Here is a 72,089-nt window from a genome sequence, read left to right on the forward strand (position 1 = left end):
TTCTGATAGTTTTTCCTGATGATCTAGTGTTCTAATCTATAATTTTGCTTTACCATTTTTTGAACGGTAAGCATGATAATCAGAGTTAAAATTTATTGTGCATTTACTAAAACCATTACTAGACACTGTACAAAAATATTGTGCTGTAGTTTAATGTCTCTCCCCCTACCTTTGCTATCTCTTATTTAATATCTCCCTCCAAACATGGTTATACCCTTCAAATTTTAAGCAGGCTAAAACCCCATAATCCCATGTAATTCTCTCTCTCTCTCTCTCTCTCTCTCTCTCTCTCTCTCTCTCTCTCTTTCTGTGTGTGTCTCTCTCTCTCTCCTCTTAGCCACATATCTTGTGCCCAACCTTGTTGACTCCATTTAATCACTTCCCTATTACTCCTTCACTAGTTTCAGCATCTGTCTCCATTATGCTATTAAAAAATGTTCTTAAAATAATCAATGATTTTCAGGTCCCTAAATTCAACTGAAGCTTCCTGTCCTTATTTTATGTAATCTCCAGCATTATTGAGTAGTATAAATTACTCCCTCATTCTGGGAACATTGACTACTTTTTATTTATTTATTTTTGCTTCATGAAATCTCACTCTTGCCATTTCCTTCCTACCTCTCCAGCTATGATAACTCTGTTTACTTTGTAGGTTAATTTAATTTATCCCCTTCTACTAAGAGCTGGAATTTCAATTCTAGGTTGTCTTTTCTTTTATTTTATAATTTCTCCTTAGTGAATATCATTTATGTCCATGGTTTCTATTATCAACTGCATGCAGATGAATTGAAATTTCTATTTCCAGTGCTGAGGATCAGCTTTCTATATCCATTTGCCAACTTAGTCTCTCCTCTTTGACACATCAAAGGCACTTCAATTTCAACATGTGCAAAACCAGACTCATAATCTTCCACCCTCATGTTAAGGTGGTTCCCTTCTGGTATCTCCTAGAAAAATCCAATTGGGTAAGCCAGAAAACTGGAATCAATCTTTATGCCTCTTTTCCTCAATATCCAATTTCTGTAAATTCTATTTTCCAAATATGGCTTGAATTCATGTATATGTTTCAATATCTACCACCATTATCATAATAGATGCTTTTAAATATTTGCTGAATGGCTGAAGAAACAAATGAATAAATTAGTAATAAAAACAACAAGGTATGAATGTATAGTGTTAGGGGAGATTAAGTAGTATTCTGAATTGCCTGGTTTGTTTCAGTGCGATATAATAGTAGAAGGGAAAACCAGAAAGAAAAATTGGTGTCAAGTCTAGGTCTTTGAGTTTGGATTTTATTTTGTAGGTACTAAATGGACTTGAGTGTTTCCTTTTTTTGATTTTTTTGTTTTTATTAAGGGGTGTATTATACTTTAGAAATTCAAGCCCCACATTGGGTATAGAGATGACTTAAAAATAAAATCTTAAAAAAAATGAAAAGTGAAACTACCTCTCCCTCTCCCCCAAATCTCACTTTGAAATCTCAAATATAGTGTATAACTATATATCCCAGAACTTTGCATTTGTATCCATATTAAACAAATGAGATAATACTACACTGATACGTTTGCACTTTAACTTTATCATTTAATAATATATTTTGGTTATCTTTCATATCAGTGTACATAGATTTAACTGGTTTTTAAAAGCAAATAGAGATAAAACTAGTTTTTTAAAACAATATTGCCATATCCATTGTATGGATGTACCCTAATCACATAAATTCTTCTCATTCATTTATTAGGGATATGTCGTTTGCTTCCTTTCTTAGCTTATATAAACAAAAGTATACTGAAAAAAAATACTCAGTTTTTCTAACTTGTCCAAGTATATTGGCACAATAGATTCCTATGATGGAATTAGCTGAATCAAATGGTGTATGAATTTAAAATGTGAATATATATTGCAAAATTGCACTCCAAAATAAGTGAACACATTTGAATTCTCTTCTGAATAGTGTACATTTTCTAACTTTTCCACATTTGTCAATATGATAGGTAAAATATGGTATTGTTTTGCTTTGTTTTTCATTTCTTTATTCATGAAGTTCTGTATTTTCCTTGTTTCTTCATATTTCAGTTTCTGCAAACTGTATGATAATTCTTTGCCAATTTTTAACAACTGAGTTATCTCTTACTTAGACAATTGTGGAAACTTCTTACTATAGAAATTAGATTTTTTTCTTAAATGAGTTAAATGAAAAAATGAATAAACGAGTTTCTACTATTTTTCCAATTAGTTATTTGGGGTTTTTGACTTTTGGGGCATGCAAAACTCACCGGTATTTATCTATAAATGTTTGTTGAACGAATGAATTGATGTACTCTTGATTGAGCTGAACTAATACTAAACTAAAGCCTCATGAGGTCTGCACAATGATTAATCCCCTTCTCTAAACTAAAATCCTCTAATACTAAACCTTAAGAAAAACCTTTCCAAGTTTTTCAGAGGCTCCATTTCACAGACTTGGAGCATATATAAAACAAAATGAAGTTTCCTCGTTAAAATTTTGTATAGAATTATTCATCATTAGCCGACATGAAGTTAAAACCAATTATTTATTGGGAATCCTTTCCTTCTTCAACCTCATTCAGACTTGATGGAGACCATCTTTGAAATCTCTTATTCTATTATGACTAAACACTAAAATTCCTCTGGTAGTTCTGTATGATTTATATATGGCTATAAGCATAAGTCATGTAAGACAATAAAGTCTACACCACTTATAAGAATGACTCATAGGCTGCCATACTGTATGTGAGATTTATCAAGAGCATATCACCATTTTGTCACCTTGTTCCTAAACGCATAAATGAATTTCAGATAACACTTATCAGAGATGAAAACAGATAGGCTAACATTAGTTGAGGCTACCACTTTATAGGTGAGCATAAGGAATGAAAATACCTCAACATAAAGCATATCTCAACTGTGAGGACATTTTTACCAGAGCAGACAATTAGATCAGCAAAAAGGGGGATAAACTCACTAGTTTATCTGCCATAGTTTGATATCTCTTTTAGAAACACTATAGACAGTAAATCAGGAAGGCTGAACCTAAGAACCTCATTTCAGGTGACAAATGTCTTTAAATAGCAGGGGGCTGTAAAAGAGTCTATGAATAAAAGGTGAATTCAATTTTGCCCCTGAACTACCTCACAAGTATTAGACTATGCTTTCATTTGATTGCTCTCTCAATGTAGTTTTTCTAAGTACCCTGAGTCTCTGTCTTGAGCCAAATTATACCTAGACCACATTTTTTGTTATATCTATCCTTCTTATCATCCAACCCATGTGATTCATCTCTTTCAGGTCAGTGCAATGTCAGCTCAATAAGGAGCTAATACATTTTGCAGATAATAGCAAGGATACAACATTCAGGAAACACTTGAGAGAGATTCTCAATGCTCTACACTCCCCTTGCCACCTACCCCCAAGTTAAATTGATCTGCACTGTATTTACCAAAAAAGCTATTGCTGATTATTCTGTCCTTTTGTGCTTTGTACTTTAAGTCTAATAATAGCATGCTATAGTAGTAACACTAATCATGACCTGCACTTAACAGAAAAAGCTGACCTTGAAGGTCTCAGATAATGGCATGAGGATCCTCAGTTTGGGTAAGCTCATAGAAATGAAAATGAGGGGATAGAAAGTAATGATTATACTGTAAGTACCCAACATATGTTGATCGCTCTATTATGAGTATTTTATATATTTTCCCATTTAATGCACATAAAAATTTATCATTTGGTTGTTATAACCCTTCCAGTTTTAAAGAAGAGAAAACATGCTCAGGAATGCAAATTATTGCCCCAAAGTATAAAGCTAGAAAATGTATCAGCCAAGATTTGAGCAAGTCTGTCTAAGTTCAAACCCATAGTGCTTTCTGCTTTGCCACCTACCTTGTCTCCCCACCTCCTCAAACTAGTTTCTCTGATGCCTCTAGAAATCATGAACCACTAACAGATCAAAATTCCACAGAAACAAATTTAGATCAGACGTAGAAAATGGCTTAACACTGTATCTATGGTGACCATCTGTCCTGGATAGAAAAAGTTTCAATTTAAATAGTAGTTCTATTACACATTAACTGTCACAAAATTAAAATATTTCACCAATCAAACTATACTTTTTAGATCATCTCCTGGTCTGGAAGTATCACAAAAACTCAGACCATATCTACTGAGTTTTCTTAATTCAGAAAGTAAGGTAACTACTCCTATACTCCTTGTTGTACCTTCAAAAACAAAACAAAAACAGTAAAACATAGGACTCATTTATAAAAGTGAGGGGGGAAAACAGTGTATGTCAAGAGGCTTCTTGTTAGGATTAAAATTTTATTCTCTATGATGCTAGTTTTAAAAAGAAATTTTTGTAACAGGTGAGGAAAGACACAGCTTAAGAGAACAGATAGTTGTCTTTGAGGTAGTTACATATTTTATTCTGTTAGAACTATTGTGATATAATTTAATCTGGGGTAATACGGAAGCAGCAGATAAACTTCTCCATTAGAAAATCTGTTAATTTGATAAAGAAGCCTACTTTTTCTAAAGCAGCAACCTCTTTGACCTCAGCCACAGGAACTTCTTACTTGACATGTTTCCAAAGGCAAGGGAAATAAAAGCAAAAATGAACTATTGGGACCTCACCAAGATAAAAACTTTTTCAGGGCAAAGGAAACAATCAACAAAACTAAAAGGCAACTAATGAAATGGGAGAGATATTTGCAAATGACATTTCAGATAAAGGGTTAGTATTCAAAATCTATAAAGAACTTACTAAACTCAACATCCCAAAAAACAAATAATCCAGTGAAGAAATGGGCAGAAGGCATGAATAGAAACTTTTCCAAAGAAAACATCCAGATGGCCAACCTGGATGAAAAAATGCCCAACATCACTCATCATCAGGGAAATACAAATCAAAACCACAATGAGATACCACCTCATACTGTCAGAGTGGCTAAAGGTGACAACATAGGAAATAACAGATGTTGCCGAGGATGTGAAGAAATGGGAACCCTCTTGCCATGTTGGTGGGAACGCAAACCGGTACAGCCATTCTGGAAAACAGTGTGGAGGTTTCTCAAAAAATTAAAAATAGAATTAACCTATAACCCAGCAATTGCAGGACTAGGAATTATCCAAAGAACACAGGAGTGCTGATTCGAAGGGGCACATGCAACCTAATGTTCATTATAGCAGCACTATCAATAATAGCCAAAGTATGGAATGAGCCCAAATGTCCATCAATTTATGAATGGATTAATATTTGATATACATACACAATGGAATACTACTTGGTGATGGGAAAGAATGAAATCTTGCCATTTGCAACAACGTGGATAGAACTGGAGGGTATTATGCTAAGTGAAATAAGTCAATCAAAGAGAGACAGATATGTGATTTCACTCATATGTGGAATTTGAGAAACTTAACAGAGGATCATAGGGAAGGGAAGGAAAAATAAGATAAAACAAAGAGGGAAGCAAACTATAAGAGACTCTTAAACCTAGAGAAGAAACTGAGGGTTGATGGAAGTGGGGTTGGAGGGTGAGGGAAATGGTTGATGGGCATTGAAGAGGACACTTGTTGGGTTGAGCACTGGGTGTCATATGTAAGAGATGATTCACCAGGTTCTATTCCTGAAGCCAAGACTGCACTGTTTGTTAAGTAACTTGAGAATAAAAAAAAAACCTGCTTGTTCTAAATTTGCGTTTACATTCTAATTTTAAAATAACAAGTCCTTAGAGTACAGTAACCCTTCGTGAAAAACTATTTCTCTAAGCTAGTAAAGATGCTCACTCAACTTGTCTGTTAAGAGTTTTTGCTTTTTGAGTAGTGTAATCTTCCACAATTGACAATGAGGCCTGTGATTCTGTGATTAGGAACTAATTCCACTGGGGAATTCTTGTTTGAATGCAATATTCCTGGGATACATAATGTATTAACTTATTACTTCTATTAAAACTTTTCATAATTCATAGGATTGATTTCTAAACTACCAATTTCCAAATCGTATGGCCTGTTGTAGGAAGAAGGGAATGTTTACAAGATTAGAAAATTCTGATGCTGGGGCACCTGTGTGGCTCAGTCAGTTAACCTTCCGACTCTTGATATGGACTCAGTTTGTGATCTTGCAGTCCTGGAATCAATCTCACCCCCACCTCCCACGTTGGGCTCCCTATTGATAGTGCAGAGCCTACTTGGGATTCTCTCTCTCCTTTTCTTTCTGCCTCTCTCTCTCTCAAAATAAATAAACATTAAAAAAGAAAATTCTTATTTCTGATTAGAAAAAGGGAAGGATATAGATCTTGGAAAGGTGCTTAATTGAGAAGGCCAGGATTGAGGGTTGGGATGCCTGAGAAGACGGATGGTAAAAACTAAGATAGGAAGGTCAAAAACAGCCCATCTACTTGCCAGTTGTCAAAGTATGACCTTGGGAATAGGCATCACAGCATCCAACTGTGACTCAGAAGGAAGAAGAGCTGCCTTTCCAGCTGGAAATGATTCCATCTAAGTTGCTTCTATAACTTCAGGAAATGAAAATACATAATAGTAAGTCTGAATAAAAATGTATGCCTCAAAATGAAGATGAAAAACAGCTGTGATCTCTTTCACAACAATCATTAGACTTTACAGATAGATGGGAACAGAGATGGAATGATGGACAATCAAATGCACTATTAACTCTGGCACATTCTAAATATTGGCTGACTTTTGAAGCTTGCATGAAAATCAACCTGATAGAAGCACTACACATATTCAATGAATGTTAAAGTGTATTTGGCAAAAGTATTTAACATTATTCTCCTCGAGCTTTTCCTTATTTCCTTAGATTACTTCCAGTAAGTCTGTTTTCTTCATGCCATGAAAAAAATGAATCATTTGAAAGGGAAAGCCATAAAAATTAGATTTTATAGTAAACGTGGTTTTTTTTCTCTTTAACCAGCTATCAATGGGAAAGCTCAGATTTAATGTTTATAGAGAACTGATCTGTTACTTCATTTTAATGATTCACTGGACTGTGTTTTATTTATCTACTTTAAAGTGATAAATATCTGTGGTATCCCAGAAGAATGCAAGTAATCTACGTATATTGTCTAATTAGTTTGAGTGACTTGCTTTTGCAAGCTTGTTTGAAGAAGGGTCATTCAGTTTGCACCCCAACACCACCATTCCTAATCTACCACCTATTACTGGCATACATGCTTTCCTGTCACTTTGTGATATCTTTGAAAATAACACTTTAAAATGTCTTCTGCATCTGGCAGCTAATAAGTGTGAACAAGAATCAGGAAAGCACTGTGTTACTAAATATTAAAATCACCAGAATGTAAGACTCTGCCAGTCAAAACTACAGGTGTGTGAGTAAAGCAGTTGCAGCATAATGATTTTCTTAAGCCAAGAATTATTTGTCTTCAATCATGCTTATGAATAATTTTGATTTATTTTTTATACATTATAGAAAAAGGTGCCATTCTACTTCATGCCCTATGGTATGGTGACATATAACACTGTAGGGTACATTTTCTAGAAGCTGTTGTATTATGTATGGAGGCATAAGAAGAAGGAAAGGGGATTACTCTGTGCCATAAAGTAAATATGGACTATTTGAATGCACAGGATGATGCCTTTAAAACATGGTGGTACCTTTTTGCCTCACATGTCATGTGCCTCCACAGTCAGAGACATATACAGTGATTTGTAAGCAATGTGTTTCCTTTAGCCAAACAGGTAAGTCCTTATTTGTGTAGACTTGGTCAGACCAGGTTCCTGCCAATGAAATGTTGCAAATACATCTCTGTCACCTCATTTGTTATGCTGAATCAGCACTCTCTGGGCACTGAGTTTTCTTGAAAGTTTCTTCAAAATATTACACACTGGAGGGGATACTTTCACAAAGGCTGATTTAGCAAGTGGAACAAGAGAGGAAGTGAGAGATTTATAGGGGTATTTCAATGCTGGAAGGAGCCCTGCTGACGGATAAGAGGATGATTATGCAAGTTAGGCTGTGTAGCCTGAGCTTCCAGAGAATGAGCTTCAGTCTCTTCATTTTGTTTGAAATTAACACTCTGTGGCCTAGACCTGTACTTTGCTGCTTATAGCACAGGCTTTCCATCACACTTGCATTTGAATGATACTTTTCACTTTTTAAAACATTTTCATATATGTTATTTCATTTGTTCTTCTTCATACAACAGTTGGGTATGCAAAACAGGCATGATTAGCCAAATTTGACAGATGAAGAAAATAAGGCAGAGGGAGATTAAATAACTTGTCTGAGATCACATAGTTAATTATTGACAGACTTGACACTAGATTATAATCCAGGTTGCTGGACTTCCATTCTATGAACTTTTCAACATACATACTGTCTACATGTTTAGACATGTAAATTCCATATGGAGATAGAGATAGGACAAGAGGGGAAGAGGGAGAAAGAAAGAGAGAGAGAGAGAGAGATTGCAACATATCAGGGATTGTGCAAGGTACATTAGTTACCTTTATGAATAAATCAGTCTCTGCCTTCAATGGAAAGTAAGAAAAAACAGTGTAAATTCAAATAACTGTTTAAATCTTATGCATTAAATCACATGCTATTGACCAGCATGTGAGGAAGATAGAATCTCTGACTTGTAGATTTGAACATAGGTGTTAATTTCAGCTGTGATGCCAATTTATTTCTAGAGCTATTGAGCATATTTCACTATTTCATTAATTCCTGGTAGGGTTTGTTTGTTTGTTTGTTTGATGTTAAGATCCCAAACACTGATAGAAAATTTCTTAAAAGTAGAGAGCTATAAAAACAAACAAACAACAAAAAAGGTAGAGAGCTACATTTCTAGAGTTACTGAGCTCTTGGGTTTATAATATCAGATACTCATTTGATACTTCTTATATGTAGCACAGTCCAGAATGGTAAGTCACATGGGAATCTGATTAATTCTGCCTTGCCACAAACAAGTAAACAACTTTCCACTCCTAACTGTCTTTAATTTCACAAGTGAAACTTTTCAATGTGTATATTGAGTTTTCTTAAAACATAGCTTATGCTGCATCTTACTAAGAAAGCTAATATGTTATTAACACTATCTAATTAGGGAAAACTGAAATCCATTCATTTATTCACCAAATGATTATTGAGCACCATTATGAGCCAGAAACTATTTTTATGTGTTCAGGTGCCTGCTCTCAAGCATTTATAGCATAAAGGGGAAAAGGTAGACATTAATAAAACAATTGCACAAACATAAAGTTGCAACTATTCCAGTTTCTGTGAAGGAAAGTCATATGTGTTATTTGAGTTTATAATACATGTATTTGACATAGTCGTGGCAGTCATGGAAGTTTGTCCTGAAAATATCAGTTGAACCAAGACCTGAGGAATAAGGAGTTAAATAGGGAAAGAGTTTAGGGTAGACATTCCAGGAAGGGGCAGCATGTATGACAATAACACAGGAGGACACTTTTGTAGACTGGATTATTGGCCCTTAGCATGGGATGAGAAACCAAGAAAATAGTAAATTCAGCAAGAAAAAAAATAGACTTTATTTGAATAAAATCAGAGGATTTTATGTAGATGCTCCCAATTTTCTTTTGGAGAATGTTCTCCCTATAACAAACTCCTTTCCTGAAGGGCTATACTTCCAATTACCCATTTTAATCATTTATCCAACTGTTCCAAGAAGTGTCTTTAATTCAATTGCTTGAATGGGAATAGAAAATTGGGGTTTACCCGTGTTATGCCAATCTATTTGGTCACTTGGCATTGTCTCTGTCTACTGGTGGATGAAAGATGTTTTTTCTCTAATCAGGACAGAAGTCAAAAGGGACGTCAGATTCTTTGAAACTAGCAAAATGTTTTACTTTATTCTAGAAAACCTGAACAGTCCATTCTGGGCAACAAGAGCTAGTCATCATACAACAAAAGTAACTCTACACTAAACACAGCTTTATAAGTCATCAAAGCAATTTAAAAGATCATTTTAATGTTTGACAGAGTCAATATCTATATCACTGTTTTGTGATGACATGCAGAAGCAGCAGTTTACTCAGCTTTGAACCTATGCAGCAGTCTCAGAAGATGAGTAAAATCAAATGAAAAAATGATAAGAGAATAACAATGAAAGCCATTCTGAGAATCTGAAAGTAAGTGGGTACTGTCTCTACTGAATGCATAAGATGTAGCAAAAAGACCAATGTGAAAAAGTCTTGTCTGCTCCTATCAGACCAGCTAGCCTTTCTGGATGGCCTTGCCTGTTTCCTTTGATTCACATGCTACAGCCTTCACAGATCATTTACACTTCACTTATTAAGCCTTACTTATTATTTATCACTCTAGTATCTTCCTTCCCCAAGGAAATTATGAAGTCCTTGAGGACAGAAACTATGTCTTCTTTCTACTCTCTTTGTTATCTCAGGCACTTTTCCTAATTCTATGTATACACAACAAACATACTAAAAACTGTACTTGCTAATTGAGAAAATGTATTATATTGTATTAGAGATCATCCAACTGATTTGGCCAAAATTAAATGGCTAGTAAATGGTGAAGCCTGTATTTGTACCCTCGTCTGCCTGGCTCCAGTAAGGTCTGAAGTCACACAAACCCAGATCGGAATGCTGGCTCCACTAAGTATTTAGTTGTGAGAAAACCATAAACTCATTAAGTGCATACAATGAGCCAAGCACTATGCTAATTTTCTATTATTATTCAGTCTTCTCAACAATGTTAAAAGGAAAGTGCTTTTATTATTCCTGTATCACAAGAGTATATCAAGACCCAGAAAGGCTGAGTAATCTGTCCAAGGTCACAGAGTTAATAAGTAGCAGAACTGTGATACAAACTCAAGGTGTTTAATTCTGAGCTCATCAATGTAGCTGGTGTTGCCTCCTTAATTGTAATCAACATTAATTGAATATGCAGTAGATCAGATACTCCTGAACTCTTGGAATTGTATGGAAAATTTTACTCTGCATATGCATATTTCCCCTGAAAATTGCTTTCATTAAGTTCTCAAAGTTGTCCATGAATCCAAAAAAAGTAAAAGGACACTTATTAGAACCAGGGGGAGGATCATGGAGATATAAAGTAGTGTAGCACATGTTCCCTGCATTCCAAGAGCTCATGATTCACTTGAGGAGCTGAGATGTTAAAAGAGGTAAATATGGTATAAGATACAAGACAAGATATGTTCACTTCTAAATAAGCAGCTTGGAAAGGGAAAGATAATTTTAGTTGAGGCAATAAGGAAAGGCATCACAAGAAGAGAGTAGATTTGAGCTGTGTCTTGAAATACGGGTAAGATTTTAAGAGGTTTAAAAGGGAAAAACAAGCCTTGCAGGCTGCAGGGGTTGAGGATGTGATGTGAACAAAGACAATGTCACCTGATGTTGATACAGTTTGTGAAACATCTATAATTTCTCCTTACTATTCTAGCATAGCTCTGAATGCACCTGCTCACAACTGATTTTTATAGATGTCCTGGTGACTTAGAAGGCTTGGCAGAAAGTTTTGCAGAGCACCTGTTTTAAGCTAGTGGTTTTTGCAACCTTGCATTCAAGCATCCCAAAGCCAAAGTGAAATTAAATTAATTTGACCCTTAAAAATTACATTTGTAATAAGGAGAACTAAAGACCATAAAATGAAGATAGCACAACAAAACAGAAATCAAATTAAGAGGCTGTCCTGAAGACCTTTAAGGTGAGGAGGACCTTTTATGCATTGGGTGTTGTTAAATCATACAGTTCATTTCACAGTGACTTGCTTTTGATGCAGTCTAGGATGAAATGTATTTCATTGCTCCTGTGCATAATTAATATCATTCTGTAGTCTTCATCAGATAGGTCACCTCTGGATATAAAGTAATTATATTTTTCCAGAATTTCTTCCTGTAATGGATGCTCAAAACATACTTGAAGGACCATAGAGGAGTGACTGAAGAACTGTAAATAATGTCCTTTAATGAATTTGGCGTTCTTGTCTACCATTCACTCATTCATTTATTCAAACATTCATTCCTTCATTCACCCATTAAATCAATAAATATCTATTCATCTTTTTGTTTTGTTGCCTGAGTATCTATTGCAATAAGGCACTGTGTTAGGCACTGGGTATATGAAGATGAGTAAGACAGGTTCTATCTGTTAAGTTCACAGTCAAGTGGGGAAAACTGGCATATAAGCAGATAAACTACACTGTAATAGGCTAAATTCTCATTTTTAAAAGTGCAGGAATTCTAATTTTAAAAATCTTGGTATTGAAAGAGAAAACAATACATGTAATAAAATAAATTCAAGGAGTACAAAAGGATTTATAACAAAAAGTGACACTATCACCCCAAACAGTCCCCTATCCAAAGGCAAACACTATTCACAGTTTCTTATATTTCTTTCTATAAATTTTCATTACACATATGCACATGTACACACATTATGCTCATTCATCTGCATCTTGTTTTTTTCATTTAGGATATCTTGGGGACTTTTCCATATCAGTACCCACTTCTCACTCTCTTTAATAACTAAGTGGCATTTTATTGTGTGGATTTAATCCACATTGACTTAACCAGTCTCATCTTAAGTACACCTTATTAGTTTTCAGGTGGTTGCTATTTCAAAGCAAAGAATATTCCAATAAAAAGCTTTGTGTTTATCAATCATTGTGCAATACATTCCTAGGGGTGGAAGTTTTGTTAAACAGGTTATTGCATCTGGAAAATATTTCCCAATTGCCTTTCAAAAACTGGTTTGTTTTCATTTTATTGTAGTACTAGGGAAGTCTAGAAGTGAGAGCAACTAATTCTGCCTGGTAGACTAGGGTAGCTTTGACGAATAAGGGGAGTTTAAGTAGGTATTAAAGAATGAGTTCACCAGGTAGAGAATATGCACACAGACATTCTAGGTACAAGGAATGAAGTTGAAGACACTTGAAAGAATGTAGTGTGCTCAGGGAGAGTCGACAAGTCCTATAACTGTAGGGCATACTGATTAGAGGTAAGGACAAGAGGTGAGATTGGAAAGGCAGGTTAGAGACAGATAATAAATGACTTTGCTACAAAGTTTAGAATTGTTCCTGTAGAAGAAGGGAAGCTTTGGACATTTTTAAGCAGAAGAGACACATGATCAGTTGCTTTTTAAAAGATTATTCAGGCAGCAATGTTTAAAATGGCTGGGAAAAGACGACAAAGGTACTAGTTAGAAAGTCATTACAATAATTGAGGAAAGAAATACCTTTGGTTTCTTTTTTTGTTTTCTTTAAAACCTTTATTAATAGAGACTTATTCAAAAATGTTACCCTAGTGTAAAACTCTTTGCCCTATCTTCCTACCCCCAAAGGGCTGCACTGTAGAATAGTGGGTAGATAGTACTGTAACACCTTAATGCATTGGTCTTGGACTGCTAGTGACCACAGGTGTGAAACAGGAGGAAAGCAGTTCTTTTCTGAAGAAAGTTAACATCATCTTAAATATAAAATGATTTCTAAAAATATTTTTTTCAAATAAAATGCATGTCAAATAATCAATGATGATACACATGACAGTCATTGTAATTATCAGATTTAGAGTATAAAACAACTGTGCTTAATATAGCTATGGAAATAAAATCCTAACTTTTAAAAATGTAGCAAGAAACTGGAAATTATGAAAGCTAATAATACAGATTTGAAAATTAAACAACCAGAAATTATGGAAGTGAAAAATGTAATAATCAAATTTAGGAATTTATTGGATGAGGTTAATTAGAAAAATAGACACAGTTAAAGGGAGAATTAGTTATCTAGATTCTAGTATATAGGTTAGAAAAGCTGTACAAATCGAAGTACAAAGAGATGAAAAAAGAAAAGGTCTCAATAAACTTCAAAGGACTAAATATATGTTAAAAATAATAGAGTGAATAGCTCGTATCTGTCACCCAATTTAAGAAATACACTATTACCTGTGTCATTGCAACCTTTTGTGTGTCCCCTTCTTGCTTTAAATCTCCTTTTCTCTCCATCAGAAGTAAATCCCACCCTAAATTTTGTACCAATTATTTCATTAGCTGTCGTTATCATTTTATCACATTTTTATCCAGTTTGAAAAATATATCATTTAGTTGCACCCATGTTTTGAACTTTCTGTGTATGGAATCATATTGTTTCCATTATTTTGACTTATTTTTATCTCTCAACATTATGTTATGTTTTTAAAATTCATGCATATTGATGGGGCGCCTGGGTGGCTCAGTCAGTTAAGCCGCCGACCTCGACTCAGGTCATGATCTCGCGGTCCGTGAGTTCGAGTCCCGCGTGGGGCTCTGTGCTGACAGCTCAGAGCCTGGAACCTGTTTCAGATTCTGTGTCTCCCTCTCTCTGACCCTCCCCCACTCATGCCCTGTCTCTCTCTGTCTCAAAAATAAATAAACGTTAAAAAAAATTTTTTTAAATAAATAAATAAATTCATGCATGTTGATGCATTCATCTATAGTCACTATTGCATAACATTTTGTTGAACATGAAGATATCATAGTTTATATATATTTGTTTCACCACATTAATTGAACTTAGTGCTGATTTTTTTTTCTTATTGTCTAGTGTTGTTATTGGCATTCTGCTACATGACTCCTAATAAAAATATATGAGAGTTTATCTAGGAAGAAAATATTTAGGTAATGGAATCATGTGTTGTAGGATATGACCATATAGGTAGTGCCAAATTATTTTCCAGAATGAGTGTAACAATTTACATTCCCACAGTGGGTGAGAATTCCAATTTCTCACCATCACTGAACAGTACCTGTTGTAAGATATTAAAATTTTGCTCAATCTGGTTGATATGGAAAAAATAATGCATTATAGTTTTACTCTGAATTTCTCTGATTAAAAATTAGATTAAATGTATTTTCACATTTATGGACATTCTTCTTCCGTAAAATACTTGTTTTGACTTTCAATTAAAAAAAAAGAATTCAGTGTTTATTTTTGAGAAAGAGACAGAGAGTGAGTGGGGGAGGGGCAGAGAGAGGGAGACACAGAACTCAAAGCAGGCTCTAGGCTCCATGCTGTCAGTACAGAGCCCAACACAGGGCTCAAACTCCTGAACTGTGACATCATGACCTGAGCTGAAGTCAGACTCTTAACCAACTGAGCCACCCAGGCACCCCATCTTTCAATTTCTTTAAATTGGGATAATTTCTTTTCCTCTGGAATCATACGAGTTCTTTACATATTTTGAATTCTAATCAACTATCCATTAGAAATGCTGCATTCTCGGGGCGCCTGGGTGGCGCAGTCGGTTAAGCGTCCGACTTCAGCCAGGTCACGATCTCGCGGTCCGTGAGTTCGAGCCCCGCGTCAGGCTCTGGGCTGATGGCTCGGAGCCTGGAGCCTGTTTCTGATTCTGTGTCTCCCTCTCTCTGCCCCTCCCCTGTTCATGCTCTGTCTCTCTCTCTGTCCCAAAATAAATAAAAAACATTGAAAAAAAAATTTAAAAAAAAAAAAAAGAAATGCTGCATTCTAATAAAAGCAGAATTGCAAAATACTGCTAGATCTATTCAAATGAAATTGACATGTTTCAGACTCTAAATCCTCTTTCATGCGTTTTAATAAAGTACTTATTGATTTCCACACAAAGGTTGTGTATATCTTTTCTCATATTTGTTCCTGGATTTTAATAATGTTATTCAAAATGAAAATGGTATATTTTTAAATGTCATTTTCTATTTGTTGTAGATGTATAGCAATGCAATTGAATTTTTGTATAGTGATATTATACCTGATTTATTGCTAGAACTTTTTATACTTTCGCCACTGCATTTTAAAATCAATATACTTTAGGGGCGCCTGGCAGTCGGTTAAGCGTCCGACTTCAGCCAGGTCACGATCTCGCGGTCCGTGAGTTTGAGCCCCGCGTCAGGCTCTGGGCTGATGGTTCGGAGCCTGGAGCCTGTTTACGATGCTGTGTCTCCCTCTCTCTCTGCCCCTCCCCCGTTCATGCTCTGTCTCTCTCTGTCCCAAAAATAAATAAAAAACGTTGAAAAAAATTAAAAAAAAAATAAAATAAAATCAATATACTTTATTTTTAGAAATTTTTGATATATAGAAACATTCAGTGAAAAAAACACAGTTCCCATATTGCCCTCCCTCCACCTACCTATTATTAATATCTTGCATTAGTGTAGTACATTTGTACAATTGATAAGTTAATATTGATGCATTATTATTAACAAAATGTCATTGCTTACATTAGGACTCATTATTTGTGTTGTACATTATATGAGTTTTGACAAATGTATAATGACATGTATCCATCATTACAGAGATGTGAAGAGTCTCACTGGCCTAATCTCCTTTAACTCCACTGATAAACCCTGATCTTTTTACTAGCTCCACAGTTTAGCCTTTTCCTTAATGTGATATAGTTGGAATCATATAGTCTATAGCATTTTCAAATTTTTTTTTTTTACTGAGCAATATATATTTAAGTTTCTTCCATGTCTTTTTGTGCCTTAATAGTTTATTTCTTATTAGTGCTGAATAATATTCCATTGTCTGGATATCCTACCGTTTATTTATCCATTCACTTACTGAAGGACACCTTGCTTGCTTCTAAGTTTTGGCAATTATGAGTAAAGGTGGTATAAATACCCATATATTTTACCCAGGATTTAGTGTTGACATAAGTTTTCAACTTTTGGGGGTAAATACCAAGGAATATAATTGTGAGACTATATGATAAGGGTATGCTTAGTTCTGTATGAAATTACCAAACTGCTTTCCAAGGTGACTATAACATTTTTCATTCCCACCAATAAAAAATGGGAGTTTTGTTACTCTGTGCCTTTACCAGCAATTGGTATTTTCAGAATTTTGGATTACAGCCATTCTAATAGGTGTGTAGTAGTATCTCATTGTTGTTTTAATTTGCATATCCCTGATGACTTGTGGTATGGAGCATCTTTTCATATATTTTTTGTATATCTTCTTTGGTGATCTGTATATTAAGGTCTTTGGCCCATTTTTTTAAATATTTTTTTTACATTTATTCATTTTTGAGAGACAGAGGGAAACAGAGCACAAGTGGGGGAGGGGCAGAAAGAGAGGGAGACACAGAATCTGAAGCAGGCTCCAGGCTCTGAGCTGTCAGCCCAGAGCCCAGCGTGGGGCTCAGACTCACAAACCGCAAGATCATGACCTGAGCCGAAGTCAGACACTTAACCGACTGAGCCACCCAGGTGCCCCTGGCCCATTTTTAAATCGAGATTTTAGGTTTTTAATTGTTGAGTTTTAACAGTTCTTTGTGTATTTTGGATAACAGTTCCCTATTATATGTGGGTTTTTTTTCTATTATATGTGTTTTTTGTAAAATGTTCTCCGTGTCTGTGGCTTGTCTTTTAATTCTCTCGACATTGTCTTTAGGAGAGCTGAAGTTTTTAATTACAATTTTTTTCTTTAACATTTATTTATTATTGAGAGAGAGACACAGAGTGTGAGCAGGGGAGAGGTAGAGAGAGGGGGAGACACAGAATCTGAAGTAGGCTCCAGGTTCTGAGCTGTCAGCACAGAGCCTGATGAGGGGTCAAACTCACAAACTGCCAGATCATGACCTGAGCCGAAGTAGGTCGCTTAACCGACTGAGCCACCCACGTGCCCCAGAAGTTTTTAATTTTAATGAATCCAATTTATCAATTATTTTTCCTTCCTGGATCATTCTTTTGATATTGTATTTAAAATGTCATTGACAAACCTATGGTCACCTATTTTTTCTCCTACATTTTCTTCCAAAGTATTATAGTTTTGTATTTTACAATTAGTAAAACAAATTACTATGATTCGTTTTGAGTTAATTTTTTTAAATGTTTATTTATTTTTTAGAGAGAGAGACAGAGTGCGAGCAATGGAGGGACAGAGAGAGGGAGACACAGAACTCGAAGCAGGCTCCAGGCTCCAAGCTGTCAGCACAGAGCCTGACACAGGACTCTGACTCACAAACCATGAGATCATGCATGACCTGGGCCAAAGTCGGAAGTTTAACCAACTGAGCCACCCAGGCAGCCCTTGAGTTAATTTTTATAAAAGGTATGAGGTTTGTCTTTATTTTTTAAAAGTTTTTTAATGTTTATTTATTTTTGAGAGAGACAGAGCATGAATGGGGGAAGCACAGAGAGAGAGGGAGACACAGAATCTGAAGCAGGCTCCAGGCACTGAGCTGTCAGCTCAGAGTCCACTGTGGGGCTCAAACTCACAAATCATGAGATTATGACCTGAGCCATAGTCAGATGCTTAGCGTACTGAGCTATCCAGGCATCCCTGAGGTTTGTCTTTAGATTTCTTCCTTCCTTCCTTTCTTTCTCTCTTTCCCTTTCTTTTTTCTTTCTTTCTTTCTTTCTTTCTTTCTTTCTTCTTCTTTTTCTTTCTTCTTGTTCTTTCACAGATAGATGTCCAGTTGTTTCAGCACCATTTGTTAAAAATTTTTCTTTACATTTTAATATTATTTTCTGCTTATTATTTTGAATCTTTGCATTTCCTATATAGACACCATACTGTCAGGCAATAATGAAAGTTTCTTCTCTTTTAACTTTATGTTTTTTAAATATATTTTCCAAATGTATTGACTAGGGCCTCCAATACTATTAAATTGATGTGGTGATGGAACACATACTATCTTAATTTCTGATTTTAAAGAGAATGCTTTTAATATTTGTCATAGAATATGATGCTTGTTGTAGGTTTTAAAAAATATTTTATTTTTTGTGGGGCATGGCTTGCTCAGTTGGTACAGCATGAAATTTTTGATCTTGGGGTTGTGAGTTCAAGTCCCACATTGGGGGTATAATTTACTTAATAAAAAAATGAAAAAAATATTTTATTTGTATATAATTTACATATCATAAAACTTGCCCTTTTAAAGTACATAATTCAGTGTTTTTTACTATATTTGGAAATTTTTGTAACCATCACCAGTATCTGATTCAAGAATATTTTCATGATCCCAAACATAAAATCCCCTCAACCCCCCATCATTGGCAATCGCTAATCTTTCTCTTGTCTGTATAAATTTGCTTATTCTGGACAGTTTGTGTAAATACAGTTGTACAATATGGGACCTTTGTGTCCAGCTTCTTTCACTTACAAGAATGATTTAAAAGTTCATCCATGTTGTAGCAATTATCAGTATTTCATTAGTAGTGATTGCTGAATACTACTTTATTGTATGGATATACCATTATTTTAAAATCCGTTCATTAAGTTGATGGACATTTGGATTGTTTCTACTTTTTGCCTTTGTAACATAATGTTGCTATTAATAACTATTGTATAAGTTTTTGTATGTACATCACTTATCTCAGGTATATGAGGAAACCTAGGTCATATGGAAAGTCTATATTTAATTTTATCAGGAACTGCCAAGCTGTTTTTCAAAACAATTGTGCTATAGATTTTATGAAGTTTTTTTTTTTTTTAATGTTTATTTACTTTTGAGAGAGAGGAGGGGGCAAGAGAGAGAGGGAGACAGAATCTGAAGCAGGCTCCAGGAACTGAGCTGTCAGCGCAGAGCATGACACATGACTTGAACCCACAAGCTGTGAGATCATGACCTAAACCAAAGTTGGATGCTTAACCTACTTAGCCACCCAGGTGCCCCTAAATAGTTTTTTAAAGTTAGTGCAGTTTCTTTCCGTTTGTACTTTGCTAATTTATATTAAATGATGAATGGATGTTGAATTTTACCAAATTATTTTTTCTGCATTTGTTAATTGTATGTTTTTTTCCTCCTTAATTTTAAATGTGGTAAATTACATTAGTAGAGCTTCTAACATTGAATCAAATTATCATTCTTAAAATAAATCCAAGTAGGCTATAATGGTTTGACTAATTTATAGATGTCTAGAATTCATGCATTTATAACTTAGTTGGAATTTTTGGTCTAATGTTAGTGGATAAGGATCCTATACATTTTTATTTTTTCATTTTATCCTTTCCTTGTGTTGGTATAAAAATTATAATGCTTTCATAAAATTGGTTTGGAGTATTTCTTTTTTTTTCTATTCCTTTCAAGTTTAGAATATTCCATTTCTTGAATGTTTGATACAAAACACACATAAAACTACCTGGGTATAGTGATTTTTGTGTGATAAGACTTCTAAATACTGATGTCATTTTGTCAATAATCACATAAGACAAATAAGAAGCTTTATGTCTTTTATTTCACTCATGTTTTCAAAATTAAGATAATGTCCATAGTATTTCCCATTTATCTTTTAATATCTGCTGTGTTTGTGTTTGCAACTTTTCCTGTATTTTAATTACAAAAACCTAGTCTAGAAATTTTGGTTTTCAGCATATATCCAGGTAAAGCTGTATTCTGGACTGTAGATATATTTGAAATTGGGGATGAAGTGAGTTACCTGGAAGTCTGATATGATTTCACTCTCTTCTAATTTCAAAAGCAAATTATGGTTGTTTAAAAAAATAAAGTAATATAAAAATACATGATTGGAAAAATTTTAGTCTCTTATTTTTCCTCCAGGTGTAACCACTGTTAACACTTTGGAATATATTCTTTCCAGATTTTATTTATTTATTTACTTACTTCACTTACTTATTTCTATATAAATGAGAGCATAGTAAATATACTCTTTTAAAATTTCACTGTTTTTACTCAATATTTCTTGAGCATATTTTCATGTTCTGTATCTTAGAATTTAAGAATATTTATCATAAGTTGCATACCAGAAGTCCAATCTATTTTCATCTTTTTTTTTTTTGAGTAGGCTCCACAAACTTGAGCTCACAATCTGAACTCACAACCCTGAGATCAAGACCTGAGCTGAAATCAAGAGTCAGACACTCAACTGGCTAAGTCACCCAGGTGCCCCTAGAAGTCCAATCTATTTTCATTTCTACCATGACTCCTCTTTTGAATACTCCAGCTCACAGTTGCTTCTCCCTTCTTTGACCTCATTTAATATTTGTCTTATTTAATTCCTCTACAATCTAGCACTTGTTTATATACCATCTTCTATTTTCTTTAATACAGTGTTTATTTTTTCATATTAACTAGGCCTGTTTCCTTGGTAAGACTCCATTTTATTTCCTTATATCCCATGATCACAGGAAAAACACAGTGGATACTCACCTACTTGTTAACTTCATTTGGTCTTATAAATCTGGGCTTCTCAAATTCAGCAAACAAATGCATACAAATTATATTCACATTGATTTCTCTTTAACCAGGAAATATTGTTCTCCCTATAATCTTAAAGAAAGAAACCATGTTAAGCTCACATTCTGCACAGCTGCCAGCACACTGCCCAATCTCAATAAATGTTAAACAAGAAAAGCTGAGATATATTAAACATTGCCCTGCAATTCATTCTCTCTGCAGATGTCAGTATTTATTCTAACCCAAGCTTTCTCTGGCCTACAGTTGATTTTCATAAAGGGATTCATCTGTTCATCTATCCCCTTATTTTAGGTCAAATGTGTTTTCATGTAAGGATGAGGCCACAGCAGAAATAGTTTAATATTTCTAATTGTTTCATTTGTTCATTGACAAATAGGAGTGTTATTACACCAAATTAAAAAAAAAAGCTTTTCAATAGTTGATGAGCTTTCCCAATGCATTCTCGTTCACTTGTGCTAATCAACTTTAAAGCATAAGTATAGAGTACCTCATATACTTAACACAGAATATTCTTGGTATAGAATATATAATCTTAATTTTAATGTTGGTAACTACCCCTTGCATCTTTTGACATCCTCTGGAAGCATTCTTCTTGCTATGCCTAAGAGAATGACTTCAGGCATGAAGTATCCTATTTGAAAAATCCCTCTGCATTGGTGCCCTGCTTATGCTATGCTAAACACTATGTGTTTTATTAATATCCTAAGATTTCCTTATCCTTCAGACTGTTGTATAATAGAATCTCTCTGCTACTGATGACAGGCAAGTATATCTTGCCATAAGATTTAGGTTCCAAATGTGCAATCTTCTCAACAGGAATGTCACATGCATCTGTAGTTCCCTCACCAGTTGTTTTGTACACAGGCTTCTAACAGGATTGTGTCCAGATAGTTTTTGCTGAGGTAAAGAGTAAATGTCTTATAGGAAAAGGATTTGTAATTTGAAATAGACAGGAGCCTTCATGGCCAGCTGTGTGCTCCACTATTTCTAGAGAAGAGCTTTGAATCCCTCATACACAGCAGTGTTTAGAATAAATGCCAATGCCTAATAATTCTTAAATTCCTCTGGCCTAGGTAAGATATAAATTACCATAGTGAAATTTCAAATTGAGTCTTAATGTCTGAAATCCTCCATATGAGAGTCTTTCCAATCTTACTCTGTAACTGTGAAGTATGTTAAAAAACAAAACATATTCTGTGCTACATGCATCACCTTCTTACATGTTCTAGAATCATATCAGGTGAGCCTGCAATACCTTCTCTGGTAGTCTTGTTTCTGGGAAATGTGGAAAGAAAATGTACCCATTGATTACATTAGAGGGATATAGGTCCTTTTAGTTTAGACAAAACAAAGAACATCAAAAGTCTGGTGGTAGTGAAGTCATGTTAACATTTTTTTAACATTTTCTAAGATTTGCATTTCTTCTTTTAAGAAACACTAAGTACAGGACAGTATTTGCTCACAAAAGGAGGAAATAAAGATGTTGGTGACTTCTGATTAAAGTCATGGCAGATTAAATCTATGAAAATAATAAAAATTAGATGAAAATCACAAGATTGAAGACAATGGAAAAGGAAAAAAAAACAATAGAGGAGAGGTGAAAATAACATGGGGAACTAGTTATAATAAAGCTTAGAAGGCTAAAAGCTAAGTGCATAAGAGGAATGCAGAAACAGGATAGATAATAGCAATGAAACAGTCCATTTTTGTGTTCAGAACCTAGGATAGGATCAGAAATTACAATCACAAGGCAGTTCTGAAGGTCTAGATGGGGGCATGGTTCAAACAAAACAAAACAAAACAAGAAGAGCATTTTATAGTCTGTGTAAAGAGCGCTTAGACCTCCAGATCTACTCCCATTTCAGACATAAAATGGGAAACATTGAAACAAAGGGATTCTGGACTCGTAGATCATTGGTACAGCTAAGAATGCAGGTGCCACAACTAAAACTAAAGTATTATCTGGGAATCCACATTATGAATGACGGAATGCTCTCAGCCCTTTTTCCCTCAAGTTTTAGAGCACTGGCAACCAAGATTAAAGTCCTAGGAAAGGAATTGGTGGATGGATTTCCTCCTGGGCTGATTGACCCAGGAAAAATAATGGATGTGGAAAGATTGCAATCAGGTTTTTAGTACTCCATTGCTAAATATGAAAAACTCTTACAATGAAAACTTCTAAAATAAAAAAAATAAACCAAAACAAACAAACACAATTGGGAGTTTAGAGGAAACAGAGATTGTACAGGGAGCAAAACAGAATGTCATCATCATCATCATCATCATCGCCATGCACTGAACAATAAAAGAAATCAATAAAATGGTTGGAAGAAAAAGTTAATGATACTTCACAGGAAAAGTAGGTAAAATGTCAGACCTTGGAAATGACAGAAAAGATCAGAAAAACAGATCAATTTAGGAGATCCTCCTTCCTCATAATAGAATTTCCAGAAAATCTTGAAAAGTAACCACAAGAGAAGAAATTATCAATAAAATAATAAAATGGAATTCCCCATAACTGAAAAACAAGAACTTCTGTGATAACAGTGTCAACCAAATATAATGAGTCAAAGAAGGCTTACACAAAGGCAGATTATTGTGAAATTTCGGAGAACTGGAGCAATGGGAAGATCCTAAAAGCTTCCCTAAAGAAAACAAACAATATAAATAAAACAAACAAAAACAAAGAAAGTGGCCTAAAAAAGATCTGAAACAAGAATAAGATCAGTTTTCTCAACTATAGAGAATAAACAGATGGTTACCAGAGGGGAGGTGGGTAGGGGGATGGGTGAAATAGATGATAGGGATTAAGGAGGGCACTTGTGATGAACATCAGGTGATGTGTGGAAGTTTTGAATCACCATATCGTATATCTGAACCTAATACTACACTGTATGTTAACTAACTGGAATTTAAATAAAAACTTAAAAAAAATAACATCAGTTTTTTCAACAGAAACACTGGAAGGTAGACGGTATTGGAGAAATATTTTTAAAATTGAAAAGGAAAATCGGGACACCTAGGTGGCTCATTTGCTTAAGTGTCTGACTTCAACTTAGGTCAAGATCTCACAGTTTGTGAGTTCAAGCCCCACCTCGAGCTCTGTGCTGACAGCTCAGAGATTGGAGCCTGTTTCAGATTCAGTCTCTCCCTCTCTCTCTCTCTGCCCCTCCCCTGCTCACACACTGTCTCTTTCAAAAATAAATAAACATTAATAATAATAATAAAGGAAAAAGAAAATCATTTCCAACCTAAAAATTATATCTAAAGCATCAAATAAGTGAGAGGTAGAATAAATACATTTTTAGACATGGAAGATTTTTTAAAAAATCAAATATGCCGACTTTCGCAAGAAGCTACTGAAGAATGTATTCCATGAAATGAAAACAAAATAGAGATACAGGAATTAAGGTGAGGCAAATGCAACCCTTAAAATGATGCTTAGGGGTGCCTGGGTGGCTTAGTTGGTTAAGTGATGAACTCTTAATTTCGGCTCAGGTCATAGTCTCACAATTGTGAGAAGGAGCCATGAGTCAGGCTCCATGCTGAGGATGAGGCCTGCTTGAGATTCTCTCTCCCTCTCTCTCTGTCCCTCCCCACTTATGTGCTTTGTCTCTCTCAAAATAAATAAACTTTAAAAAAGATGATGCTTAAAGAGAAATCCTCATATCCCAAACTAAGAAGTCAAGACATAATATTTAAAACTAAAAATCAGAACATGTAAGTATTGGGGCATCTGGATGGCTCAGTCAGTTAAATGTCTGACTCTTGGTTTCAACTCATCTCACAGTCATGAGACTGATCCCCATATTGGCTCCACACATGGAGCACAGAGCCTGCTTGGGATTCTCTCTCCCTCTCTCTCTCTGCTCCTCCCTGCTTGCACTCTCTTACTCTCTCTCTCAAAATAAATAAATAAACTTAAAAAAAGGCAAGTATTAGCATGCTATTTAGAAACAGCAATATAAGTATCAAAAGAAACATCTAAAAGAGTTCAAAGCTATTAGCCTGGGGAATGATGCCTGAGGGTGAAGATAGGGTGGGGAGCTAGACTGCTGTTTTTCTTTCTTTGACTTTTTAAGCAATGGTCATGTATTATTTATAAAAATAAAATAAAAACTACATAAAAAAGAAATATGATGACTTCAAAGGGGATTTATTTTTGAGCCTCAACATCAACTCATCCCATCTTAAGGTAACCATGTGATTGATATGAAGAATCTAGCCACCTTTTATTAATACAAACCTTTCCAGTATAATCCAGCAGGATTTTAGTGCTTTACTCACTAAAGTGAGATTTTAAGCTAGTTGAATACCAGTGATACAGAAAGTTCTTAAATAATTTTGAGTTGCAAAAGGAAGCACTGGACTTTTAGCTTCAGAAGTGTCCTTTTGAGAAATCTTTGTTTTGTGCCTCCCATAAAACTCTCTGCTCTTACTTGGCCCACATAGACAGGTGACACCTTGATCACCTGAAATTTCTTACTATTCTTCCTTTTAAAAGTCACTATTTCAATTAAAAAAAAATACTAACTGTAAGGTGGCTCTGATTCAAACCTTACACAGAGAGAAGAGTTGGGATCTATTATGTGTGATAATTTGGGTACTCTTTGTGTACAGCCTATGGGAAGGGATGGTATAAAGAACAGCTTGGAATTAGAAAACTTTGGCATCCTTTTGAGGTCAGTGTAGTACTGCCATATCCATTTTAGCTAAACTGCTTTTATAGAGTTTCAGTGGCAAACTGTAATAACAAAACAAACTTTGGCATTATATGAGACCCTGGGTTGGTCACTAAAGTATCTATTATTGTGGATGAGTGACTTAATCTAAGCTTCAGTTTCATCTGGTAGAGGGTGGAATACTATCTACATTATAGTTAGTGCGAAGATTAAATGAGATAATATATGTAATGTGCTCAATACACTACAAAACACATTAGAGTTTACTCAATGTTGTTTCTTACTTTCTTTTTAAAAATCAGTCCAACATGAAATTTATTCTTATGAATAACTTATTTACTATGATTAATTTAGTCTCTAGTCAACACAGGGATGTCATTTCCTAAATCCCTATTTTTCCCCTTTAAAAGTTTAGGGAGGGATGGTTGGGTGGCTCAGTTGGTAAAGCATCTTGGTTTCTGTGCAGGTCATGATCTCACAGTTTCGTGAGTTTGAGTCCCCTGTCAGGCTCTGTACTGATAGTGCAGAGCCTGCTTGCGATTCTCTCTCTTTGCCCCTCCCCCACTTGCGTGTGCTCTCTCTCTTTCTCAAAATAAATGATTAAACATTAAAAAAATAAAAGTTTAGGGAAATGATGCTGATAGCAGTTTGCATTTAAACAGCCACTTTCTGATGCTCACATCACTCATCATTAGGGAAATACAAAACAAAACCACAATGAGATATCACTTCACACTGGTCAGAATGGCTAAGATTAACAACTCAGGAAACAACAGATGTGGGTGAGGATGTGGAGAAAGAGGAGTCTTCCCTGCTGCAGCCACTCTGGAAAACAGTATGGAGGTTCCTTAAAAAATTAAAACTAGAACTACCATATGACCCAGCAACTACACTACTAGGAATTTATCCAAAGGATACAAAACTGCTGATTCAAAGAGGCAAATGCACCTCAGTGTTTACAGCAGTGCTATCAACAATAGCCAAATTATGGAAATAGCCCAAATGTTCATTGACGGATAAATGGATAGGAAGATGTGGTATATACATATACATATGGATAGATAGATAGATAGATAGATATAATGGAATACTACTCAGCAGTGAAAAAGAATGAAGTCTTGCCATTTGCAACAATGTGGATGGAACTGGAGGGTATTATGCTAAGCAAAATAAGTCAGTCAGAGAAAGACAGATATCACATGATTTCATTCATATGTGGAATTTGAGAAACTTAACAAATGAACATAAGGGAAGGGAAGGAAAAATAAGATAAAAACAGAGAGGGAGACAAACCATAGAAGACTCTTAAATACAGAGAACAAACTGAGGGTTGATGGGGTGGAGGTGGGGTAAATGGGTGATGAGCATTGAGGAGGGCACTTGTTGGGACAAGCACTGGGTGTCATATGTAAGAGATGAATCACTAGATTCTATTCCTGAAGCCAAGACTCTACTGTATGTTAACTAACTTGAAAATAAATTAAACACAAAATAAAATAGATAGCTGCTTTCCTAGGAAAGTGATTGAAACACTTAAGTTTTTAATATTACCAAGGAGTATATAGGAGAATACTTTAAAATACAGTAGTCCCTCCGCCCAACTTATCTGCAGGTGATATGTTCCAAGACCCCCAGTGGATACCTGAAACTGAGGTTAGTACCAGAGCCTAAGTGTACTATGTTTTTTCCTATACATATATACTCATGATAAAGTTTTAATTTATAAAGTAGTACAGTTAGACATTTACAACAGCAACTAATAAAATAGAACAATCATAATAATATACTGTAATGAAAGTTATATACATATGGTCTCTCTCAGAATATCTTACTATATTGCTTTCACCCTCCTTGTAATGATGTGAGATGATAAAATGCATACATTATGAGAAAAAATGAGTAGAATAATGAGTAGAATAATGTAGGCATTGAGACACAGCATTAGACTACTACTGACTTTCTGGCACAATGTCAGGAGGAATATCATCTGCTTCTGAACTGTGGTGGACCGTGGGTAACTGAAACCTCCCATAAGGACTACTATATACACTAACAGATGTGAAGCACATCTAAGCATGTATCTCTTATTTATAAGAACTTACCATATAACTTTTTGGAACTGTTTACTGGGACTGAAGCTTTTTATTTAAGTTTGGTCTGGATTTCAAAGTCTTACTATTTGAAATCCTCAAAATAAGTGTCCTTCCATCAAGTGCTTCCAGTCTTACTCCACAACTGTAAAGCACTTAAAAATCATTATGTCTAGAGTTGCTATGCCTTCTTGAAATATTTTTAACGGTGACTTTTATAAGTTTATTTATTTATTTTGAGAGAGAGAGAGAGAGTGTATGTGGGGGAGAGGAGTGGAGAGAGACAGAGAAATAATTGTAAGAAATACCAGTGAGATAATAATAGAGGTCAATGCATAGCCTATAGTATGTGATCAATAAATTTTTGCTATTATTCCCTCAAAGTATAAATAATTACATATTCTCTACTGTATTTACTATTTCCTATTATTTGTAGGATTTTTTAATATGAAATTTATTGTCAAATTGGTTTCCATACAACACCCAGTGCTCATCCAAACAGGTACCTTCCTCAATACCCATCACTCACTTTCCCCTACCTCCCTTAAATTCTCAGTTTTTAAGAGTCTCTTATGGTTTGCTTCCCTCCCTCTCTAACTTTTTTTCCCTTCCTCTCCCCCATGGTCTTCTGTTAAGTTTCTCCAGATCCACATAATAGTGAAAACATATGGTATCTGTCTTTCTTTGTATGGACTTATTTCACTTAGCATAACACTCTCCAGTTCCATCCACGTTGCTACAAAAGGCCAGATTTCATTCTTTCTCATTGCCAAGTAGTATTCCATTGTATATATAAACCACAACTTCTTTATCCATTCATCAGTCGATGGACATGTAGGTCTTTCCATAATTTGGCTGTTGTTGAAAGTGCCGCTATAAACATTGGGGTACAATTTTTTTTGATTACTGCTTGTTTTCATTACCCTTTAAGTTTTTTTAGAATCAGAGCCCTCAACGGAATGTACTCCAGTGCAACTCCGCAGAACACTACATATAGTGATTTTCCCATATTAAGTTCTCGATAAATGCTACTGTGGGTTATCAAGAAGAAAATTTTAATACCTCTCTGCCTATGGTATAATTATATTCTGATTCTCTTCCTGTATATCCAGTTCCTTCAACATAAGCTTTGTTAGTTTTTCTTTTTCTTTTTCTTTTTTCCCCACTTGAGTGTTGCCAGAACCAAGAGAATAAGTGGCCATATATGTGAACTATTCCAGGGGCTTGGAATGGTGTCTCTATATTTCCCTAGCATTTTTTAGTTCACATAGGGATATCATGCCCATTATCTCAATTGATTACTGCAAAATAGATCCTCCTTTGACCAATAAAAAATTGAGTTTCAGGAACTCAAGTGACTTGTCCTACACCATTCAGCGAAGTGTTGAGGCTCAGATTAAAGCTCCAAACCTGAAGCAGTTTTCATGCTCTTAGTCTCCTGTAATTTTTAAAAAAAATACATGTATTATTATTCACAGGGCGCCTGGCTGGCTCAGTAGGTTAAGCGACCAACTTCTCCCTAGATCAGGATGTCACAGTTTGTGAGTTTGAGCCTGATGTCAGGCTCTGTGCTGACAGCTCAGAGCCTGGAGCCTACTTCAGATTCTGCATCTCCCTCTCTCTGCCCCTTCCCCACTCAGTCTATTTATCTCTCTCTCTCTCTCTCTCTCTTTCAAAAATAAATGAAAAACATTACAAAAAATTTAAAATACATGTATTATTCAAACGAATAGGTGGTTTATTTCCCAAATTTCTTTCTGAAATGAAAAATAACAGAAATAATAAAAACTGCATATAAGCCTTATGATACCAAATTTTTAACATAAAAGACTTAGGTCTCTGTTTCTTTTTAAAATTTCCAGCTAGCTCAAGATGCTACATCCTTGGTTCATATTAGGGACATTAAACTAGGACTAGGACCATATTAGAGCTGTTAAACATGAACTAGGCTCTTGAGCACAAGTGTGTTATGAATTTGTACATAGAGGTACAGCACTCTGGCCCTACTGCACACTTCCTTTCAATATAAAGACTCAGGCAGCTAGATTGCCACTCTGAGGCCTCCTCCTTGGTGACTGAGAGGTTTTTCTTTTCTTATCTATATTTTCCTTCAGGCTATGTCATTCCCCCTCCCCACTTCCTCCCAAATCTATTCTTTCTTTCATTTCTCAAACCAATTTCATTTGGTCAACTGCATTAAATTTCTCATTTCTTCTCCAAAGGGGAAAAAAGTCAGGAAAGGGAACAGAGAGAGGGAAATGACTAGATCTCAAGAATTAAAATCTTTGTACTCCATTTTTCATTTCAAACCCAGAAAGGATGATAGAAAAGCATTAATTTGTTTTTTTTTTTATTAAGAATACAACACCTGGGGGCACTTGGGTGGCTTGGTTGAGTGTCTGACTCTTGGTTTTGGCTCAGGTCAGGATATCATGGCTCGAGGCCCATGTTGACCTCTGGGCTGATGACGCAGAGCCTTCTTGGGATTCTGTCTCTGACTCTCCGCCCCCTCCAAAAAAAAATAAATAAATAAACTTTAAAAGAAATTTGCTTTAAAAAATTTGTTTAACATTTATTTATTTTTGAAAGACAGAAAATGAGCAGGGGAGGGACAGAGAGAGACACAGAATCTGAAGCAGGCTCCAGGCTCTAAGCTCTCAGCACAGAGCCAGACAGGGGGCTCAAACCCACGAACCATGAGATCATGACCTGAGCCGAAGTCAGTTGCTTAACCAACTGAGCCACCCAGGGGCCCTTAAGAAATTTGCTTTAAATAAAAGGATACAACACAGCAAAAAAAGCAAACCTCCAAAATATTTAATTTAAGTAAAATTCATACCAGGCTAATTTGAGACTTGAGAAAGTCAAAAGATTTTGTTTCCTCAGCTGTACTATAATTCTCTCTGGGACACTAGAATAATTCACATTAATGTTGATAGTCTCACTCTTTCAAACTACAGAACAGAAAGGAATATTGTCCAGTTACTTCTATAAAGACATGTATAAATTGGTCGGCAGTTCTCTTGACTGTCCCTACAGAAGCCACAAGTCACTAAGACTTTTTTTTTCTTTTATACAGCCGAAAAACAACCAGGACTTTGAAAATTACCAAACGAAACACTTCATAGTGGATTTTCCCTAGAAGCAAAATATCAGTAAAGACAGCAAGGTAGCAGCCTCCTGGATAATGCATATTAGTACAACCCAAAGCTATCTAAAGAAGAGTTTCTGGGTGGAATGAGGTTCTTTCAGCAGGTAGGATAGAATTTGGAAGTGCTAGTAGTTGGTAAGGGAAGGGTGAAGTAAGTGGTAATTGGAGAAAAGAATTTGTACTGTTCTGATTGTTAAGTGGTAGGTTTTATTTTAGTATAGGACATCTAAGGAAGCCTTTATGATCATAATGGGACCTTAAAATACCTCATGTAAAAATTGTGTCTTTGCCTTGAAGCACCTATTTTAATTTAAGTGGTTCGAAGATTAGCTGTAGCTCATTAGAAATCCTGTTGGTAGGGAAGGCAGGTCCCTGGACTTGCATTTGGAAATAGTTCATTGAAAAGATTTCCAAGGATTCTGTTGCAGGATTTTTTATTTACCTCAATACCCAGGATTTGTTGTCTCACTACTTCAAAGAATGAAAAGGTGGACACAGAATAAAACAAGCAGCAAGCAAAAGTTTATTAGAGTATAAGATCAGAAAGTAAGAATAGTATGAAAGCTCTCTTTACAGAGAGGGGGCAATCGAAAGTGAGTGCCCACGACTATAGGAAAGGGACTTTGCTTTATGGGGTTTTGGTCCACCCCTTTCCTTCCACCTTGTTCCTTCTCAGGTTTTACCCTTATTGGCTAGGTAACACTAAATGCCTAGTCATTCCTTTTTGATTGGTTCGTTTCCATTGTATGAGGTGTGGTCTATGGCCATAGTGTTCCTTGTTGGCTATATGTTTTGTGGTCTACTTATTTTCAGTTAAGTTTTTTGTTTGTTAAATTCCTGAGATAATTCTGAGGGGGAGTAGGTGGTGTCTGTTATATTTTTAAGAGGAACTTTATGCCTGAGGGAGTTTGCTCAAGGTCAAATGTTCCCAGAAGAGATGTTTTAAAATATGCTTTTTTCCCCACCCAGGGACCTTCAAACCCTAGCTTCTCCCTTTCTGCCTACTGAATCCTATCTTTACATCTAATAAATTCCACTGCACAGCTAGTGGAAATTTTATGTATGTATTATTATACATAATAATATCAGTAACAGTTTATAGGAAAAATGGAATGGGCTATGAAAATTAGAATTTGTAAGATCTAGGGTAACAATAAACAAGGTGAGGTGAAACTGCCCTTTGTATCTTAGAATTACAAAAATAACCCCATCCTAGTCGCTATGGTATGCAAACAAAAAGGACAAACAAGAAAATCTATATAGTATTTACCGATGGTTAGATTCTTGTCAAAATCTTGACTTTTTTTCAGTGTCTTTCTAAAATGTCCTCTGATCCATTCCCTCACCATTTTGTCTATCCAAAGAGTAACTAACTCAGATTTCAAATTATATTTAATGTGTTTGAGGAGCTGCCACCTACTCATTATTAATAAATCTCATGGGAAAATGGAAGACAGCCAGGCACTGGAGAAAAGTGCACTGGACTATAAATCAGGAGACAGATTTTGACCCTGTTCTGACTTGAATAGTATCTCAATATCTGTCTGTCTCTGTTTCTCTGTCTCTGTCTCTCGCTGCCTTGGTTTCATCTTTTGTAAAATAAAGTGAGTCAATTATATGTTCTTCAAAGTTTCTTTCAGATATAAAGTTCTTTGGTCCTATGGCACTGTTAAAAACTAACCAGCGGGGGAGCCTAGGTGGCTCAGTTGGTTAAGCATTGGACTCTTGACTTCAGCTCAGGTCATGATCCCAGCCAGGGTGGTGCAACTGAGCCCATTGGGCTCTGCACTGAGTATGCAGCCTGTTTGGTTCTCTCTCTCTCCTTCTGCCCTCTCCCCTGCTGGAGGTTCTCCCTCTTGCATGCTCTCTCTTTCTCTCTCTCTCTCCCTTTCTCTCAATAAATAAATAAATAAATTAAATAAACAGCAAAAAAGCAAGTTGTAGTCCAAGCAATAGCCAGGAAATGTAACACATCTTTTTTAAAAATTAAGAAAAAAAAATTTAATGTTTATTTATTTTAGAGAGAAATAGAGACCGAGTGCAAGCGAGGGAGGGGCAGAGAGAGAGGAGACACAGAATCTGAAGCAGGCTCCAGGCTCAGAGCTGTCAGCACAGAACCCAACGCGGGGCTCGAACTCATGAACTGCAAGATCATTACCTGAGCCGAAGCCAGACGCTCAACCGACTGAGCCACCCAGGCACCCCTAACACATCCTTTTTTAAATATTTATTTATTTATTTATTTTTGAAGGAAGAAAGAGTGCAAGTAGGGGAGCGGCACAGAAAGAGCGGCTGTCAGCACAGAGCCTGCCATGGGCCTCAAACTCACGAACCGGAGATCATGACCAGAGCTGAAAATCAAGAGTCAGGCACTTAACTGACTGAGCCACCCAGGTGCCCCAAAAAATAACATATCTTACTAAAATGAAAACAAACAACAAAAAGCACATTGTGAGGTGCCTGGGTGGCTCAGTTAGTTGAGCGTTGGACTCTTGATTTTGGCTCAGCTTATGATCACAGGGTTGTGAGATTGAGCCCCGCATCTATGATCCATGCTTGGCGTGGAGCCTGTTAAGATTCTCTCCTTCTCTCTCTCTTCACTCCACTCCTGCACTCTCTCTCTCTAAAAAAAAAAAGATAAAGAAAGAAAGAAAAAAGGAAAAAAAAAGTACATTGGTAAGGAACCACAATAAAATTACTTTATGGCAAAATCAGCTCATCAAAAGGAATAGAACAGTAATTCTACATTACTCATATTTTAAAAAGTAGCCCTCTGTTGTTCCCATGCACTAAGAGTCACTACAGATTGTTGTATTGTGGTCACTTGATAACTGGTAACCACAATTAACATGAAGAGATTCAGCAATTCAGTGAAGCAAGATGATTAGAAGGTCATACAGACGGAGAAGAGGATGCACTTAAGTAGAAGACATAGTTGGCTGTGTAAGAATTTCTGCCTCACCAGGGCTTTGCATTTGCTTTGCCTGGCACTATGGTCCTGAAAAGAAAAGAATTTTAAGGCAAGCATTTTTAAAATGTGTACTCATTGCAGGCACTAAGGGCCTCAGTCAGAGTAGATACTCTTATTGAATCAAATTGGGCTTGAAAACAGTAATCTAGAAAAAGCATGGACTTGTCCTTTGTTTTTCCATTACTATAAATATTAAATGGTTTTGGTCTTCAGCTGTAAAACAACCAAGTCATGTAGCATCTGCAACCAGAAAGAGATTACATATGAAACCTGTGTTGAAAGAAGCCTTCTTTACATGTTGGTTACCATGATTTCACATTTGGGCCACAAGTTCTTTGAATCTAGAGGCTATGTCTTAGTTGTTTTTGTATCACCCCATTGTCTTGTACAGAGTATCTAGCATAATCTCATAAACTGCAGGCACGAAAGCTCTCATGTTAATCAATAAAGACATTCTTGCATTTTCAGGATTCAAAGTTAGTAAAAAATTAACCATTATATACTGTGCTGGGTTTTAGTAGATACACACGAACTGTTTGTAATTAATATGTTAGGTATCTAAAGATACCTGACACCTAAGAACTTTTGGAAGATTTCTTGACTATTTTAAACACACTTAAATCTAGTTAACATGGTTAATTTACTTAGAAAATATTTTTTCTACACAGGTACTTTAAAAAGGTAATCTACCTAACCTATGTGTGAGTTACTAATAACATGATAGAAGTGTTTGAATTTGTGAGGTTTTATAAATATCTGGCACCAAATCTTCCATGTCAAGTGAAGGCTGATTATGGTTGGGAAAGGCAGTCTCATGTGCATAGTGTTAGGACCCCCACTCAGCCACATAAGAATGAGCATTGGCCCTGGAACACCTCCTTATCAAGAGATAAAGGGCTCACAGAGCCTCTCCTGGGCTTATCATCTTATATAACAATATCTTTTTCTGTTTAAGATTCAATAATTGTTCCTCTGTTTTTTAAATAAGTACTTTTGGCCCTCGGACACATGCCCAGCTTTTGGTATTTCAGACTGCATGAGGAGGAAGGGGTCTTTCTGCTGAAGTATGGCAGTGGTGCCCATTGGTTGCCCAGGACACCCGCTGGCCATGAGGGTCTGATGTTTATTCCTGGAGCTGATCATGCTCTGTTTCTTCTCTAGGTATGTAAAAAGTTTTCTCCATTTAGTGTCTGACTGTGTTACATTTTCCTTGGTGACTCCAAAACCAATATGCAGTGGGCAGAAATGTTTGGACTTTTATACCTGGTGTCTGGCATGGTGATGATCTTTCTTTACTAATCCTTTATGTAATTTGAACTCCTTCTTTGGTATTGGTTACCAATACATGGGTTTTTATCAACAATTGTATATATAGTGATAATGACATGATACTAATGCAAATGATCATGGAAATCATAAGGGTTTCAAAGTCAAATACCACTGTCTGTATATAAAACTTTTTTCTATGCCAAACAAAATATCAATTTCTTAAGAATCCATGTAGGTATGAAGTAAAAAAAACAGTACAAATAGTTAAAAACTTCAGTTAAAATGTGTTTAATAATTGATTATAAAAGGTGAGAATAACAAGTTGGAAATATCCACATTTTCTTGGAAATCACACTTCAAAAAGAAACTATAGAATTAGTTGTCTTACTTAATGCTTAAAATTTTAAATTTGGGGAGCCAGCTATGGGGCATCATTTTTACTTTCCTTCTTAAATGATGGCAAATTCTTCTCCATCAAATTTGCTGCTTTGCATATCTCCTTCAGGTTCAATATTAATGCTCTCAGAAGCCCCAAAGGGCCCAAGAAGCTACTAGATTAAAACCAATCTGCCCTTGCCAAATCTAAGCACCTAATTAGAATTTCTGAACACATATTAAATATTTCATTCTCTAGAAAAATACCATGAGAACTAGTCATTTTAAGATCCAATTATTTAGCATGCTTATTTTCTATTTCCTATTTCTCATTATATGCGTGCTTTAGAAAATTCTTGATTGAGAAAGTTTAGACTTCTATGCAGTGGGCTCCTTATCCCATCCCTTCTCCTTTTTCCCCCCCATCCTTCTCCTTCATAACATGTATCCTTCTTTTAGTGGGGGGACTTTAAATCAATAAAAGTACCAATAACGGATGTAATTAGTTTGACTTTTGATGAAAACTGACATGGAGAAGGCCTATTTATGACATTAAAAAACTGAAAATTATATAAGTGCTTGTAGTAATAGTATAATTACTCAGAGCTTCATGTAAAATAAAGCAGAATGGAATTGTTAGTGTGCCTTAATATCATTTCAGTCACTCCAGAGGTACAAACTTTTCAAATATCTTCCATGGCTAATCCCACATTTCTATGAATACACTTAATTTCATTCCTCCCCCTTGTGAAGTATTGATAGGAGTTGGAGAGATCAGAGGAGAAGTGGAAGTAGGGATAAATAGTCAGCACCATAGGCATAAAAGCATTCTATCCTGGCTAAATTAAATATATTGGTATGGTATCCATTTGTAAAAACAGCACATTTTGCTCAGAAATCTTGTAAACAATTTTCAAAAGGAAAATTCAGTGTATGAGACTGCTACTGCACATTTTAGGGTGACTATATTGAAGCTAGCATGCATACAGCCAGGTGAGCAATCTGAACATGGGTTGATGGGAAGACAAAAAACAAAAACAAAAACAAAAACAAAAAACTCTTCATATGCAAATACTAATTTCAAAGCCAGTTGAATTGCCAGCACAATTTGTCTCACAAATGTGAGGCTATACTTCCAATGAACACAACAAAGTGCTGAAATCCATTAGAAAGTACTTGTGAAATAGTCATGTTTTGAGGACTTGGTTTTGATGATTTGAAAGACAGCAGAAGAGCACAGAACTAATTTCCACCTGGACAGGGGTTTGTTTTCCCTGCTTATTTGAAATTAGAGCCAACAGTAATAAATGGTTTAGTATAACTAAAGTTCTCTCTTCATTTAGACCAAACAGACTGGCAAGTCTATGAACAAACAGGTCATTTTCTATAGAATGGCTATAATATATGCGCTTTCTATTGCCATATTTGAAACCCCTTCATAGTTTATGTAAGCTACAATCTTTTGCACACTGATTATACAAGTATATCCTATGACCATGGGCTAGTGCTAGTGGTTAGTGAAAATAATTATAATTAATAACAACATGGCAAAAGCCTTCAGCCTGCTTTGTTTGGCATATATTGCAAAGTTTCTTTTTCTCAGCCCTTCACATCAGAAGGAACTATTTGTTCCCCTTGTTTTTCAGCACTGGATATGAGGCAGAAGGACAAAAGCAATTTGCCAATGGTCAAACAGAATATCAGGAAAAGTACTGGGAATAAAACCTGAGGCCTACTAATAATGAGGCACCTGGTTTCATTGCCCGACATTCTCAAGCACTGTACTTTGACTTGTCTCCTGGATGCACTACTATTTCTACTTCATTCTCTATAACTGCTCATTAGAGTGGAGCTAACTAGAAGCAACCCCAAACTGTGGCAGATATGTAGCTATCTTAAAACAGAAATTTTAATTAAACCAAGCTCAGCTGCAATTCAAACATATAGAAGAATGAGTCAAGCTCTATGATACATTTAACCATTCCTCTCTTATCTTGTATTACTCTTTAAAACCTACTTTTCACATTTCTCTTGAAAAGTTATATTAGCACAGGATCAACTTTGTTGCTGTTTATAGTAAGACAGTAAAGCTACATGGCCAAATGCGAAGTGTTTTCGTAGAAACTTAGCTGGCCATACCTCAATCTAAAATTTACATTCACAAAGTGTATTATTAAATAGTTCTAAATAGGGCCACATGCAATGAGGTATTCATGTTTACGTGACATTTACTGATTAAAAATAGACATCCTGTCAAAAATTCAACCACAGACACTTGCCATAGAGATAGTTCTAGCTATGCTGCCAGATCACTAAATATATAAATCCTCCTCTTCTATTTAGAAGAATTTTGATGGAAAAAGTCATTTATGAAGATCTGTATCAGCAACTAGATATACTCAAAATGCATGGTGTAGGAAAGTGGGGAGTATTTAGTTAAATTATGACTTTTCAAGCTGTCTTTATATTGGGCTACTAAATTGATACTTTTTACTGGATTGTAAAATTAAGTTATATTGTGGAGGGAAATATTCCTCCAACTGGTTTTACAGATGTTCTAATTGAATATCTTTTTGGAGGAGGATAACATAAGAAACTAAATTGATCATTTCAATATATTAAAATAATCTGTGTAGATGGTCTGAATGTTAAGATAACATAGCATTAAACACTTATTGGCATCACAATAGTTCAAAATCTTGGGTGTTATAATTAGTTCTGTCTCTGGCATTATTATGCACATTCTTAATACATAGATCTAGAGGCACTGGTAGGCAAAGAGATCTCAGTTTTGCATTCCTACTGCTTTTTTAATCTAGATGCTAATCAGTACAATAAGCCATGCCAACTCAGAGTTAGAAATCAGACCTATTCTAAGATCACGACTTTGTGATTTTCTAGCAAAATGTTTTTACCTGCTTTGACTAATCCTATTTTAAATACTCTAACTTTGAATAGCTCACAGGACAGTACTTGTGACTCTTACCTTGATATAACTGATTTCATTCTTAATTTAATTTTGTGACAGCTCAGATCTTAAAAGCAATCTATTGTTCCCTTGTCAGACTTAGAAACGACTGATACATCCAAGTGCATACTTCCTGGTTCATACCAAATTGATGGCTGGGTCTACAGGAAATCAATACTGGATGATTGAGCCTGTTCTATAAATTTAGAAAAATTTAGGAAAAAATAAAGAAAATTATCCAATTTCATGATTTAGGGCTAGAATAGTCAAAAATTAGTTTTGTGAAATGGGTTTCCTAAGATGTTTTGTAGATATATCATGAATGAGAGCAGAATATTATCACATTTATTTCACATTATTTGAATCAACATAGCATTCAGCATTCAGCTTTTTAAAGACTTTATTTTTTAGAGAAGTTTTAGGTTTACAACAAAACTTGAGTAAAGTACAGAGATTTATCATATACCCCCTACCCTTACACATGCATCACTCACCAAAATAGTACATTTTTACTAATCACAACACATCCTAATCACCTGATGCCATAGCTTAACTTAGGGTTCACTCTTGGTGTTGTACATTCTATGGGTTTGGACAAAAACATAATGGCATATATCCATCATTATAATATAATATGGAGTGTTTTTGCTGCCCTAAGTATCCTCTATGTTCTGCCCCTTCATCCCCCATTCCCAATGCCTGGCAACCACTGCTATTTTTATTACCTTCATAGTTTTGCCTTTTCTAGAATGTTATATTCTTGGAATCATACAATACATAAGCTTTTCAGATTGGCTTTTTTCATGTAGTAATATGCAGTTTAAGGTTCCTTCATGTCTTTTTATGGCTTGACAGCCCATTTTCGTTTAGTACTGAATAATATTCCATTGTCTCAATATACCATAGTTTATTTATCCATTCATCCACTGAAGGATATCTTGGTTGCTTCCAAGCTTTGTCAAACCTTTATGTGCAGGTTTCTGTGTGAACATGTTTTCAACTGCTTTGAGGAAATACCAAAGAGTGTAATTGTTGGATCTTATGATAAGACTATGTTTAGTTTTGTAAGAAACCACCAAACTGTCTTCCAAATCGGCTGTATGATTTTGCATTCCCACCAGCAATGTAGGAGAGTTCCTGTTGCTCCACATCCTTGTCAGCATTTGGTGTTGTGAACCTTCTGGATTTTGGCCATTCTAATAGGTGTGTAGTGGTATGTCATTTTTGTTTTAATTTGCATTTCCCTGATGGCATATGATGTGGAACATCTTTTCATGTGTTTGTCATCTGTAGATCTCTTTGGTGACATGTCTGTTAAAGTCTTTGGATCATTTTTTAATCAAGTTGTTTTTTTTTAATTAAGTTTTAAAATGGTTTTTCTGTATATTTTGGAAAACAGTCCTTTGTTACATGTGTCTTGCAAATATTTACTCCTAGTCTGTGGTTTGTCTTCTCATTTTTTGTCATTGTCTATTTGTCATTGCCTGAACAGAAGTTTTGAATTTAAATGAAGTCCAGCTATTATCTTTTTTCATGATTTATGTCTTTGATGTTGTATCTAAAAAGACATCACCATACCCAAGGTCATCTAGGTTTTCCCTATGTTATCTTCTCAGAGTTTCATAGTTTTGTGTTTTACATTTCAGTTTATGATTCATTTTGAGTTAATCTCTGTAAAGGGTATAAAGTCTGAATGTAGATTCATTTTTTTTTACATGTGCATGTCCAGTTGTTTCAGCACCATTTGCTGAAGAGACTCTTTGCTCTGTTGTAACATTCACATTTTTTAGTAATTTAGACTTTGCTTTAGTGATGCCAGTAGAAATTGGTACTCTATTCTGTCACTTCACATAATAGCTGCATTTCCATTTTCTTTTTATTACAAATCAATAATGCAATTAACATAACAAGATCCCAAGAGCTATTTACGTAATTATTGCTTATATAAAGAAAAGAACCACTACATAAGCTGTAAAGCAGCTTAAAACAAAATCATAAAACAAGTTCCAGGAAACCACTCTTCAGAAAAACAACATAGTATATCTTTTACACAACCTGTTTTCTTTAAGATTTTGTAATAACTGAAGATAGACTAGCACCAACCAAATCAAGGAACTCACTCTATTTACTGAAAGAATCAACACAATCCAGTTTGGGTTCCCAAAGGAAAATATGCTGTCTTTCAGTTATGTTGATACTATTTTAGACCAATAATTCCTTTATTTTGTTTAACTATGGAAAACAACTTTAGTACAAGAAAAAGAAACCTAGCAGTCTGACCAAGCATATACACCACTTCTATATTAATCAAATGAGAGTTGTAAACAACTTAATGTGATGTGTATTTAATGACATTTCATGAATTGTTTGCAGGATAAGTAGGCATAAATTATAAGTAGCATACCTCTCTTACTCTTGTTCCCTCTCCCTCTCTCTCTCTCTCACACACACACACATACACACACACACACATTTTTTGTCTCACTTAAAACACCATTTGAATTGTTTTATAGACTGAATTAAAGACAGTGAGGGGCAGTGACAGACATGCATATTAAGACGGATCACATAGTCAGATAACAGTGGGAGATGCAAGCATCAGCTTTCAGAGCAAAGTACATTTAGGTGGATAATTAGTGTTGAAAGGTCGTGGTGCAAAAGTAGACCATGAGATATGGCATCCAGAAGTGGGGCTCCGGGATATGAGTCTATAACAAAATCCATAATTAATACATGATAACAACTGGAAGGAGATAAGGCAACAAGTTACTTTCAAATCTGGAGAGGGGTATGGTCTTAGGTCAGAAAGGAACTCTGCCAAAATTAAAGGGTTTCCAGTTCAGGTAATACTGGAATCACTACTTTAAAAATAATACTTGAAGACTCATCAAAATTTCATATTAAAAAGAAACCAGAAGGGCAGGCAGGCCTGTGGGCTTTTCCCACCCACTCTCCCACCTCCAGAAGGAAAGTACATGTTCTCTGTTGCATGTGCTTATATCACTGACAGAACAACTTTCCTTTGATGATTTTCAAGAAAGCTGTACTATGAAATGGCAAAGTCTCCAGGAGGCAGAATGCCATTGCCTCTGGGGAAACGGGTCCTTTTTTCCAGTGTAGTGGTCAGTGGGAGCTGTGCCCTTACATATTACCTTATACAAAAAGCTTTTTCCAGGGCTTCCTATTACGAGCTGGTATTGGAGCAGCTGCACAGCCACCCTGAGTCCCTGGAAGCTCTGTGCACTCCTCTCAACATCCACTATCTACACCTCACTGACAAGTACAACTTTGTGGATATTGCCAGTACCCAGTTGAAGATTCCTGTCTCTGGATTCAAGTTAGAGGGCCATCTCTATGTCAGCTCATCCAGAGATGCTCCCTTTCAGAGATGGCACCCTCAGGATGTCTTCTTAAATCTTAAGGATGGTTAGCAGATTCCTGTGTTCAAGTTCAGTACGGACAGTGGTGATGATATAGAAACAGAGTAAAGGTGATCAAAAAGACTCAGCATTCTCCAAGCATGCCCTTTCCTCATCACAATGTACCCTCCATGGCTATAAGCCAGTTTTTCAGCCAGAAGGGATGATTATATGTGCTGGCATATGGTAATTTTGGTATAATTCTAATTTGGCCACACTATTGTGGGGTTTTTATTTAATCAGAAAGTTTTACTATGAATTTATAGGTATTTATTTGAGAACTCACTGTGTAAAAGCAGAACACAGAATAAAAAGAATCGCTATTTAAAATTTTTAAAAGGAGAAGAAGAAGGAGAAGACAACGAAGAAGAAGAAGAAGAAGAAGAAGAAGAAGAAGCAGCCACCACCTCCAGAGTGAATCTTCTAAATGAAAATCAGGGCATTTCTTGCTTAACATTTCCAGTGGTTCTCCACCACATTTAGAAAAGCTTTAGCATAGCTTATAAGACTTACCTTGACTTGCACCAACCCTATCCCATGTTTTTGATATTCCTTGAAATATGCCAAACTCGCTCTCATCTCTGGGCTTTTGCACTTTCTGTGTTCTTTGCCTCCAATCTTGGCTCATTCCCTTAATGTTCCTTTAAGGATTCTACTCAAATGTCATCTTCTCAGAGATGTTCTGAGAATCTTTTTTATTTGTATTTATTTATTTATTTATTTATTTATTTATTTTAAAGACAGAGAGGGAAAGAGGTAGAGGCAGAAGGAGAGAGAGATCCTCTTAAGCAGGCTCCACGCTCAGCACAGAGCACGACCCTGGGATCATGACCCAAGCCAAAAATCAGGAGTCGGATGCTCATCCAAGTGAGCCACCCAGACACCCCTGAGAATCATATTTAAAACAGCAACCTACCACTCTAGAACCCCTTACCACTTTTTATTTTTCTTTATATGTGACGTTTTTTTTCAATATATGAAATTTATTGTTAAATTGGTTTCCATACAACACCCAGTGCTCATCCCAAAAGGTGCCCTCCTCAATACCCATCACCCACCCCGCCCTCCCTCTCACCCCCCATCAACCTTCAGTTTGTTCTCAGTTTTTAAGAGTCTCTTATGCTTTGGCTCTCTCCCACTGTAACCTCTTGATATGTGACATTGTTGAATATATTTATTTGTTTACTTAGTACCTTCTCCATTAGAATATCAGTTCCATGAAGGTAGAACTTTCTGTTGTGTCACTCTTGTAACTAGCATGAGAGGTAGAATTACTGCTATAAAGATAATTAAACATAAACTTCAGGAACTCTCATTTGCATAGCCTCATTTAAATGGCCTGCATGTAATTCTGTATGTATAATTTTTAGTCTTCAAAGTGAGTTATCAAAATCATGTAAGCTTTAGACTCCATTAAACCTCTGCTTAGCATCTAGTGCCTGACATTTCATAAGCCCTCAATAAATATTTTTGAATGAGTGAATTTTAAAAATGAATGAATACCTTAAATATTTTAGGATAAAAAGATTTGTTAGCTCTCTCCCTGATAGCAATCTTTGATAAGTGTTGGTCTTGACTGAAAGGTGAAAGATGTTGGGTGTCCATTGAGGATAATGGAACAAGGCTGTTCTGAAGGATATGGAAGAAATTTTAGAAAAGGATGCTGTGGGCTCTTAAAGTAAACTTTGTTTACCTCATAATTTTTCCTAGTGTTGGGATACTAAATTAGGCCAAAAGTACACATTATGATTTAATGCCTTAATAAATTGGGTTCCTATTATAATTCCATTCTTTGTGACATAGCCTTTTTTCTCTCATATTTCCTAAGATATGAGCTATCTTTTCTAGTATATCCAGGGAGTATCCACAATTTAAGGAAATCATTGAAGCATGACTGCTTCCTCATTACTACACTGGGTTATTTCTTCCTTTTTCTTACACTGTTTTTATAGTTCTCAAAGCTTTTAAGAAAGTTTATGGATTCAACCAGGATTGTGCAATAGAGTGGCATTTGCCCAGTGGAAAAACAGATGCACATTATATGTATATCTTATAAATACAGTTAAATATATATATATATTTAAATATATGTACACACATATATTATATATAATAAATGTGACATATTATATATAATCAATGTGAGAGAAAGAGATTTAGCAAGCAAACCTTAGGATTTATTTTCACTTGTTAATTGTAGTTCCCCCATAGGATCATCCAGCTCTTCCTGTCATTAATAAGGAATTCATAAAAATGAGCCATTAATAGAAGAGATTAGTTAAATAATACATTACACCTTAAATAATGGTCAAAACTAGTTACTATGAAAACCATCTATGAATTGATCACTCTCAATTTATAGAAGCCCATCTGGTTTGGTTTTTAATCTACTCAAATTGTTTTTTGGCCAGTAGCACTGCCTGAGGCAAATTTATATCAACCTGACAAAAAGCAATACAAAGTCTTGCTTCAAAGATTCTCATTGCTTAAAGCTACAATACTTCTTTAAAAGCTCCAAGGTGTTATAATTAAAAATGTATCAATTGCTTAACTTGTCAACCAAAGGCAGTTATTGTAAAGCATTATTTCCCCTCAAACAGATAGACTGTCATTGCTCATGTGTGATTGCATTTAAAGAAAAAAATATAAGTAAAGTGTAAATTTAACTTCTGGGAAGTAAGCCTCATCAAAGCATTTCCAAAACCTTCTGGAATCTGTTCCATTTCTGGGAAGCTGTACATACTAACCTCGCATTCGCATTTATAAACATGTGCAAACACAATTAACATGCAGATTTTTGATGGTGACTTGAGAGGAGGGGCGGAAAAAACTTTCTCCAGAAATGTTAATTTGACTTTAGTAACAGAATGTCATTTGAAATTGTAGTTAAAGATATTTCTTTTTAGTGATTTCTTTTTTATTTTACCCTTCCCTTGCCCCCTCTTTTTCCCCAAGAAATGAAGAATGCAATTAACAGCATAATGATTAAAGAAATAATTAGGCACTGCAGGCTCACATCACAATAATTTAGGACAATTTCATGCTTTTACTGCCATATCAAATTAACAAATTTTCTCTGTTACAAAAAAGTTCATGAAATAAAATTACCCTATCTTCCCCTGATTCCACTGCCAATAAAAAAATAAAACAGACGTGGATGGCAAAGGGAACTTTTTTTAATCTTGTATGAAAAGGAATAAAATCACTTCTTCATAAATTAAAATTTAAGAATCAGTTCTGCTGTGTTGTTTTTGTACAAACAAGTTGCTTTTCATGGAAAGATTTTATTTTGATTAAATAACAGACTCAACTCACTGCAAATAATTGTGTTGTTAATCTCACTACACTACTTTGAACTGAAAGTGAGGAAAAACTGGTCAATGTTAATCAATTGCCTTGGAGGAACACAGAGCTCTTTTGACAGAGGTGCATAATGGATGAAGCACAAAATGAGATAATTGGGAGATGTTTATCCTAGAGGGTGCTAAGTTCATAATTACAATTAAAAAGTTCTCATATCCTAATATTATTCTCTGTAAAGACACACACTCTGTCTTAATTTGACTGCATCAATATATATTTTTCCAAATCAATAAAGTTCATCTGTGACCTGGCCTGAGGTTGGATATGTAACAGAAGAATGTAAATAATGCCAACTACTCATATTTTTATCTTACTGTGAGTGCTATTGCATGGCCGTTCAGAGGTAGCTTCTTAACCAGAGAAGTAATAACCTTCTTAAATATAAGACCCCGAGGTGCTCTGGAAAATATAAATATTTGAATGTTTTGTTCCAAAAAATTTAAAAATGACTTGTTTCAGGATTATGTATTATAAATTTCAAAATCACCAAGTGAATGTCTATATATTAAGATATTAGAAAATTCATGGACAGATAAAGAATTTTTCAGAGCTGCTTTATTCAAGTAGGGATAGTTCAACAACTTGTTTCTATCAAGAAAATTACAACATGTTGTTGACAGCTCTTTGTGACCTGTCATATAGTCAAGGTATAAACCTTTAACACATAACAATAATAGAGTTATTAATATAATGCATTATGATATTTCTTCACCATCTATAAAACACTTTTGTTGGTTTACAACCTTGAAATTTCCCTGGGTGAAATTCAAAACTGGCCCCATATGTGGAGGGCAAGGAGAGACTGAAGAAAGAGGAAGACCACCCCAAATTGGTAGGTGGCAGTTTTAATAGACAAGGGAACTTAGATACTAGGCTTGTCTTGGGTAGATGCAAGACAAATAGATCTCCACACCTACCCACCCAAATCTTAAAGAGTTTAAATAAAGGCCTTAGTGGGGGTCAGTCACATATATAGTCCAGATGGTCTCAACAACACTTTACTCTTTTAAGGCTGCATGTTTGAAGGGGTTCTAAGTGTGGGAATGGTGAGGTGAATGTACATTCCAAGGACAGGGAAAAGGGTAAGGAGCTTCCAGTTGGGTCTAGCTCACAGGCCAACCTGCAGTCACAACCTTTCAGTGACTTCCTCTAATACCTTTCTTCTTTACAACAATCTTCTGAAGTAAGTACGGCTGCTTTCATCACTCCATTGCCATTGTATGGTTGAGAATGTTGGGGTTTAGTCGGTAAGCAGCAAAAAGATAATTTCAATTCAGGTCTTCTGACTCCAGGTCTCATGCTTACTTTCCTATGCAACATGAAGACATAATAATTTGACAATCAGAAAGAATGAAATCTTGCCATTTGCAACTACATGGATGGAACTAGAGGGTATTATGCTAAGTGAAATTAGAGAAAGACAAATATCATATGACTTCACTCGTATGAGGACTTTAAGACACAGAACAGATGAACACAATGGAAGGGAAGCAAAAATAATATAAAAACAGGGAGGGGGACAAAACATAAGAGACCCTTAAAAATGGAGAACAGAGGATTACTGGAAGGGTTGTGGGAAGGGGGATGGGCTAAATGGGTGAGGGGCATTAAGGAATCTACTCCTGAAATCATTGTTTCACTATATGCTAACTAATTTGGATGTAAATTAAAAAAATAAAATTTAAAAAAATTTTTAAAAAGACATAATAATTTGAAGAGCCAAAGAAGAAGGTAGAAAGGGATTTAAACCATGATACTCGTGCCCATTCTCTTGCAGGCCAGTCACAGGTATATTTACTAGCTTTATTTCTTTGACATGTTTCACAGTGCTAATAATGTATATCATAATGCCCAGCTACGTGACTGGTCTGTACAGATTATAAGAAGATGTCCATTTTAATTTAAATATTTGTAATTTACATAATTTACATAAAGACATATCCTCCAGTTGGTTTATAAGCCCTTAACAATTAGTTTGAGAAAGATTTTATTGTGGCCCGAGTTATTATTGGTAAAAAAAAAAAAAGGAACATCTTAGGAATCAATACTCAGACAGGAATGGGGACCCTCAGAAGTTTCATAAGACATCAGTGCTGATGTCTTTGCTTCTGTTTCATAGCTTCACTTCACTTCTAGTTCAGAGCTTAAGTGCTGTTTAAATCTTATTATTTTCAGGGTAAGTATACACAGCATTTAAAAAAATCATTTAATGCATCCAGGTAGACTTTCAAGATGCTTATTTAATATTAAGGTTAAAAGGAAATTCTGCATCTACTCCAACTCTTTTCTTTGTACAAATAAAGACGGTAAGGTTCAGAGGTGCTACAACTTGCCCAACTTCTCACAATTAGTGGTATAATTGGAAATGTAATTCTGCTTTCTTGTATGCCACTTAAACCTCTTTCAATCAGATCCCTTAAATCTCTCCTTATTCCACTGCAAATGTAGGTGTGAATAAAATATACAATTTTAATATTAGAGTAATGACAGTTGCATAAAAATTGGTACCTATATAAAATAAATTTTATCTTATGTTTGTTCAATAATATGAACTCTCAATGCTTTTCACTAGTAAAAATAACATTATTATCATTGCAAATTACATTATTATGTTTTCTAAATCTGTATTACTCTCAGGTTTACATCTTTAATGTCAAAGGCTCAGAGCTTCGTTTAATCTACTTGTGATTATCAGAATATGTCAATAGGAGTTATTTCTCAATAATTACATGAATAAAAACATTGTGGGTATATATGACTTATAAGATTAACATTTAAGACTATTACTTTTTAAAATGACATGATCAACTCCATAAATGAAGACCCCCACCTTCAGATTAAACACTTTTATGTTTTCTTAGAGCGGTCACACTTGTTATGCTATAAATAAAAAATAATTTAGCTTACCTTGCATCACATGAAAGCATTTTATGTGGTAGAACACAATATAGTGTAAAGAACAAAACAAATCGACTTTTGTATTTTGCTTTTTTTCAGAAACTACAAAACAGAGAAATCAGAGTTTCAGAGGTTTAACATGAGATATAATGTCTAGATAATACTACAAATGTTCCCAGAGTTCTTGTTCTTATTCTTCTTTTTATATGTTTTCTCACTGTAATTCCAAGAGTTTTATAACCAATCTCACTGCCTCTAATTTCTCTTCTTATGATTCTGAATTAATCTATCAGATCAATCTGTCTAAAGCCATTTTCAGGATAAGACTTTTAATTGTTTCTAGATACCTAAATTTATTTTTTTTTAATTTTTTTTTCAACATTTATTTATTTTTGGGACAGAGAGAGACAGAGCATGAATGGGGCAGGGGCAGAGAGAGAGGGAGACACAGAATCTGAAACAGGCTCCAGGCTCCGAGCCATCAGCCCAGAGCCTGACGCGGGGCTCGAACTCCTGGACCGCGAGATCGTGACCTGGCTGAAGTCGGACGCTTAACCGACTGCGCCACCCAGGCGCCTCGATACCTAAATTTAAATGCCTCCACAATCTGTCCATATCTATCCTCCCCCAGCTTTTCTCTTGCTTGAGCATCATAAAACCCTGAGCATTTCTAGCACTGTCCAGGGGAGGGTGCCCTTATCCACAAATAAGAAGTGTTTGCTTTCTGGCTAGCCCTGAAGTGATTGTGGGGACCTCAGGGTCTCTCAGGTAGCTAACAGGAAACATTAAGAGCATTTGAAGAACTGGAGAGTGTTATGCTAAGTGAAATAAGTCATACAGAGAAAGACAGATACCATATGTTTTCACTCTTATGTGGATCCTGAGAAACTTAACAGAAGACCATGGATGAGGGGAAGGAAAAAAAAAAAAAAAAGAGGTTAGAGAGGGAGGGAGCCAAAACATAAGAGACTCTTAAAAACTGAGAACAAACTGAGGCTTGATGGGGGGGTGGGGAGGAGGGGAGGGTGGGTGATGGGTATTGAGGAGGGCACCTGTTGGGATGAGCACTAGGTGTTGTACGGAAACCAATTTGACAATAAATTTCATATTTTAAAAAAAAGAGCATTTGAAGAATACCTCTAGATCGTAATATTTTTAAGACAAATATAAGATGGTGAGTGACAGCACTATGAATCTTCAGTTAGTAAACACCCATAATACTCAACTTTGAACCCCAACAATCTCTCCTCTCTCTTCCTCCTTGCATATACTACTCTTTCCCTCAAGTACGTCTCTTCTTTATCTTCCTGAATAATTCTGAGTATATGGCTTAAGCTCTCTGTACCCCAGTTTCCTCATCTGTAAAAGGAGAATGAAAATAACACCTAATCTATAGAGTTAATGTAAGTATTGAACATAAATCATGGAACAATGTCTGACATATAGTAAGTTTTCAGTAAGTGTTAACTATTATTCATTTTGTCATCATCATTGCTAACATCATTATCATTATTTCCCAGGAACTCCTAAGCATGATATAAAATGGAAGAACAAAGGGGCACCTGGGTGGCTCAGTCCATTAGGTTTCTGATTCTTGATTTGGGCTCAGGTCATCATCTCATGGTTTGTGAGATAAAGCCCCACATCAGGCTTTGCACTGAGAGTGGGAAGCTTGCTTGGGAGTCTCTCTCTATTTCTCTCTCTGCTCCTCCCCTGCTTATGCTCTCTCTCTCTCTCTCTCAAAAATAAATAAATAAACATTTTTCACAAATGGAAAATACACTTTATATTTTTCCTACCCATTACATTTAATATATTGAATTCATATATATTGAATTCATAATTCATAATTGAGAAAATAACCAAAAAAACTTAAATTACTCTGTATGAATATTTGTTTTTTCCCTTGCAATCAAGAGCCTTAAATGGGAAGATGGGAATGGAGATCTCTACTTCCTGCTAAGGTGACCTTTTTAGAAAAAAAGAGGGAGGGAAATGGGAGAAAGTAGAGGGGAATAACATTTTCGCAACATAGCAACCAAGAGGCATTTCATTCAGAGTTTCAACTATCTAGGGTTTGTGAAAGCAGAAATATTTTCTCCAATTTTCATATAGAGCTATGGTGCATTTATTGTTAGAATGGTGCCTTTTGAATATCATCCAAATTCTACATAATATGTCAAGTGCCTATTTTCTGTCAGACACTATGTAAAACAGGATCGCAAAAGCTTACGCAATAAATACATACAGTTGGATGGAGTCTTAAGAAGAAGAGCACCAACAACAACAAAAAATAAAAGCTCTTCATATATCGAATGCCTTACTTTGGGTAAGTTGTATTTTTATTTAAGCAATTGTTCAAATCCTTACCATTTTTTTTTTGCTATACCTATGTGCATTTATTATACAATCTTTCTGTCTCTCCAGATAGATTATAAGGTCTTTGATGGTAGGGATTATGCCTGCTATAAATGTTCTGTAACTTTTTAGTCACTTTCCTTTCTATGGATTTGAAATGTTCTAGAATTCACTGAAAATAAGAGTTTAATATTTAGTTGCAGATGTACCTCAAAACATCTAGCATAAAGATGAACAGAGTGTTTTTTTCTGAGTACTTGTGTTCTATTTCCTCAAGTGACTATGATGCACCTTCTGGAAGCTACTTTTCAACTGGAATTAACAACAACGCCTTTCAACCTGTAGTTAGTTGTTACCTATCAGTGAATCCATGTTTTCTACTTCAGTGTCCCCCTTGTTTTCTACCCCGAACTAAGATGAAAAGCAGTATAAACAGCTTACTCTCCCTTCATTGTTTTTTCATTACATGTGTTACATAGAGATTTGTGCTTTGTTTCATGTTTAATGAGGCTGTTTGCAAAATCATCATGGTTTTATGTCCTCTATTGCAGATTATAAACCTGTGATTAGAATATTTCAATTTCCTACTAAAGGAAACCTCAATATTCCAGGTTTTCTGTTATACACCTCACTTAGCTGGCAATAACAGAAGTGGGCTTGGAAGTTGGGAACAATGTTTTTACCCCTACAAATCATAATTTCAGAGCTGGAGAGGAAACAGAACTCAGAGGTCTGTATTGTAAAGCCAATGGTAATAATTGCAATGCACCTTAGTCAGAAAGAAAATATCTTCGCCTTTAGGAGAGGAAAGTGCTTTTCACCTAGTTTTAACTTAATGACTTCCTGTTATAGCTATTGAATTTTAAATGACAAATTTTGCCATTCAGTTTTCACACTAGATAAAAGAATTTGGCACTTAGCATATCTGTAACTCAAACAAATTTTAGTGATAAATATTTGATATTTCACATAACCTACTTAATGAGTTCATGGATGTTCCAAATAAACTGTGCCATTTTTTTTCATTTGTTTATGGGTTTTATTACTAGTTGGAAACTCTGAACACCTCTCCCCTTCTTCCTTTTCTCTCCTGTCCTTTCCCCTCACTCTGGAAGCCTTTTAGTGAAGGTGCACATCTGCTGCCATAAACACACAAATTATCACATCAATGTTTCTGATGAAAAAAAGTGCAATAAGAGAATGTTTTGAAAGCAAGCCAGTTTGTCAGTAAATTATAAGCTTCATTACCATAAAACTCTAACAAATAGAACCCACATCTCATTAACGGAAAGCACAATATGACTGCAGCAATATTCATCTCCCCAAAGAGTGCTTATCCATAGGAAAAAAGATAAAAGTTTTGCTTAGAGCTGCCACTAATGACAGCATTAACTTTATTTATTAAAGAATGTCTAAGCATTTTGCAAATGTACATTTTTCCCCCTCTCCTATCTTTTTTTCTGATTAAACATAGTGACCGGTTATACAGTACAAGAATTATATGATGGCTAACTTCATTCTACTTTAACACCATTCTAATTATGCTGTACTAAGGATGGAGACCATTTTTCCCAGGCACTGTTTCTAACTGTCTATGGCTGGCAAAATTCTTCTACATTACACTTAAGGCCAAAATTCCATATGCCATTTAGTTCTCTGATGAGTTGAGCTCTGTAAAGGGAAAGGAGAAGGAATTCACTTCAATACTTTTTGTGAAGGAGAAATTTATTTTGAAACCTGGAGTGTTTTATCATTTGGCAAGTGATTGGGTCTCCCCAAACCAACTTCTAATTAAGTTATTTTGTTGTGAGTTGGTAAAAACAATTCTTTAATAACTATGCTATTGTGTGTGTGGTTCTGTATAAGAATATTTTTTAAATTCTAAGAAAACAAAACAATTTGTAGTAAAGTTTTTGCTAAAGACTACCAGTTTGAGAAAGAAGACCTAATCCAAATTAGATAGTTTGAACTGCTAAAGAGTGCCACTTTCAGAAAGGAGAACTAATCCCAAATTAACTAAGCAATTAGGCTGACAGAAGGGAACACAGAGTAATGAGGAGTAAAGGCATCGCCTGTGTAAGAGGAGTAAGAATGGTTGTTTAGTCAACTATTTAATTAGAGACCAAATTTGTGAAAATACTGGGTAAGAGTTTAAATGACATAATGTCTTGGACTTGCTTAAAAATACTCTAGGAAAAAAAGTAGGGGGACAAACAGATGAAACAATATTGGAATAAAATATTGGTAATCGTTGAGCCTGGGTGATGAGTACATGGGAGTTCTCTATACTATTCTCTTTACCTATGTGAATGCTTGAATTTTTCATAATTTAAATTTTAAACAGGGAAAAGTATTTTAAAGCACATTGGGTAAGCAGATGTGACTTCCCTTTTTATTTGTTTCCTATTATGCAAGGAAACCAAGAAAGGCTGAGAGAGAGACAGTATTGTGGAGAGAAAATCCTGTTGTGTTCCAATATCAGAGGAGGAGTTGAATCCTGAATATGCCAGCTATTAGCTTTATGGTTTTTGCAAATCTCTGAGCTTACTTCTTCATTTATAAAGTGGGGATGATTATTCATGAAACACATGGTTGTTATGAGGATTAACTAGAATAAGATATGGGCAAGTGGGATGAGCACATAAGTGTTACATAAATGCTCTCTTCTTTTACCTAGAAGTAAGATTGCTAAGTAAGTAAGAAGTAAGACAGCAATGTTAAAAATAAAGGAAAATAAAAAACACAGTTTAATTAAAATTTCAGACAAAAGAATAATTTGTAATGTAAGTATGTCCCTTTCAAGTTTAGGGCAGAAGGAGACCAATTTACCTGAAAATCAAATATAACTGAGAGTCCTATATTTGAATGGGTAACCACATCTGAATGGTATACTTTAATAAGTTAAATAGTCTTACAAATTCTTGCCATAACAACCATTATGCACTTCCAGATAAGAATGTTAGCTATAGTATTAGGGTTACCACCTAATTGAAGATTTGGCATTAAAAAAACAGGAAGAGACTAATAGGGACATTTTCAGCAGAGTGATAACAATCCAAAAATATAAACAATTCCGAATCTCCAAGGGCTAAAATATTGCTTGAGATTATCCATGAATAAAGGGCAGGAGAAAAAGAAAGGAGCACTTAGAAACCTGGGTTCTCAAAGAGGTTACAACACAAGAAGTTTCTGACTTTAGGGAAAAGAAGAACAATATATTTATTTGTTTGTTTGCTTGTTTTTATTAAAGCTATGTTTTTTTAAGAGGGGGTGGGGACAGAGTGAGAAGGAGAGAGAGAATCCCAAGCAGGCTTCATGCTCATTGCAGAGCCTGATGTGGGACTCAATCTCATGACTGTGAGATCATGACCTGAGCTGGGATCATGACTTGAGCCGAAATCAAGAGTCGGAGGCTTAACCAGCTAAGACACCCAGGTACCCCTCAAGTGATGTTTTTGATTAACAGTGTGACTTGGAAATTTTGTTAAATATGTGTGTTTGTGAGATAGATGTGTTTATTTTTTTGTAAGTTTATTTATTTACTTTTGAGACAGAGAGAGTGGGAGAGGAGAAGAGAGAAGAGGGACACGGAATCCCAAGCAAGCTCCAAGCTGTTAGCACTGAGCCCATCATTGAACTCATGAACCATGAGATCATGACCTAAGCTGAAACCAAGAGTCCAATGCTTAACTGACCCAACCACCAAGTGCTGTTCAATGTATTTAATTTAAATTTGTTTTCTCTGTGTCTCTGTATCTGTTTAGCTGTCTCTCTCACACACATGGTTTTAACTTCTCTGTTCCTTCTACTGTTCAATTGTTCATCATTTCTTTAATATGTTACTTGATTTTCATATTGATTTTACTAAGAATCCATCTCTTAATGTTCTTCACATTCTTTTTGAATTTTAACAATTATTTTTTTTAAAGCTCAGCGTTAGAACTATAAAATGGTGTGACTGAAATCCTCAGTAAGCAAAGTCCAAAAAAAGACTTGGATTCAAGGTTTTTCTACCAAATAAAGGAGTATCATCTCAAGTGAAACTAATACAAATGTTTCTCCACTCTGTGGGTAGTATGACTATTTCTCATGGGAGCATAATTAAATAATTCAATCCTATCGATTGAATCAAATCAAATCCATACATGTATTCACTTTAAGTTAGAATTTTAAAAAAGCAAACCAACTAACCAACAGCTGTCTTCAAAAGAAAAAATTCACTTGAAGTTCTATGCACATTTATGAGCTACTGTAGAAGTCAAATGCACACAATTATGAGCTCATACACAAATTTAAAATGCCCATTTACACACAAAATGTCCATTCACTCAGTGAATCTCTATTATCAAATACTGCTGTGTCTTTTTAGCTTGCTCATACCCAGGCATAAATTTACTATTGCTCTTTACTTGTTTCATGTGATATTTAGATGTTTTTTCCTGCATGTTGCCTTTATACTACCCATATATGTTTTGTTCCCCTTGAGGGAACATACATTCTCCTTCTTTTACAACACTTCAGAAACACCTGGTGCAATGTTTTACAAAAAATGCACAGAATGACCAAAACTGATTTACAAATAATAAATAATGTTATATTATTTCTCTTAAGTAGTCAAATAACATCCAGCCCATAAATGTCAATTCTTTAAACCAGACCCAGACTAAAAGTAAGGCAAATGAGGTATATAGGGTGTAGTAGAGTCAAGGAGACACTCATTCTCAGTGAAGGTATGGCACTGTTGTGACTCTGAGAGCTAAAACCTTCTCAAATTTTGCACCCAAGCTGTCTCACTTGCCTCCCCCTATTTCAGGCTCTGCCTTTAAAAGTGTCAGCACGCCTATAATAGCACTTGTATGTTTAAAGTTCCACTTTTGAAAAAAGGGAACAAAAATATTTCTTATGAAAACTTTAAGTAGAGTGCATCAAAGAACTTTGTCTGAATAAGGCACAGTTTTTCTACAGCAGGTATCACAGTCATTCCTGAACATCTGCTCACCTTTGCCATCTGCTTTCAGCTTCTTGACATAGGACTATTTCCTGATTGCCACCTGCTTATGCAGCTCATGCTTTAAGCCTTGTCATCCTTTACCAATTCTTGCTACTCCTCAGGGACCGAGAGTAAGACAGAAGAGATTCTTTGTATTCTTAAGACATTACATTCAAATATCTTTGGCTTTTTTTTCCTTTTCTCAAATTCTTCTCTTCCTAGTCAAGATGTTTCACATCCCACAATAAAATTTTAACATTTATTCAAAAGTGTTAAAGATAATAATGCAATTATAATTAACATGATGACATTAAACCCTCAATATTACTTGACAAAATTACTGACCCACATGTGCTTAGGAAAATGTTGGATTTGCTTATGTAGTAAAAGGTTACAACATACTTCCTTCTCAATGTTCTTTTTATGCAGTAGAGAAGAGTCAGTAAAACAATATGAAACTAATGTTTGCAAGCTAAGACTGAAGCTGTGATCTTGATATTATTACCATAATGGGAAAAATGCAAGCTATGGTGATAACATACTATAATGCTTTAATGTCATAAAATAATAATATTTATCTGTGATGATTTTTAAAATTTTTTAATGTTTATTTATTTTGAGAGAGACAGAGCACGAGTGGGGCAGGGGCAGAGAGAGAGGGAGACACAGAATCTGAAACAGGCTTCAGGCTCCGAGCTGTCAGCACAGAGCCTGACATGGGGCTCGAACCCACTGACTGAACCCACTGACTGAGATCATAACCTGACCCTAAGTCAGACACTTAACCGACTGAGCCACCCAGACACCACTGTGATGATTTTTAAAAATAGTTTGAAGCAGCCCAAAACATATGCATACTTCTTGTGTGAGAAGAACACAGAGGTAAAGCAACATTTTTATCACATCATATCAAAAGCACATACTGTTAACATGACTCATCTCTCTTGATGTTAACCTTGATCTATAGGCTGTGGTAGTGTTGTTCAGGCTTCTCCACTATAGAGGTATTCTTTCTCCCCCTTTCCAGACTATACTCCTTAGCAGGAAGTCACTATGCTCAAATTAACACACAACTTAATGAATGGGGAATTATGATCCTCCTCAATGAGAATGGAGTAACTATATAAAATATTTGGAATTCTTATGCAAGAAAGGTTTGCCCTTAGTCCCCCTTTTATTTATTCATTCAATTTTTTCTTTATGTCATCATGAACTCAAGGATATTTAATTTACACTTGGCTTATAATCCAATATTACTTAAATGAATTTGTTCAAATTGTTCCAACTTTCTTCATTGGGAACACTTTCAATGGAATACTATGTTCTTTTGACATACACCCTTCATTGCGTTTTTTTCTTTATACTTTCTTTTTATTTTTGTACTTCCTTTCATTCTGGCAGTATAAGATGCTCGTTTCATCTTATACATTTCCCATCCCAGTCTCCTCTCAACTGTATCTCCAGGGATACCTGGTTCCCTTACTGGAGAATGATATTACAAAACAAGATCTAGGGGCACCTGGGTGGCTCAGTTAAGGGTCTGCCTTCGGCCTAGGTCATCTCATGGCTCATGAATTTGAGCCCCGTGTCAGACTCTGTGAGGACAGCTCAGAACCTGGCGCCTGCCTCAGATTCTGTCTCCTCTCTCTGCCCCTCCCCTACTCGTGCTCTGTCTCTGTCTCTCAAAAATGGATAAACGTAAATTTTTTTTAAAAAAATACAAGATCTAGGTACTACATGTGCTCATTGCTACTGGGTGTTGTTGCTTCTTGGCCCCCTCAGCTGATAAAGCAAGGAATGTATGTGTGTATAACAAACAATGTATATACAACTATTTAAAATATTTCTATATGCAGTCATCTTTATATTAAGCTAGATTAACATGAGTTCATACTGATGTCTCCTACTCTAATCCTTTACCACATGCATCATTCTAGCCTCCTTCCCGTGTTTAACTGTCAACTCCCTCTCTGATAGCGCCATTTGCCATCTATTTACTTAATTGTTTAATTCCTGTGTATGTGTATAAAAATATAAGAATTGTTAACCCATACAACCATGGTAAAGTAATTCATCAACTAGAGCTTAGTGTTCTGTACAGCTCCTTTTTACCTTTAGTCTTACAGACTCTACTCATTTCCAAAAAGTTACTTAGGTCTGAAAGTTATTCCTCCACCTCTTTCAGTGAGGTTGTTTTATATATTTGTAATATACTTAGCTGGTTTTGTCACATCCTCACAAAGGATGTGTTTTAACTTGTATAAATTAAGATTACTTCCTTGTGCTCTGAAGTTTAATGGGTTTTGACAAAGAGATAGTGTTATGTACTCACACTTAAAAGTATCATACCAATAGTTCCTCTGTTCCCAACAATTCCCTGTACTTCACCTGTTCAACCCTCCAAATTTCCTGCAATCCTCTGGTAACCACTGATTTTTATTATCTTTATAGTTTTGCCTTTTACAGTATGTCATGTAATAGGAATCATACAGTATGTAGCCTTCTCAGACTGGTTTATTTAACTTAGAAATATGCATTTAGAGCTCATTCATGTCTTTTTATGGTTTAATAGCTCATTTCTTCTTATTGCTGAATAATATTCCAACGTCTGGTTGTACCATAGTTTGTTTATCCACTTACTTATTGAAACACATCTTGGTTACTTCTAGTTTTGGTGATTATGAATAAAGCTCTGTAAACATTAACTTGTAGGTTTTTGGGTGGACATAAGTTTTCAGGTCAGTTTGGTAAATAACTAGGAATATGACTGCTGATTCATATGTTGAGACTATGTTCAGCTTTGCAAGAAACCTAAACTATATCCAAAGTTACTGTACCACTTTGTATTCCCACCTAGCAATGAATTGAGTTTCTGTTTTACGTCCTTGCTGGCATTTGGTGTTGTCAGATTTGGGGAGATTTTTTGTTGTTGTTTCTTAAAACTTTTATCCATTTTAATAGGCATATAGTAATGCACATTGTTGTTATAATTTGAAATTATCTAATGAAAAACGATGTTGAGCATCTGTTCCTATGTTTATTTGTCATCTGTATATCTTTTTTGGTGAGGTGTCTGTTCAAATCTTTTTTTGGAGATTTAAAATAGTTTTTTAATTGAGTTGCTTGTTTACTCATGTTTGAGTTTTAACTGTTCTTTATATATTTTTTGATACAAGTCTTTTATCAGATATATTTTCCAAATATTTTTTTCCATTCTTTGGGTTGTCTTTTCATTCCCTTAATAGTGTCTTTTGCAAAACAGGTTTTATTTTTAAGAAAGTCTAATTTATCAATTTGTTCTTGGTTATGCTTCTACTGTTGGATCTAAAATCTCAACACCACACAGTTTTGTCTACATTTTTCTCCTTTTTTTTTTCTCAGAGTTTTTCAGAGTTTTACAGTTTTTTTTTAATATTTAGGTCTACCCTCCATTTTGACTTCAATTTATGAAAGGTATAAGGTCTGTTTCTATTCATTTTTATGGATATCCAATTTTTCCAGCACCACTTGTTTAAAAGTGTGTTGTGTATTTGATATCTTAAAACACACACACACACACACACACACACACACACACACAAAACCTTTCAGGTGGGGAAGAGCTGCTTCTCCCTAGGCTAACCAATTGTTAGAGATAGCAAAGTCATATCTCCTCTACCTGGTCTGTATACCCCAGGAGATAATATTCTTCTGCCTTAAATATCCCAGATGCAGGTACCCAGTAACTAGGGAACAACCCTATAGTCTAAAGTCTGCCAAAATTATTCAAACTTGTCAATTCTAAGCTGTTTATCTTGTCCTGTTTTGCCTTTCCTGCAAAAATCCCAATAAAGGTCATGGCCTAAACTTTCCTCCAACTCCTGTCTTCTGCCTCCTGACCATCCTGGTGTCTTTCTCATGTGACTTTATGTGGTGTGCTGTGCTTCCTGTCTCTACCTCCTTTGGGTATAGTAAACTTTGTTTTTTTCCTGAGCTTCCCCTTGGTCTCCTATTATGACTGCACCTGACTGATCATCTCATAAAAGAATATGAAATAAAAAGCTTTACTCCATTGAATTGCTTTTGCTCCATTTTGAGCTTTTGCTCAAAACTCTGTTGCCTTTATTTGTACAGGTGTATTTCTGGGTTATTCTGATCCACTGATATATGGGCCTGTTATTTTGCCAAAACCATGCTGTCTTTTTTTTTTTTAAGATTTTTTATTTTGTGGACACCTGGGTGGCTCAGTCAGTAAAGCATCTAACTCTTGATTTTGGCTCAGGTCATGATCTCATAGTTCATAGGATTGAAACCCACGTCAGGCCCTGCACTGACAGTGTGAAGTGCGCTTGGGATTCTTTCTCTCCCTCTCTCTGCCCCTCCCCAACTCACACACATGCTCTCTCTCTCTCTCAAAAATAAATAAATAAACCTTTACAAGGAAAATTTTTTTTTATTTTTTAAGTAAACTTGACCCCAAAGAGGGGCTTGAACTCACAACCCTGAGATTAAGAGTTGTATATTCTACTAATTGAGCCAGCCAGGCACCCCCAATACTATACTGTCTTGATTACTGTCTTGGTACTGACTGATTATTGTCACTGTATAGGAGGTATTGTAATTTGAGTCTGTCATTCGTTCTTCTTCAGTATTGTGTTTGCTATAAGTATTTTGCATTTCCATATAAATTATAGAATCAGATTGCTGATATATAAAAAAAAGTAGCTTGCTGAGATTTTGGCTTAGACTACTTTCAATCTATAGATCAAGTTGAGAGAAACAGTCATCTTAACAGTATTAAGTCTTCTAATTCAAAAACATTTATTTAGATCTTTGATTTCTTTTATTGGACTTCTGTAGTTTGCTGCATATAGATCCTGGACATATCTATTAGACTTATACCTAAGTATTTCATTTTTATGATGCTATTTTAAATGATAATTTTTAAAAAAATCATTGGGGGCACCTGGGTGGCTCAGTTGGTTAGACGTCTGACTTCAGCTCAGGTCATGACCTCATGGTTTGTGAGTTTGAGCCCTGCATCAGGCTCTGTGCTGACAGCTCAGAGCCTGGAGCCTGCTTCAAATTCTGTGTCTCCCTCTCTCTCTGCCCCTTCCCCACTCACACTCTCTCTCTCTCTCTCAAAAATAAATAAACATTAAACAATTAAAATAAATTAATAAAACTTCATTGTAATTTATTAATGGAATATGATTTTTGCCCAAATAACTCAAAACAATCGATTTTTGTATTTTAATCTTGTATCCTGTGACCTTACTATACTCACATATAGTTCCAGGAGTTTTGTATTAAATCTTTGGGCTTTTCTCTATGTGTATTCATATCATCTCTGAAAAAATACAATTTATTCCTTCCTTCCCAATATATATTTCTTTTATTTGTTTTACTTGTCTTATTACAGTGGCTAGAATTCCAGTATGATGTCAAATAGAAGTGGTGATATGGGGTATACTTGCTCTGTTCTTAGTATTAAGGTTAAGAGAAGTTTTTCACCATTAAGTATGATGTTAGCTGTAGGGTTTTTGTTGGTTTTTAAAATCAAATTAAGGAAATTACTCTATTTTCAGTATGTTGAGATTTTTTTTTTAATCAAGAATAGATGTATTTTGTCAAATGTTTATTTCTGTGTCAATTGTATGATTACATGATTCCTCTTGAATGTGTTGAATTGCATTGATTGTTTTTCAAACGTTAAACAGACTTGAAAAACTCAAATAAATCCCACTGGGACATAGTATAAAATTATTTGTATACATTGTTGGATTCAATTTCTTATTTGTTAAAGATTTTTGCATCTATGTTCACGATAGATGATGGTTTATACATTTTCTTTATGTAACATTTTCATCTGGTTTTAGTTTAGGATAATGCTGGCCTCATACATCAACTAAGTTAGGAAATGTTCCCTCTCTTATTTTCTGAAAGAGATTGTGGAGAATTGGTATTACTCCTTCAGTATTTGGTAGAATTTCTCAGTGAAACTATCCGAAACTGGAACTTTCCTTTTTGGTGATTTATTAATTATTCATTCAACTTTTTATAGACATATGCCTGTTTTGATTACCTATTTCTTATTTGTGAATATTGGAACTTCGTATCTTCCAAGGAATCAATTTATTTCACCTAATTATAAAACTTGTAGGCATAGAGTTGTCCATAGCACTTTTTACAATTTTTAGTAGTGATAAACCCCACTTTCTGATATTGTTGTCTTGTGACTTCTCTCTTTTTTCCCTTGGTTAGCCAGGCTAGGAGCTTATTAATTTTAATGATCTTTTCAAATAACTAGTATTTGGGTTCATGGATTTCCTTTACTTCTTTCCTGCTTTCAATGTCATTGATTTCTACCTTAATTTTTATTACTGCTCTCCTTCTGATTGCTTTAAACTTAAATTATTTTTCTTTCTCTTGCCTTCTAAGGTAGAAACTGAGATCATTGATCTTCTTTTCTAATACATGCATTTAATGCTATAAATTTATCTCCAAGCAATATTTTTGTTGCATGCCATAAGTTTTGATAAGTTGTAGTCATTTAATTAATGTAATTGAAATAATTAATGTGTTATTTAATTTCTAAATGTTTGGTAATATTCCTTTTACCTGTTATCAATTTCTAGTTTAATTCTATTAGACTCTGAGAACTTTTTATCACTTATATTTTCCTAAATTTATTAAACTATTATTGCCCAGAATGTGATCTATCTTGGAGAATGTTCCTTGAGTGTGAAAATAATGTTTATTTTGCTGTTGTTAAATGGAATATTCTATAAATATCAATACAATCACACTGATTGATAGTGTTATTTGGGTCGATGATATGCTTACTGATGTTCTGTTTGGTTGATTTATCAGTTACTGAAAGAGTGTTTTTGAAGTCCCTAGCTATGATAATGATTTGTCCATTTTTAAAGTTTTTATTTTAATTCCAGTTAGTTAATATATAGTGTTATATTAGTTTCAGGTGTACAATATAGTGATTCAGCAATTCCATACAACACCCAGTGATCATCACAAGTGCCCTCCTTAATCCTCATCACCTATTTAACCCATACCTCCACCCCCTTCCTCTGTGATAATCATCAGTTTGTTCTCTATAATTAAGAGTCTGTTGGGGCGCCTGGGTGGCGCAGTCGGTTAAGCATCCGACTTCAGCCAGGTCACGATCTCGCGGTCCAGGAGTTCGAGCCCCGCGTCAGGCTCTGGGTTGACGGCTCAGAGCCTGGAGCCTGTTTCCGATTCTGTGTCTCCCTCTCTCTCTGCCCCTCCCCCGTTCATGCTCTGTCTCTGTCCCAAAAATAAATAAACGTTGAAAAAAAAAATTAAAAAAAAAAAAAGAGTCTGTTTTGGGGTGCCGGGATGGCTCAGTCCATTAAGCATCTGACTTCGGCTTAGGTCATGATCTCACAGCTCGTGGGTTCGAGCCCCACATTGGGCTCTGTACTGATAGCTCAGAGCCTGGACCCTGCTTAGGATTCTGTGTCTCCCTCTCTCTGCCCCCTCCCCCACTCATTCTCTCTCTTAAAAATAAATAAAAATTTAAAAAAAAGAGTCTGTGTTTTGGTTTGTCTCTCTCCCTCTCTCTCTCTTTTTCCCTTTGCTCATTTGTTTTGTTTCTTAAATTCCACATGTGAATGAAATCATATGGTATTTTTTCGTGAAGTTTTGTGCTTTTATTTAATATTTTGATGCTTTGTTGATAGATGTGTATATATCAAGGATTGTTATGCTTGAGGCAAATTGACACTTTATCATTATGTAATTCCAACTTTATTCCTAATAATTTCCCATTTTCTGAAGTTTGTTTTGTCTGAAATTAATATAGGTAGTCCTATTTTTTCAGTTTTTGTTAGCATTATACATGATGTGAGGCATACTTCCTTCTTATCCAACAGCAGCAGTTTCAAGTCCATTTTAAAACAAATACATATTCATATATATATATGTATATATATATACTTACATACACACACACACACACACAGACCTTATATAACAAACTTCATAACACACAGACCTTATATAACAAACTTCATAACATACTTATTAATAATAGCTCCAATCTGGAAGCAATTCTAAAGCCCATCAACAGGAGCAAGGATAAATACACAGTTCTACTTTCATACAATGGGATACTACTCAGCAATAAAAAAGAATAAACTACTGAAACAAGAACTAGTTTGGATAAGTCTCAAAAACAAAGAAGTTAGTTAGGCATAAGAAAGTGCATACTTAATAATAACTTTTAAAGATTATTTTAGAACTGGCAAAACTATTCTACAGTGATACAAATTAAAAAGCAACTGCTTCTGACGGGAGGGAGAGTTCACTGGAAAGAAACATGAAAGAAACTTCTGGGATGATGGAAATGTTCATTTGCATTTTGTTTTATGCAGCGATTACATGAATGTACTCACCTGTCAAAATTCAAATGGAACACTGAAGGGACATTTTATTATATATGAGTTAGAAATAAAAAAAATGACTTGTATTCACAAATTAAAGAGCAACAAGGTAAAAAGAAGGAAGTGTAGTAAATTAACCTTTCTAAAAACAATTAGATGATCTTTCAGGAGTTCATTCCAGTCATTAATGCTTCCAGTGTAGATGAGTAAATATATATGTGCATAGCCTAAATGTATAAGGTCAATACTGAAGTAGGCATGCCGTAAGACAAAGGAAGGAAGCAAGGAAGGAAGGAAGGAAGGAAGGAAAAGAGAAAAGAAAAGAAAAGAGAGGAAGACAAAGAGAAAGAGAAGGGAAGGAGGGAAGGAAAGAAGGAAGGAAGGAAGGAAGGAAAGAAGGAAGGAAGGAAGGAAGGAAGGAAGGAAGGCAGGCAGGCAGTTAAGCCACCTGTTTCTCCTGTAGGATATTAGCCAAAGAAAGAGGCAAGCAATTTATCAAGGAGTAGACAGACATATCTTGGGTGAGATGACTAGTAAAACAACTCTTCAATTTTGTGGGGAGTAGAGAATTGTTCATTTGTGAGGAAAACATTTAACTTGTTGTCTGAATTCATTCAGAAAGGACTATACCCATGGAGTTAAAAAGAATTAACTTACTGGCATGAATCAAGTCTTACCCATCAGCATGGACTATTAGTAGTTCTATTCACAAAAGATTATTCACCAGGTACTGTATTTAGTTTACATGTGTTCATCAAATGTTTCATATGAGAAGATTATGGGGAAGATGTAAGACTATGTTCATTCAACTAAAACTGTAACTAGCCCTTTGTTTTTTCTCTGTTGATAAGAGTGACATATCTTATATCTTTGTGTTTTAGTCTGTTCAGGACGCTATAACAAAATGCCCTAGGCTATGTGGCTTATAAAAAACACATATTTCTTTCTCACAGCTATGGAGTTTGAAAGTCCAAGATTAGGGTACCAAGCATGATATGATTCTGGTAAAGCCTCTCTTCCAAGTTGCAGACTCCCAACTTTGTACTATGCCCTCACATGATGGAGGGGACAAGCTAACTCTATGAGGCCCCTTTTATAAGGCTCCATTCATGATGACCTAATCAATCCAAAGGTCCTACCTCCTGATACCATCATCTTGGGAATTGGGTTTTCAACATACAAATTTGTGGGGGAGAACATTCAGACCACAGCATTTCATCCCTGACCTGCTCAAAATTCATGTTCTTCTCACATGTTATTAATTCAAAAGTCTAAGTTCAAAGTCTTGTCTAAATCTCATCTAAATCAGATATAGATGAGACTCAAGTTATGATTCATTCTGAGGTGAATTTCTCTCTTGCTGAGCACCTGTGACATCAAACAAGTTATGTACTTATAAGATACAATGGTAGGAGAGGCACAGGGTAGATATTCACAATCTAAAGGGAGAAATAAAAAAAGATAAATGGAGTAATAGATTCAAGTTAAGTCCAAACCCTAAAAGGGCAATCACTAAACATCAAGTCTTGAGAACAGTTCTCCTTGGCTTGATGCCCTGCCTTACCTATCCTCTAACGTGGAGGTTCTGGGGCACCTGGGTGGCTCAGATGGTCAAGCTTCCGACTTCAGTTCAGGTCATGATCTCAAGGTCCATGAGTTCCAGCCCCACCTTGGGCTCTATGCTGACAGCTCAGAGCCTGGAGCCTACTTCAGATTCTGTTTCTGCCTCTGTTTCTTCCCACACTCTGTCTGTCTCTCTCTCAAAAATAAATAAACATTAAAAAAATTTTAAATAAGGTGGAGGTTCTGTTTCCAGATACACCAGGGCATTCCCCAACCACACAACTTTGCTGGGTGCTGCCTATGCAGCAGCTATAAGATTCTAGTTGTGTGTCTGTGGCAGTCCTAGGCTGGAATCACACATCTGTGCCTTTACTGGTCTAGGGTCACAGGCGAAACCCCACTCCCCACAGCTCTGTTGTGCATTGCCCTAGTTGAGGCTCTCTGTAGTGGTCATGTCCTTGCAGAGGCAATATGCCTGGGTTGTGTGCCCTGGGTTCCAGGAGACTCCATCATTCCAAATCTAGGTAGAGGTAGCCACTCACTATGGCTTTGCTGGGGTCTTGTTCCCACAGCTTTGGGCAGGTATCATCTGGCTGATTGAAACCCAGGAGATTCCCCTCTCTACTTTTGAAACTCAGGAGGAAACCCTGATGATCTCTGAACTGAATCACCTTTGAGGGCCTTCTTCCCTTGTCCTGAAAAATGGCATACATTCTCAGCCAAATAGCTTCACAGTCCTGCCCTATAAAATCTAAGAAGTGAGACAACCTTCCTTCATTCTTCTCTGTCTCCTTCTTGTGTAGTTCAAAGTGAGTGTTTTCCTGCAGGAGTAGCTGATATAGTCTGTGGTTCACATCCATGCTAATGTCCTTATGAAAACAGTCACTTAGTCACACATTAGTGTTCTCTTCCAAACATGATTTCACATTTTTTTTAATTTTTTGTGCAGTATGATATAGGCTGAGAGTTTCCAAAGTTTTAAGTTGTGCTCCACTTTTGATTAACAATTTAATCTTTAAATTATTTCTATTTTCTCCCATTTTACAATAAGCATTCAAGAGAAGCCAAGCCACATCTTTAACACTTTGCTTAGATATCTCCTCAGCCAAATATTTAATGTTATTGCTCACACATTCTAAGTTCTACCTTCCACAAAACATTTGGCAAAACATTGGCAGGAGCACAATTCAGCTAAGCTCTTAACCACTTTATAAGAAAGATCACCTTTCCTCCAGTCTTGGATAGATCTCTCATTTTCATCTCAGACCCAATCAGAATGGCCTTTACCATCCATATTTCTACTAACATTCTTTTCATGAACACTTAAATATTCTCTAAGAAGATGGAGATTTTCTCATACAGCACTCCTCTTCTCATGAGCTTTCACTAGAATCACCCTTAACAGTCCCTTCTTGGCAATGTAGGTTTTTTCAAGCATGCACCTCAAAATTCCTCTAGCCTATACCCATTACGTGGTTCCAAAGCCACTTACACATTTTTAGATATTTGTTACAGCAGCACTCTGCTCACAGTACCAATTTTCTGTCTTAGTCTGTGCTATAACAAAATACCACCGACTGTGTGCTTTATAAACAACAGAAATTTATCTCTCACAGCTCTGGAGACTGGAAGTCCAAGATCAGGATGCCAACATGGTAGGGGTCTGGTGAAGGTCCTCTTCCAGGTGGCAGACTGCCAACTTTTTTTTGTGTCCTCCCATGGTAGAAGGGAAAAGCTTCCTCTCTGGGGACTCTTTTCTAAGGGCACTACCATGAGGGTTCCATCTTCATGATTTACTCACCTCCCAAAGCCCTCACCTCCTAATATCATCATCTTGGGCATTATGTTTTCAACATATGGATTTGGGAAGGACACAAACATTTATACCACAGCACTTAACTATTTTGGAAAAATACCTAAAGTCCATATCATTAGGCTATATTAAATAAGACTTTAGTGGAATAGTTATCAGACCTAAAACCAACATGGTTTGAACAGTAGTACACTTAAATCCATCTAATAATGAGCCCTATTAATTCCAGGTTCTGCTTCTAGTAGCATAAAGCCAGAAAGATTATTAAATTCTTTCACCTTACTGGTGAGAAAATTCAAGTTTAGAGAGATCAAATGTCTCAATTTGAGCCCTGAAGGGGAGACAGGCAGGCTCGCCAAGATGGGTCACTTTGGCATAAATATTATTTTCAGTTAAAAGCAATCAAAACCCAGTGAATTTATGAAAAACTCTTTAGCTCCCCCTCAACTGCCTGCTTATACCATGGAGAAAGCTATTAACAAAGATTCTTCTTTACCTAAGACACTTACAAACATAGTAGGACAACCTTTGTTTTCCAAATATCTTCTTTCCTCTTCCTGCTAATGGTCTTTCTCCTTTTTGTATCCTCAGACCCTTTCCCCTTTCCTTAGCTCATATAAGCATCATGTTGCCTCACTGTCTCTGGAATTTCCATGTCTATTGCATTCCCCTGCTAATCTGTCTCATGTCAATTTGATTCTTAGTCCAGCTAAAAGGACCATGAAGAGCAGAGAAAATTCTTCCTCCCCAACACCCCCAATTTACACAAATAAGTTAGTGGCATAACCAGGACTAGAAAATATTCCTACTCCTAGCCCATTTTTTCTAATCAATTTTTGTCACAACTCAAATTAATATACTGCACTTTTTACATACTTCACTTTACAAAACACACCAAAAATGACTTCATGTTGAGAAATCAACTGTGGTTGATTAGACAGAAGGAAGGATAGCTCAATCTTGTTGAGGGGACAATAAGTTTAGAAGAACATAAAAAGCTTAATTATAATAAAATAAGAAAAAGTAATTAAACATAGTGAAGTCCTTTCAAATAGATCAATTTAGGTTCTATTGCACTCTCTGACTGGAATTTATCTGAATCCTTATTATTTCTCACTCTATAAAGTGATCTGTGTCTCCAATGAGAAACATTCAGAAAAAAAAAAACATGTCATTTTATAAGCAAAATAAAATCTTCAACTTCACTTTGTAAATGTTGTACCCTGCCAAACATCCTTTTTGGATAGATAATTTTCTCAGATTTTTTTATATTCAGATTCTCTATCCCATAGAATTTACTTCTTTATGATTGGGGGCATGTAGTTGTGGCACGTGTATCATTTCTTTATGTGCCCGAATGCTTGAAGTTCTTCTTACAATATCCATAGATATTGACAGCAGTTGCTCCCAAATTTTTTAATAATGAAGACTACCTTTAAGTTCTAAAAATTGTATAGATCCCACATAAAAGTTACATTTTAGTATTTGTTGATTAATAAAGTACATAAAGTCTAACATCCATTCCCTTCATTAACACTTTTAAATAAATTTGTATTTTTGTTGTTGTTTTTCATTTTTTTAAGATATTTTTTAAAGTAATCTCTACACCCAATGTGGGGCTTGAAGTTACAACCCCGAGATCAAGATTCACGTGCCCTACTGACTGAGCCAGCCAGGGCCCCTGAATTTATATTGTTCTAATCGCATCGTTTGCATATGTTTAAAAAGTTGTAGATAATTATTTGTAAAGCATGGTATTTACTTAGTTCCCCAGACTCTACAGTAATGCGCTGTCTCCCAACACCAGCAATGAGCCTGGGTTTGAACGCCACAAATTTCCCTGTGAAAGTCCTGTGTTTGTAGAAACCTAGAAAGAAGCCAGGGAGGAAATCTACACTGGTCCTGCTTCCTACTCATAATCTTATCCATATTCATTTACTATCAACTTCAAGAGGACTGAGACTTCACTCTAGACTGTCCACCCTCCCAGTTGAAGAGCTTCAGGGCATGTTTCCCCCTCCCTAAATGTGCCATTTTGACATGTGGATTATTTTGAGTTGAAGGTACTTGAGATTCTGTGGGCTCAAGAGAAATTTTTGTCCCTCCCTTAACCACACAGAAGAATCTAAATTGGAGGTCTTTCCCAGAATAAGAGTTACTAACAGAGATAAATTTTATCTGAGTGACCCATCTGTTATGGTAAGGCAAACATCTAATTAGCAAACATTGGCTCTTATCACCTTGTGAAATGCATTCCTTTTCTCTGAAACTCCAGACTCCTACCCTCTTCTCCTTTGTTTAGAATGACATATATACATTATTTTCCTGTCTTTGTAATTTCCATGTCTATGTGGAATCCCGGTAGGAACACCTATTAAATTAAATTTGAATTTCTCCTTTTAATCTGTCTTATGTCAATTTGATTTATAGTCCAGCTAGAAGGACCTCTGAGGGAACCAAAATTCTTGTTTCCTGACACAGTGCTAGGAAAAATGCTTGGCTCATAGGCTGTCTTCAGTAAATAGTTTATGAGTGTAAAAAATTCTGCAAAGATGCCATGTTTAAGCATGCCTTCAACCAAGAAATTTGCTTTACCCCAGCTCTTTAAACCTGACAACTGTGTGAACACTTATGAACTACCTAGAAATACCCTCCCTCTGACAACATAAGCATTTCCATGCCAACTAGGGGACATATATTATCCAAGGTAATAGAATATTTAATTTCAGGTGAGCCTAGCTATCAAAATATTTTTTTTCTGAGGGTCAGTACATACATCAAATACAGAGGGATGCCTATTTTGGAAGCACAGGGCAATAATTACAATAGTAAGTATTTTAGTATTTCCAAAAGCTGTATTATAAATCTGGGAACTTTCTGCATAAATGATGTAACAAGTTTATTTTATTTATTTATTTTTTTTCAATATATGAAATTTATTGTCAAATTGGTTTCCATACAACACCCAGTGCTCATCCCAAAATGTGCCCTCCTCAATACCCATCACCCACCCTCCCCTCCCTCCCACCCCCATCAACCCTCAGTTTGTTCTCAGTTTTTAAGAGTCTCTTATGCTTTGGCTCTCTCCCACTCTAACCTCTTTTTTTTTTTTCCTTCCTCTCCCCCCCGGGTTTCTGTTAAGTTTCTCAGGATCCACATAAGAGTGAAACCATATGGTATCTGTCTTTCTCTGTATGGCTTATTTCACTTAGCATCACACTCTCCAGTTCCATCCACCTTGCTACAAAAGGCCATATTTCATTCTTTCTCATTGCCATGTAGTATTCCATTGTGTATATAAACCACAATCTCTTTATCCATTCATCAGTCGATGGACATTTAGGCTCTTTCCACAATTTGGCTATTGTTGAGAGTGCTGCTATAAACATTGGGGTACAAGTGCTCCTATGCATCAGTACTCCTGTATCCCTTGGGTAAATTCCTAACAGTGCTATTGCTGGGTCATAGGGTAGGTCTATTTTTAATTTTCTGAGGAACCTCCACACTGCTTTCCAGAGCGGCTGCACCAATTTGCATTCCCACCAACAGTGCAACAGGGTTCCCGTTTCTCCACATCCTCTCCAGCATCTAGAGTCTCCTGATTTGTTCATTTTGGCCACTCTGACTGGCGTGAAGTGGTATCTGACTGTGGTTTTGATTTGTATTTCCCTCTAAGGAGCGACGTTGAACATCTTTTCATGTGCCTGTTGGCCATCCGGATGTCTTCTTTAGAGAAGTGTCTATTCATGTTTTCTGCCCATTTCTTCACTGGGTTATTTGTTTTTTGGGTGTGGAGTTTGGTAGCTCTTTATAGATTTTGGATACTAGCCTTTTGTCCGATATGTCATTTGCAAATATCTTTTCCCATTCCGTTGGTTGCCTTTTAGTTTTGTTGGTTGTTGCCTTTGGGGATGTGTCGAGTAAGAGACTGCTACGGCTGAGGTCAGAGAGGTCTTTTCCTGCTTTGTAACAAGTTTATTGAATAATGATTATTTACCAGGCACACTGCTAAGTATTTTATGTGCACTATTTTATTTAATTCTCACAACAACCCTATAAGGTTGGGAATATTATTATCTTTATTTAAAGTGCAGAAACTGAAGTTAGGAGAAGGTAAATAATTTACCCAAGGTCACACAGGTAGTTCCTGAGCCATTACACTTAACCACTATGTTCAAAGACATGCTAAGGGAAAACTTCAGTAGCTTTCTACCTAGTTAGAATATTTCTACTTTTATCCTTAGCTCACTTAGAATATTAATTACAACTGTCATTTCTCATGATTCTGGTTGTTTAGTTATGTGTATTATTTTCTACCTGCCTCTTTAAAAGAGGGAAGAATTGATAAGTAACATTAAAAATGATTTTGTAAACACTAAATTTTATCAAAAATTCACATCTAGAATTCACAATTAGTAATACTGAACTCAATACTATTAGGTGGAGTTCCATTATAAACAAAAATAATTAGGTCAGAAAACATGGGAGAAGAATCTAGGTGGTTGCAAATTAATTTCTTTATAGTGTTACTAAAAGGTCTATCACAGCTGCTAACTCAGGAAACAAATGCTGAGCCTCGGTGCACTGCTGTGGCCCATGGTTCCATCCCA

The 72,089-nt window shown here is 35.6% G+C and overlaps 1 protein-coding gene across 1 annotated transcript; it reads left to right on the plus strand.

Annotated features, from left to right (window-relative positions):
* Window positions 1-41,750: 41,750 nt before the first annotated feature.
* On the plus strand, window positions 41,751-42,104 carry LOC122477692 (cytochrome c oxidase assembly factor 1 homolog). The gene has a single exon (XM_043570998.1). The coding sequence runs from the start codon at window positions 41,751-41,753 to the stop codon at window positions 42,102-42,104; it is 354 nt and encodes a 117-aa protein (XP_043426933.1).
* Window positions 42,105-72,089: the final 29,985 nt, after the last annotated feature.

Source organism: Prionailurus bengalensis, chromosome X, assembly GCF_016509475.1.
Source record: "Prionailurus bengalensis isolate Pbe53 chromosome X, Fcat_Pben_1.1_paternal_pri, whole genome shotgun sequence".
Taxonomy (NCBI): Eukaryota; Metazoa; Chordata; class Mammalia; order Carnivora; family Felidae; genus Prionailurus; species Prionailurus bengalensis.

Bases quoted from the DNA above. Each gene is read 5' to 3' on its own strand.
- LOC122477692 (XM_043570998.1), top strand. From the start codon at position 41,751: ATGCCATTGCCTCTGGGGAAACGGGTCCTTTTTTCCAGTGTAGTGGTC.